General features: G+C 40.6%; 1 protein-coding gene across 1 annotated transcript; it reads right to left on the bottom strand.

The window, feature by feature from the left end:
* Positions 1-18,206: 18,206 nt before the first annotated feature.
* On the bottom strand, positions 18,207-50,878 carry LOC138106423 (succinate dehydrogenase assembly factor 3, mitochondrial-like). Its single transcript, XM_069006997.1, has 2 exons — positions 50,679-50,878; positions 18,207-18,982 (listed from the first exon to the last, which is right to left on the bottom strand). The coding sequence occupies exons 1-2, from the start codon at positions 50,838-50,840 to the stop codon at positions 18,779-18,781; spliced, it is 366 nt and encodes a 121-aa protein (XP_068863098.1). The 5' UTR covers positions 50,841-50,878; the 3' UTR covers positions 18,207-18,778.
* Between the last annotated feature and the right edge of the window lie 21,211 nt (positions 50,879-72,089).

Raw genomic sequence — 72,089 nt, 5'->3', positions numbered from 1 at the left:
AGAAAGCACTGATGAATGAGTTATGCTGGACCCATCTCCGTGGCAAGATGAATCTGCCTATTCCCAGGGAATGCAACGTGAGGCTTAGCGAGCCCACCCATGAACCAGGACACTTCTGCAGCACTTTGGTGCAGACAAGGATGCAGAACAGCAGCCTCCAGCTGGCATGTCTTTAGGAGAGCTGAGCCAGCAGTGTTCCCTGTGCAGTGTGCTCCAAGAGCCATCAGAATCATCAGGTGCAACAAAAACTTGCTCAAGAGGAGCTCGGGGCTGTAAAACAAAGCAAAGGGCTGTAAACCTGTTTCTAAGTAAGCCAAAATCATTACAAAATCAGGATCATGTTTTTCAAGAGTGTAACAAGGTTTCACAATGGAAATTAGGTCAGATCTGTGTTCCTCATCTTAAACAGAGATTGCCAGGGACCTATTCAGAACATATGTGCCATTGTCATACATTTAATGAGTAAAGCAGATTTGAAAAATGAGATTGAGATAGGGAAAACACCATGCTTTAAAGACTGGGGAATGTTTCATAAACATCATGTGCCATTAAACTCATAGCAAGAAAAACAGGATGCACTCATGCCTGTATCTATGGAGAACCTTGTCTAGCTAATTTGAGCCAGACTGGCTCCTGTAAATCTATGATAGTTTGTGGCAATCATTCTCATCTCTGAGAAACTCAGGTTTCAAAACAAATCAGAGGAAATTGCTAAGAAATAGGAAAGGATGGGGCTTGTGTCTGTCTCAAGACACCAGTATTGGATAAATCTTTGCCTCTAACACCTGCACCCCATCTAACTCTGTGATTAACAATCTGTCACTACTGAGCTTGGGTACAACTTCACAGCACGAGGTCCTCTTCTATTTCTTTCATAACTTAACAAAATGTTAGCACTGCATTAATGCTAACTACATTTCCCAGCAAACATGTAATATTCATTCACTTCTCATGACAGCCCTTAGTTGGGTGTTTCTGGGTGTCTTGGCCAGGATCCCTGAGGTAAGAAGTAGTTAGTGTTTTCCATGTCTGGAAAGACTGACATTTGGAGATCTTAGCACCCTTCTCACCAGAGTTTTGGCAGAGGAGAAGGAGGTATGACAAGTGCCTACCCTTCAAGCACCTATCCCAGCACCTTGTACACAGCTTCTGTCCTACACATCCTAACAGCACAGTAGCACCCACAGTGGCATCCCTAAAATTCACTGGATGGGCAGAAAATATACAGCCTGTCTTTTCTAGTGATGCAGCAGAATTTTTACATCCATGAAAATTACTGTTTTCCTTCTTTTCAGAGACCAGAAAAGACTCAGGTTTGCAGTGGTAGTTAATTGCACCTTCATAATAACCTCATAAAAATTTCATTTTTTAGTTCAGTTGCTAGCAAAGGAATTTGGATGTAAATTTGAACTCTGAAAGGGTTAGGATTACTAGGGATATATAAAATGTATATGCAGGTGAGCTGCTTTTGCAGAAGTACCTATAAGAATCTGGTATCAAACATTACAAATATTTTCAAATTTTGCTGCTAAAAAGAGCATTCCTCCTATGTTTTAGCAAGGGGTAGCGACAAAGTCTCTTCCCTAACAAGACAGGTTTAGGACCCCAAGCATCCAGGAGTTCACCTGGACAGGTGAGCAAGGCTCAGTGTTCCAGCCCAGCTGCTGGGGAAGCTGTGCCAAAAACAAGGAGCTGTGAAAATGAGTGTTGGCAAGGGCAGAGGCACTTGCAACACCCGTGTGATTAATGCAAGCCACGCTTGCAAAAGCACATGGCAAACCTTGACCTGCATTAATCATATTAAGATGGGGAATTATTTTGCCTGTCACTGTGATTAGGCTGTGTCAGAAGGAAAATTTTTCCATATTGGCAATTACTAATATTGACTGAAATGCTTTAAAACATTATTTAACTAAACTGCATTTCACTGCGAGTAAGGCCTTCTCTCTTGCTCTTTTCACCCAATTGCCTTCATCATGTTGGCAAGGGGGCTTTTGTCCCCATTTGTTGTGGGGCTTGGGTTTTTTTTTTTACTAGATATGGAATTTTTAGTGTCTTTTTGATTAAACTGAATACTGAGCCTTTCAAATTTCTGAATTGTTTCACTTTGCTGTAGAAACAGGAAGTAACAATAGTATGCAACGAATTTTTCACTGTGTCTGTGTTTCTCTTGCCGACATGGGAGGACCATAGAGCTCTCCAGAATATAAGAATTCTCATACACTCAGACAAAATAAATCCCATAAGATCTGGTTCCATGCAGAAATGACAGAGATTGTTCTGGAAAGAGAAAAGTTAAAAAAAAAAAAAAAAAAAAAAGACACATTAGAGAGTGTTTAGACAAGCCAGTGAAGATTAACATTTGCAGCATCAGCAGGTGTTTGAATCTGGGTCTGCTGCATTTCTGTGTTCAGCCCACTCCCTCCTTCTCTCTGACTCACCACAATTAAACCAAAAGATTCTATCTCAAGGGATGTCCTTCAGTAGAGATCTTTGTCTTCAGCTAATCTACATTTTGTGATGGAAAAAGGTTTTGTACATCATACCTTCAGTTAATTGTAGTATTTCCAGGAAACAAAGTGTTTTTTTAAATCCAAAACTATTCTGAATAGTGGAGACTTTGCATCCAAAGATTTTCTTTAATTTCTTTTTTTAAATTTCAGCACTGATCCATTAACTTATCAGGGATAATGGAGAGCATGTTGCTTCTTGTGTTACAGTACTAATGTATTGCATTTATCAGATTTGGTAATTTTCTGTTTACAGGAAGCCAACATTTACCAGTCATTAGTCTTTATCCTTTTCATCCTTTGCAGCAAGGAGTGATCTGTATTTTCTCCAGTGGAGCCACTGAGATCTGTAAGCCATACAGCCTTGAATCTGATATTATTCACAATGGGAGCACTCTCTCAAATTAACTTATTGCAGAGAAATGTAAATCAATTATGTTTACAGCTCTCAACAAACAGAATTAAAATGTTCCACCAGTCTGCTTCGAATTCCTAATCATTTTTGTGATTAACCCAGTGTCTGGGATTTGCATGAGAGTATGAGATGAATTGGTTTCTCTTCATTATCTGACACAGTTCAGTTATTCCTGAGGTGTCCTAAAAAAATAAGCAGCCAAGCAAATTTCACCTTAAATAGTTACCCACCAAGAAATGGATAACACCCCCTGCCATTCCTCAGGACCACTGTGTAGCGTATGTGCAAGTCAGAAGGTCATGCTCCTGTGAGCGCAAATGAAGCAAATTTAAGCCCAGGCCAAGAATAAGCATACAACCAGCCTGGCAATGTCAGCCTGCTCATGAGGGACTGAGTGAAGGCAAGAGAATTGGGTGCATGATATACAGAAATGCAATTCTTGAAAATAATGAGCAACATCCAAAAATGTGAAGCTCAAAGCGCCACTCATCGCCCCACCATAACATTTTAATACTGTTCTCTGCAGCAGCCATCTCCCATTGATTCCATTTCATTTGCACCAGTACAGTAAGAAGGTTTCGATGATCCCTGCTTTTGTGATCACATTAAAAGCTAATCCCTAACTGTATGTTTGATGGTCTCCTGGCTCTGAAGAGCCTCTTGGGGCAGGAGGGGTCTGCCTTACACCACCCTACAGAACCTCCTCCCTGCTGACAGCTATCAGGGGTTGCATCTGGGCTCCCCACTCCTCTCCAGTGGAGAGCAGGGATGTCCTTGGGGGCACCTTGTCGCTCTACAACTACTTGAAAGGAGGTAGTAGCAAGGGGGAGGTCAATCTGTTCTCTCAAGTAACAAGCAACAGGATGAGAGGAAATGGCCTCAGGTTCTTCCAAGAGAGGTTTAGATTGGATATTATGAAAAATTTCTTCAAGGAAAGTGTTTAGTACTGGAACAGCCTGACCAGGGAAGTGGTGGAGTCACCATCCCTGTGGGTATTTAAAGGATGCGCAGATGTGGTAGTTACAGACATGGTCTTAAAGGTCTTTTCCAATCTAAACTAGTCTATGATTCTATGATTCCATTTCTGAAGGACATGTGTCTTTCAGATATGTCCAAAAAAATACCAGGGCTGGAGCATTTTACCTTTTTGTACAGTAAGACATTACCATTTTTGACAATATTATCGCTTTTGTCTTCCCAGGACTCATGTGAAGCAGAAGCTGCCCCATCAGACAGATGGGAGACTCTGGCAGTCTGAGCACATGATGGCTCCCTAGGTAACCTTCCATAGAAGTGCATTATTTCAGGAGGATCCAGTGTGCTCATACTGCCCAAGAGCCCAGACAACTTTTCTGAGATGCAATGGCCGGGTCAGCTCTGCACAAGACATCAGCCTGAGCTGCCAGGCAGACTGTGCTCACTCCACTGCATGAGGAATTTGGCCAGCTGGCAGGGAAAGGAGCAGCCTTCACCCAGAGAAGAGATGAGCCTCCACAGCTGCAGGAGCCCAGCTCCTCCTGCTCTCCTGATGTGCAGGCTCCCATGGGACAGGCACTGCAAGCCCCTGCACCAAAGCACAGTTGCACACAGCAGGAGCACTGGTCTTACAAGGAGCTTGCTGTGCTCAGCAGCTTCATCCATCTCTGAATTTCAACAGCCCAGATCCTTCACATCCTTATGTAAATCTCTGCTCAGTCTAGACTGACAAAATACATACCTTACGCAAAGCCTGCACTGATTTCTACAAATCCAGCATTTAGTGGCTTGACACACTGATGAAATATCACATTTTTTATGCCAACCTTATAATCAGAAATTCAGAATTACAGTAAATGGAATCTTTTCTATCCTCTGTTTTAAAAGGTCTAATTATTTTATTATTCAGTGTATGTACACGCAGATAAGTAATAATTATTCTGAGTATTATCCTGCATAATAGAGCCAGTTAATGCTCAGAGATAATAGCACAGAGACAGCTCATTATACCAATTTGTACAAAAATAACATAATTATTTTCTTCTTCTGAACAAACTTGTTCTGGTGTGATAAGAGCAAGTTTAAATCACTTCCTTATTTGCTGAAAGATTAAACACTATGCAGCCAGTAAGGTGATTATTATTTTAATGATGAATCATCATGTGCAATGAAGAATTATCCATCCAAAGAATTTGAAGACAAATTCACATAAGGCTACATTAAAATAAGGATGATCCTGAAATTATTGCACATCTGTTTCTAAATAGCCTTCTTACCAGAAATACCACATAGCAGTTCATCCTGCTAACAGCTGAGAAAACTCAGATGAGCATGGAGAGGGGGAAATGGTGATGTTTCCCTGATAACCCAGTGGTCTCTGGTGGATCTAGCAGCCTGCTGCCCTCAAAGTGGGTATGGACGTCCTGTGACAAAGCATGTGTTTTATTTTTCCAGCCCTGTTTTCCTTCATCACCACTGATCCAAGCCCTCTTCACTGAGTTCTTTATCTAATCCCTTACTCCACTTTTACCCTGAAATAAAGAACTCTGGGAAAAAAGCAGAAAACATAGAGCAAATGAAACCAATGCTTGCCACTCTTGGCTCCTGTCTCTCTTAATCCAGGGTCTCCACCAAAGACAGCTCTGCCCCACAGCTGTGTGCTGGGAGCAGGACATGGCAGGGCTGAGCAGCAAGGAGACTGACCTGCCACCACCTCCTTTTCTTGTGGGATGGGGCTGCCCAGGCCAGAGACTCTGGTGAGACAACTTACTTTCAAGAAGGAAAATAAGGAAGAACAAAGGAAGAACTAAAATAAAATCTCCATGGAAAAGGAAGACTTTAATTTTAAGCTTTTCTGTCTTCTGTCCCTTGGAGACTGTCCTGCAGTGCAAAGAGAAAATCACCATTATATTGAACACAATTTCATAACTCACTTTTGCTTTTGATGAAAATTCATTCGTGGTGGGCTTTATTCTGCACCAGCATTTATGCATGTGCTCAGGGAATGGGAACGTTCCCCTTAACCAAATGAAATACTGTTCTTGCCTCTAGACAGACATTACAGATCATTGCAATTTGTATCTTTCAGCAGACAACCTGAGACTGTAAATTTGTCTGCAGCTTTGGGTTTTTTCTACACCAGCTGCATGAGGGTGGGCCATGAGCAATGCTGCTCCTCAGCCACAACCTGTGCTGCCCTGACTGGAAACTCAGGCTGGCTCTCAGGCCCAGATGCTGACAAATCTCCTTCTCTAACACAAGCAGCAGGAGCCTGGCTCCATGGGCACAGGTGAAACTTGCCATCATCTCCCCTGTATTTGGGGCTTACTGGAGGAATGGTGCTTGCCCTTGTTCTGGATTCCAGTTACTTGATGACGCTGCCAGTTGCAAATCTTATTTCTACAGTGCTGATGGATTTATTTTCTGTGGATTAGAAAGGGCATTTTTATCATCTGAATTGCATGAGCCAGCAATAAAATTCACTGGAATATAGTACCTCTATAAATATTACATAGAAATATGCCAAGTACTATAAATTGTTTCATACCCTGCTCCCAAGCACCATGGAAGCACAGTGCACACCAAAGGCCTAGGAAGGCCCGTGATCCAAAGTCTAGGAGTCTAGCTGCCTGTCCCATCCATTGGGAAGACAACACACTAAAAATCTTGTTTGGACAAGGTGTTCACTGGCATGTCAGAGCTCTGGCTCTGAATTTTCACAGCATGCAATCTGGGCAGAATGTCAGAAAAAGTAGAAAAAACCCTTCATATTTATGGCAGAGGCTGAGTCTAGCAACAAGCCACATTCCCGGGCTTGGGAAGCCTTCTCCTCCATGCGGAATGAGGCTGACTGTGGATGGTACAGGGCAGGGCAGTGGTACATGCAGCATGAGGCTCAGAGAGCAGCTGTACCAAGTGCTTCTTCACACCCTCCACAGCCTCTTACATCTGTTTATCCCCTTCCTCACCATGCCCTCCAAATATGACCTCTGTGTCTGCCCCCTCTTCCCCTGCTGAGCAGATGTGCTTTTTATGCAGCAGATGTTGCTGCATACTTGGTACTTGGCACAGGAAGTGAGAAAATCATTTCTAAAAAAATAAAACAAGCAGCCTATTTTGGGGCTTATTGCAAATGCTTATTATAAAGTTCATTTTTTATTTAAAGACATGGCATTTTAAGGCCATGCTCTTTAAAGGTTGGTATTCCAGGCTCTATGCAGTGCCCTGAGGCTGAAAAACACATCTAAGCAGCCTGTCCACACCAAACCATCTGAGTAATTTCTAGAAAGGCTCACTTGCAATGCAGGACAGATGGTACACAGGTTCCCTCCTAATCCCCTCTGTGGTATGTTAAAATTAATTCAGAAAATCCACACAGATCCCTTGGAGTGACGACAGAAGCCCCTGCTCATTTGCACAGATGAGATCTCTATTGCAGAGGCCAGTGCAGTGGGTCCTGAGCTTCCTGAAGCTTCCGATGTTTCAGTAAAATAGCATCAGTTTCAATAATCTTAGACAGGTTTGCAAACCTCAAGCAGTTTTTCTTACCTGCAAAGGGGAAGAGCTAAGAAGTCTTTTTTCCAAGCCAGGCTTTCCATCTTCTCAGCTGAAAAGCAAACAATTCTGGTAAAGAAATGCCACCTCAGGACTGGAAATACCACAGTAAGAACAAACACAGCTGGGACCAGATTTGGCTTGATGCAATTTTCAGTTTCTTCCATTTTGCTTCCCCCCAAGGGGAAGGCAAAGGTTCACTGTGCGCACGCCATCACAGTCCAGAGATGCTTTGCTGGTGTGTTTCACAGGGAAGAAGTGAACCCCTTGCAGTCCAAACCTCAGCCTACTGAGAGCAATGGGCAGCATAATGTCAGGATTTCCCTCAGAGGTTTGCTGTGCTGTGTCAGAAGTGCCCTTCCTCACCATGTGGAGGACGGAGGTGGCAGCCCGGGGCCCCCTGAAGCTCGTCACACTGTCTGGGGAGGAGGTGGGAGTGGGGACCATGGGGAATGGCCTTGAGAATGGGTCCCTCCTTTCCATAGGAGGACATTCCCTGGCTCCCACCAGCACAAGTACTCCTTTGGACCCCAGAGGGTGTGACACACATTGTTACCTGATTTAGAGGGAGTCAAATGAAAGACAGAGTGTGGTTTAACTTAAATATGGCTGCATATCATGCCTCACATTTCTGAAACATCCATGCAACAGCAACAGGCTGTTAAGGATTGCAGCTGTTGGAAAACAGCAATTTAATCCCACAGGTAGCACTGATATTTCACAATTATTGCTCTCCCCAGCTACCTTTGTGTAGGGAACAAAATTTTGCTCTTTCAAATGACTATACCATCACTAATTACATAGTGATCAGTTAGTTATAATAGAAGGGGTTATGTGGTAATGATGAGACCCAGAAGTGATTATAAATCATACATAAGGTTCATGTGATGCAAAGAGCTTCACAGGTATCTCATTACACATATTATGTTCAGGAGTAATTAATAACATTATTAATTTTCTAAGCCTTTTTGGTTGTTTTGCGGAGTATAGCCCAGGCATTTTCAAATTTCTCAAGTCTTAGTTACTTATAGGAACTTTTTATACTGGTGTTAAGAACCCTTGCCATCAGTTTTTGCATTTATTTCTGAACTTGAAAAGAAATAGCTCCAATTTTTAACTCATCAAGTAGTTCTTATGGTAATAAAGAGATTAATTAAACAGAGAAAAATAAAGAACAGAATCATAGAATCATTAAGGTTGGAAAAGACCTCCAAGATCATGGAGTCCAACCAGGCAAGAACTCACTTCCATCTAGTATCAGTTTCTTAACTGGCACTTAGCATTTGAAGACACTCTTGAGTTTAAACAATCCCCCAGATCCCCTTTCCAGTTCTCAAGGTGTTTTCTCAGGAGCTACTTTACTCTCCCTCTAAGGCTGATTTTCACATAACTTTTAAATTTACCTAGCTTTTGAGATGAGCGGAATAATAATTTGGCTTATAAACCTGCTGAAAATTGGTTTCAAAATAACTATACACATTGTAGGATGCCAATAACATTAAAATAGCTTTTATAGCATTGCCTCTAGCTCCAAGTACCCCCTTGGCATTCCAGGTCAATATTCCTTGCTTGTTATGTCTCACTGCATAGATTTTGGTGAGCTGTAAAATTCCTACAACAGTTCAACATTTAGGATCAAACATGTCCCCTGTCATCTCATTTCTGGGTTTTTTTTACACTGAAAGCATTATCCAGTCTTTTGATAACTGTCAGTCAGCACAGATATCTCTACACCCTCCACCTGGCTGCTCTTAATTAGAAGCAATACAGATGTTTAGGAATAGCCAAGAGAAACACTTCTTGCTCTGGGAGCCAGCTGCAGCTTTGCAGAGCTGAACAGTGAAAAAGAAGAGAAAATGGAGAAGATAATTCCATCTGATTTACTTGTCCTGTAGCATTTCCACTTGTTGGGCTGCTGTTTCAGGACTGACACATGCGTCACTGTGGAAAACCACATGGATTCAGTTATGTCCCAAGTCATGACAACCAGAAGAGGCTGCTGATGGATCTGAGTGATCAGGGATGAGGCCATACGGCCACCTTCTTTGCTCCTTCAGCACAGGATTTCGATGTTCATAAAGCAAAAAGGGTATTTCTCCACACTGCTCTGAAACTCTCTGATCATTGTGTTGGGGATGCCTTTTGTCTCCACTCCAGGGCTTAAATCCCATGACATCAAAATACTTTTAGTTTGACAGAGTCTCACTTTTCGGTACGGATATGTTGGGGGTTTTTTAAGGGCAATATATATTATGCTTAGGATGTGTCATGTTTTGAAGCTTCAGAGCTGTTTTCAAATACTGGAAATAATCTATTTACTGTAGCAATGTGATCAGACACACTTCATGCTTTGATCTGCAATAGAGCCTGGTACAGATTTCATGTACTGTCATCATACCCTCACTGATCATGTGCTCACAAGGAACAGGTACATGTTTGCTCCTTACTACACTGCCATACAGTCGCTACAGCAGATTTTCCTTCAGGTAATGGACTAGCAAGGGAAGACCTCATCCATAGCCATTTAGGAGGAGGTAAAGTTCTAGATATCCCTGTTGTTGAAAGATGCACATTATAGATAAAACGTAGGTAGGTCTTACTGTTCAAAAGTGTTACATTGTTCTCTGGGCATCTGACCATGACCAGAGTGCATGAACTTCGGGGCTGGAGCAGTGACTCTGGATAGGTGTAGTGGGTTGAACCTGAGTTGATGGACAGTCTTTTAGACTAATGACGCTTCTCACAATTTACATATTTAAACCACACAGAAAGGTGGGAATTGCCTTTTGTCCCAACTTGCCTGCTGGAAAGTGGCGGGGGGCCTCAGAGCCTCTGGGCCCCTGTCCCCTCCTCCTTTCCCAACGCTGCGGCACGGACCCTGGGCTGCTGGGGGGAAACTATCCCAGAGCCACAGGCAGCTAAAACCAGCCATGGGCTGCTACACAGCTAAACCCAGCCATGGACTGCCACACAGCTAAACCCAGCCATGGACTGCCACACTGCTCAAACCAGCCATGGAATGCCACACAGCTAAACCCAGCCATGGACTGCCACACAGCTAAACCCATCCGGTGCAGCTTCCTGGGACGGGCGGGTCCTCCTCTCCACATACAGAGCCGGCAGAGTCAACAAGAGCCGGCGGAGCCTCCTGTCTGCAGCCAGCACACTTCGCACTGAACTGAAGAAGACAACATGAAGCGAACAGCACAAAGGAAGCGAGGCTTTCTCCAGGGTAAAGCCTGAACAAGGACACTCTTCAGCGTGCCGGCTTCAGAGCCAGAGAGAAAGTGAGTCCCGTGAGACAGAGCTGGAAATGGAGACGGGAGAAAAGAGGGCGGTGCCACGATTCTCATGCGTAGCTTAAAAACCTTCTTGCATGCCGTGGTAAGAAACTGTAATATCACAAACTGTTTGTCTCTTTAATCCATTTGAAGTACATGGGGGGATGGAGAATTCACGTGTGGCCTGTGAAGATTGTGAAGAGTGCCTATGCCAGGCTATACAGAAGTATTGAGAGGCTTTTTAGAGACTTGTGAAAAAAAAAAGCCTTTGTGTTTAGGCCAAAGTAACTCATCCTTAAAAAAATTAATAACCCCATGTGATAGCCTATGTTTGGCAGTGTGAAGGAACGGTGAGATTTTTTTCATGAAAGAGATGTTTTACACCACAGATCGTTTCTTTCCGGGTGGGTCTGCTGTTGGTGGCAGTTTGGGAACCATGTGCAGCTGAAGAAAAACCTTTTTCCCTTAAGCATAAGAAAGAGAATTTTCAAGAACTGCAACACTGACTAAAATCCCATGTTCTGTTATCCTTTGTGCAAGTTGAGTAAAAGGAGAAAAGTGCTGGGGGGGGGGGGGGGGAGAGGGGGTTTGCTTTAATTTCTTGTTATTTCTTCTTACTTTTAATTCTGTTAGTAATAAAACTCTTATTTTATACTGCAACTGTTTAAGTTTTGTCCCTGCTTTCCTTTCTCCTAATTCTTATCTCACAGAAATAAATAAGTAAGTAATAGATATTTTGAACTAAACCATTACACTTAATTGGTGTTTCTGCCCAGTTTACAAACTGAACCCGCTACAACAGGGAACACCAAATCCTCCAAAGAATCTGCAACCAGAGGTTGCTCTTATGTTCACTGTGGCCCTAGTTCCTTTTCTAACTTCCTGCTAGTTCCTTCTCTACAGAAAGAGACGGTCTTGACACACAAAAACTTTATTCCCTATTCCTGTCATCTTTGTTTTTCTTTGCAATACTGCTGAGAGGTCATTCAAGTTGTAATCTCATGTCCCAGAGGTTTTGTCAGTGATATTTGCATGTTCCTTTTACTTTTTTCTTTTTGGCCTAAGATCAAGGAGATAGAAAACAGAACAAGTCATTGCCGCATAAACTCCAGTCTCTATAGCAACAATGAAAAATGTTTCCCTTCCTCGGTTTTACAATTCCAATCCTGTACTCTCACCTGAGGCTTGGGAGAGGGGCAAGAGGTTAAAATATTTCCTAGCTTACTTGTTCATTGCAGTTTTGAAAGCAGGCTACTGGGGTGAGTAGCATGGGCCAAATTAGGCCCAAAAGCTTTCCTGAGCTCTGGGGTATGAGGCAGGGGCTTGGGAAGGCTAGGTAGGAAGTACTGGATTTATCTCTGTAGGACTTGTATGCAGTAAAGCACACTGCTGTGACACAAACTGCCTATGGCAAAGAAAGCAATGGAGAAGGGAAAATGTTAACACTAAGCAGTGCCAGTCTTCCTCTGACCATTCCACCACTGTGGGATCAGGAAGGCAACACTGTACTAAATCCCTAGAAAATAAGGGGCTGCACTGCTATATTCGCACCAAAACCAAAGTAATTGTCCCAGGTTACTGCCATGAACCTGCCACAGCTATGCAGGGTGCACGAGGCATGCAGGCAATGCTGCACTCCTGAGCACAGGGGAGCTGAGAGACATCCATGACCTGCAGTGGAAAAACTGAATTTTCCAAGACAACTGGGGAATTTTGAGCCTCAGGAAGACTGGACCCCACAGTCTGAGTCAGTGTCTGGCACCAAGACCTTGTCTGTGGCTTTGGTGTTCTGTGTGATGGATCAGTGCTCAGCAGTGGCTCTCCAGAGGAAAGCACCTTAAAGCAACAAGAGATGCTTACAAGACTTATTTTTTAGTAAAGCCGGTTCTTCCTAAATCTTTTCTTCCCTGGCTGCCAGCCTCCTGGGCAGGGGCTGCCAGTGAGCAGCAGGCAGGGGCTGCAGATATGCAGCTGTGTGTGCCACGCTCCTGTCCACACCACAGGAACGTGTCTGTCACATATCATTAGGCATCTGAGTCATTCATGGAGGTGTTGATTCCCCCTCTCTCACAGTCTGAGCTAAGTTCCCCCACATGAAATCAGCAACCAACAGCATGACTGGTGCTCTGCTGGCCAGTCTTTCTGGTGACCAGTGAGAGGACCTAACGGATTGGCATGAAACTGTGCCAGGGGAGACAGACCACTGGAAAAGCTGGAAGGACTCAGCATTGTCAAGGCTGTTCCCAGAGCAGAGCTGTGGCCACTGAAACTGCTGAAAATGTTCCTATCAAAGCCAGTGGTTTTGCAGCAGATGCATAACCTCCATGAACAAGAATAGATCATTTATATCATTATCACTTCAAACACCACTTAATTTGCACCAGTCTTCACAGCCAACTGCCTGATGTGGCTCAGTGGGGAAGACCTCTCTGTACACCATCGTCTTTAGGTTACAATGTAAGATGCAACCAAAAGTATGTATTCTATCACCATCTTCATAAGCTGTTAAAATAGGTGGGGTAGTATTCTTTATCTTCTCCACGAGTTAGCCCTGATAACATCCTCTGGGGATATCTTTGCTAATGGGCCATCAAGGTCTTGCAGAATGACTCATAAAATTACATCATCCATTGTGAGATGCCCCGCCCAGTGGGAGGAACCCAACATTCCTACCTGGATATAATCTGAGGTTTGGAACACCACAGGGGCACTACCACTGGATATCCAGAGAAAAGAGCACTACGGGACCTCAAGAGAAAGATGAGATCTTTCTACAGGACCACTGCTTCGACAAAACCACATCCATCACTCCAACAGGACTGCAGTCACCATTTAATCAGACTGCTACCACCACCCTGACTGGCAGGGTATGAGGTCATACTCTGACTCTCTCAGCTAAAGCCAGTGTTTCTGTAATACTGCCTTTAACTTTGCTATTAATTTGTAGTTCTGACTTGGAATCTCCTGCTGTTTTGTTTTCAAACTAGTACAATCATTCTTCACTGTGAGGCAAGCACACCAAGCCTGGTCCAGCACCAGGACACAGAGCAGTAAGAAGTGGGTCAGGCAGTCCTGTTAATCAAACAAGCCCCCTAAGACCTGTGCTGCTGTATCTATACCCTCCTGCAGCTATATCATCCAACAGGAAGGATCTACCCTGAAACTCTCCACGAGGTCTGAAAATCAACAATTAAGCAGGATAGCACATAGAAACTTCTGCCCTAGAACATGAGCTGTTTTTTACAGTGATTCAGCTTTCACCCTACATCAAAGATACACAGACCCTCCATGGTCCCACTTGGTTAAATCAGTCTGCTAAGACATTCAGCCTTCCCTCTGCTATTAGTTTAGCTATAGAATGTAGAAATTAAAATAGTTTATAACAGGCAGGGAAAGGCATGTTTCCTTCACCAATTGTCCAATGTTCTTACCTAGAAGCCAATGAAAATTTGGCCACTGACTCATCAGTGAATAGTCAGCATCCCACAAATACATATCCAAGAGGAAGAAATAGAATGTCCACTAATAACTCAAAAATATTAAAGTCCAAATAGCTAAGGAATAAAACTTCATAAATCCTACCTTCAATATTAATTTATTTTTAAGGAAGAAATATGTCCTAACAGATCTTGCTAGGCAGTCAGTTAAAAACGTAAATCCACATCATAGGCATAATAAAACACTGGAAGAATGACATTTTATTTGTTCTTTTAAAGATGTATAACTTTGCTTATCAAAACCAGTAGTTTTTAATGAAAGAAATTTCTGAAAATTCTTTACTTGTTGATAAGACTTCAGCTTGCAGCTTTTCCAGCCACTTAAAACTTCAGCTCCCTCCAATCCTACCAGCTGCCAGGCAATCACATAAAAGGCTACCACAGGTAAGGCTCAGCCAAGCCAACCAATGAACTGTATCACTCTTTTCTAGCTCTAGAAGAGATCAACAAAATATAATGGATCTTTCTTAATGGATAAGCTGGATGGAGAGAAGTCTTTTAAAGGTGGTAAAAGCTTTTCAGTGGTGAGTTGTATAATAGCAATCCATCCAACACAGAGAACACAAGTCAAAACTTTGTACTCTTTTCTAAAGGGATCAGAACTATTTTTCATTATAAGGTGAGTAGCATCTTTCTTTTCTAGGCAACTCTTGCCATTTGAAATGGCACACTACTTGAAGTTTCGAAGTATTTGACGGGTGCTTTTCTCTGTTCATTGTCCTTCAAACCAAGTGTAAAGTTACCCACAGAAGTATCCTGTACCTTAAAAAACCCCAAATATTAAAGAAACAGCATTTGTGCCAGTCCATCTTTCTGTGGCCAAGATGAGAAGCCCATTGTTTTCCTCAACTTAACTGTCATTAACCACACTTGTAAATCAAAGAATTTTATTAATGCATTGCTGGCAACATGAAGCTTCTGTGGGGCCCAACACTAGCACAAGCCCTGCTCAGATCACAGCACACCTTACTACCAGCACTGGCTTGTCTTAAAGCCAGGACTCTTAAAAGATGCTTCATTCCTGTAATGGGATTTTGGCTTTTGTGAGAATTGTTTCAAACAAGAACACAAATATTGTACAAAATACAAACTACCGTTAGGAATGAAAGAAAAAAATTGTTTGATTTATTAGAAAAGGGGCTGTGGATGTAAAGATGATTACCCTCACCTCCAACTCCCTTTAGGTCTCATTATAAGCTTAAGTTTTTCATACCAAAAAGCAATTTTTCATTATTAATTAATTTAGGCTCTAAAAATCTAGGTGCACCCATGAGTAGACAGATGCAAAACAAGTATTTTAACTAGTTTCACTGAACTAACAACTTTCATTAAAGGTGTTGATAACAGTAACAGTGCTTTAAATTGCTGTACTTGAAATAAATTTTAAGCAACTTGGATATTGACTGGAAAGCAGGCACAGGTCTACTACCAATCAAGGACTGGAAACAAACTTTGTCAAAACCCAAAAATTACTTTTGGTATAAAAGCCAAATATATTTAGTGATGGAATTACTGATTACATCTGATGGAAGTGCAACGGAATAAATCCTCATGCCCTAAACTCCAGAGTTGGATTACATTTTTACAGACTGTAAACTGTAAAAAGAACAAATGGGAATGTGTGAATGGCAGTATCAGAGACAATTTTCAAGCTTCCTGTATGCTGCCTTGGTTTAATACTGGCCAAATGCCAGGCACCCGTGAGAGCCATTTGCTCACCCTCTCTTGATTTCAGCAGAGGAGAGGGGAAAAAATTAACAAAGGGCTCATGAGTTGAGATGAGGATTGGGAGAAACACTCTAAGGACAAAACAGGTTTAAATTTAAAGGTATAAAATAAATTTATAATTAACAGAGTCAGAGGAGGATAATGAGAAGTAAAGTAAGCCTTTAAAACACCTTTTTTCCCCCCCAGCCCCTCCCTCCTTCCCACTGACAGCGCAGGTAGACAGGGCGTGGGGGTTTGGTCAGTTCGTCATCTGAGATCTTTTTCAGTTCACTCAGGGACAGTTTTTCTTCTGCTATGCTGTGGGTTCCCTCCCACAGGCGAAGAGTCTTCCTAGAACTGTTGTGGCATGGGTCAGCTGTCCACGGGGTACAGTCTTTTAGAGATAGGCTGCTCTAGTTTGGAAGCAAGGGCCCTCTGTCTCTGGAAGCAGGGGCCTTCTGTCTCTTTGGGTCTCCCACTGGATTATAGCTTTCTGTGGCATCCACTCACTCCGGCATGAGCACTTTTCTCACGGGCTGAGAGTGGATCTCTGCATCCCCCATGGACTCCACAGGGGGACAGTTTGTTTCACCACAGCCCTCACCACAGCTTGCAGAGGAATCTCGGCTCCGATGCTTAGAGCACCTCCTCCCCTTCCTTCTCCACTGACCTTGGTGCTGCCATGTTGCTCTCTCTTATACGTCCTCACTTCCTCCTCCTCTATCTAGAAAAAAACTGCTGCCCAGAGGTACTACTGCCAACAATTCCACTAATTCAAAGATTTTTGCAGCATCTCCCAGGGAGGAGAGGTTGATGTTGTCTAGGTTCCGTGTCAGGGAATGGCTCGCCATGTTTCCGCTGTCAGCCACACGGCCCCCGCCGCCACCGCGTGGGCATTGGGGGCCACCGCGGTGCTGGCACTATTTAATGCCTCTCTTCATGCGGGGAACTGGGAGGGAGAAGCCATCATTGCCACCCCTGCCCTTCTGCTGCGGCACAGCTGGCTAGGGGTGGCCAGGCAGGCAAGGCTCATCACAGGCCACGCTGGGATGCCCCAGCAGCCGCGTCTCACCACCCCTGGAAAAACTGCGCACGCACTGTTTTCATTTTCTTCTTAAATATGTCATCACAGAGGCGTTACCAACTGCTACAGCGGGGATTGGAGACCCCAACAACCAACCTCTCTCACTGGGCCAGCAGCATGTCCACCTTCAGAGCCATCAGAGATTGGCTCTGCTGGACACAGTGGAAGCTTCTAGCAGCTTCTCACAGAAGCCACCTCTGTGGCCCTCTCCCACTTCCAAAAACCAGCCCGTGTCAAATCAACACAATGCACGTGACATTTGCTTCCCACTTTGATGCTGGGGCATCCTCGGTATGGAGCAGGCCAGGAGGGAACTGCTGTTCTCTCCAACCATGCCCATGAAGCACCAAGAATCAGGACCTGTGAACAGCTCTGCAGTCTGGATGTCATCTCTGCCCTTCCATCCTGTTTGCATTGCGTGCTTGAAGCTACAGGATGTTCCTACTGCACACACAACAAAGGCTGTGGGTGCCAGAGGAAAACGCAGCAAAGCAACCTCATGTTCCTCACACAGCAATCCTGCAAGGCAACTTTTAATAGAAATGAGCAACATGCAGCCTACAAGCCCATTGAAGAATTGGGAAGAGAGGTAAAGGAGAAAGAAAGAGGCTGCTCCCCAAACTGCTCCCCACTCTGTTAGATCCAGGAGCGCAGCTTTGGCAAACAGCATGTTGTTACAAATCGAGACAGATGGAAGTGTGCTTCCTTGTCAAAGCTGTTATTCCCCAAGAGCAAGAAATTTTGTTGTCTTGAACATGCTGTGGGAAACAGACAGGGAAAGGTCCAGAAATAGAACAAAACTAATAATATAAAACTAGGTTTGGAAGATGAAATGAAAGCTGTCTTTTGCACAGAAAGGTAAACCCCCTTTCAGTCCCAACAGTGTATGTTACAATAGGCACACATTGTCTTACTGAAGACTTAGCCTATTAGAAACAAATTACGAATGTTTGTCATACAGTATTATCAACAGGATAATTTCTGTGACTGAGTCATTTAAAAATTCTGGTCTATACAAAATATTGGATAATATGGGATACCAAGTTTTTTAAGAACCTTTGAATTCAAACTACAGCACAACCCATTCGCGAAAGGTTTTTAACAATTTTAGATACTAACAATAATCTGAATCTAGCTTGGAAAAAAAAAGCAGAATTTTCTGCATAAGATAGTGATTCAAGGTTCATTTAATAATGAGCTACATATTTTATTTTAAAGTCCATTTCACAATAAAGCTCAAGAAGAAAACCAAGTTCCAATTTCACCAACAGTATATTTTTCTAATACTGCTCATTTCTTTCCATGAAAACAAACCCACTCTAGTACCATTCCTTTGTCTAATGAATCCTTAGCCCAGAAAATAAATGCTAATTGCATCTTTTCCATTAAGGAAGATGATGACAGACAAATAGAAAGATGTTTTGCTCTTTAGGTGCCAAGATTACAAAACAAGAAACCCCAAAACTAACAACTTTCTATTTTAAAAATGTCAATTTACTTCTCCCAAATTCTTTCAGCCTTCAGCACCCATTAGGAGGAAAAAAAAAGATAAAACAAAAATAATGCAATTAACATAAAAGTGTTGTGATTATTCCATTTTTTCATTTATTCTTGCACAGAAAGCCAAACATATCCATTTCAGACAAGCTATAGCATAGCTGCATCCATTATCTCAGTGAAACCACATTCAAGTACAACTGGAAAATGCAGTTTCAAAATGCTTCCATATGCATTAAAATAATTTTTTTAATCCTTTAGGTTTTATATTCCGAGTCTTTAGAAATTGTGATTTTTTTATTAGGTTTGGTAGCCTCGTCCATCAGTTCCTTCAGCTGCCCAATCTGTTCATCACGGAAGTCATTAAGTTTTTCTTCTGTGAGCTGAATTCCATATACAGCCTTTTCTCTCACATTTTGTTTGTCCTCATTAATTTGTTGCTGGATCAGTGCTGCATAGTTCTAATGAGAAAGAAATATAAAGGTCACAAAACTGACAAATGCAAGATTCAGGTCAACTTTTTTTAATAGCATTTTACTGTAATAACATACTCCTACACAATCTCCCACAATAGTCTAATAATCAATAACAAAGGACTAAAACAAATTACACTTTTTATAAGAAAGAAACATTATTAAAGCAATTCTACAGTCAATTTTATGTAGCTAGTTTAAAATGCATATATGTACAGATTAATGTCCTATCCTATACTACTACTGAAAACAAAACAAAATTTAATTATAGATCTAATATATTTATTAAAATAATCTCTCCTATCTAGCAGGATATCAATAGGATACACTTTGTAAACTGATATATCCAAAAAAGTATTATTCTTGAAAAATTTATTAGAAAAAGCATTCTACAATTAGACACTGTCATAGGTTAGCAAGCATAGTCCCGGAAGGGATGTCCTTGCTAAGGGGTGCTTACAGCTTCCTCTGGGACCTGATAGAACCTATCAGCTGGCCAGTTTGAATATGGACAATTCTTTAAGCCACTTAAAGTTGTGACTGCCTCTGTGATCCACACTTAAGAATAGTAAACCCCAAGGCAGACTCTCTCTCTCGTTTCCGGCGCTGGCACAGGTGGCTGCGGGCCCCATGTGGGGGCCAGCGGGCCCAGCCAGGCCCTGCTTAGGCCAGGCTGGGCCGGGACATGGCCATCCTGGAGCTGATGGGCCCTGTTCCACCCATGGAACCCCCCCCCAGCCCTGCTGTGGGCAGCCGGAGCGGCTCGGCTCCTCCCCCCCCTCCACTTCGATAAGCCACATTCCAGCTGCAAGGCCCAGGTGAAATTAACCCTTTTATTGCTGTGAAGAGCTGAAAACCTGAGGGAAGAGAAAGAGGAGATGCTTAAAGCTGAAATTCTGTTGTGAAGCTATGATATGTCAGAGTATCCCGTTGTAATTTCATGAAGATATGGGGGGGTGGAGTGTTCAACTCGTCAGCAAAAGCACCTGTGCTGAGATAGGCAGATGCTGACGCAGCTGTAATTTCATGAGAAGTTTAAACAGGGAGAGATGGACCAGATGAGGACTTTTGCTCCAAATGGGAAAGGACAAAACCTCAGTTCCTAGAGATGCTCCCAGAGACAGTCCTAAAGATGAAGATGAGGAAGACCCTTTGCTCCCAGGGAAGGAGAAGGGCCTCTGTTCTCAGAGATGAAGTGCTCCCAGAGATGGGTGAAGAGAACTTTTGTTTCTGAATGGCTCAACCTTAAAATTGTAACCCAAAAACCTTCAAGAGTGGACCCTCGAAAGCAGTTGTGGGAAAAGCTGCAAGTTGGGGGAAGGGACTCAGGGACTCACATGCAAGCAGAGAGACTCCTCTTCCTAAATGGACTGAACAAAGTTATTTGAAAGTGGGTGGCTGTCTCGTTGTGATAATGTGTTCATAGCATGAGCAAGAGAGACTCCCTAAATCGACTGAACAAGGTTATTATGGAAGTGGTAAACAGACTGAACATCTTAAGGGTTTTCTTTTTACATTGTCAGTGGGAGAAGGGAGGAAGGTGGGGGGAGGAGGAGAGTTCTGAAGGTATGGTATAATTTTTTTTTTCTTCTCTTAGCTCCGTTAATAAACTTCTTTACATTCTTTCAAGTTTGGTGTCTGCTTTGCGTTTCTCCTAATTCTTATCTCACAGAAGATAAACAGTAATAAGTATCTTAGACCAAACCACTACACTAAATTGGTGTTTCTGCCCAGTTAGAAACCCAACCTGCTACAGACACATGCCCTGAAGCCTTTCTGCCTAAGCACTCTCTGCTTTTCTCAGAACTGGTAAGGTCATTTGCATCCATCCTGGACTGTTCCAAGGGCAGTAGAAATTCAGTAACTGTGAGACTTTTGTCATTCTTCCAATTTTTTGGAAGAAATTAGTTAACAAAACTAAAAATTAGAGGAGAGTAAGAAGGGGCTTAAAGGACATATACCTACTTCACATACTCATTCCCAAAGGAAAAGAAGAAAAGGATAACCCCCTTCCCACACCGTTTAAGTTTGTTCAGACTTACTTACAATCCTGTTGTAACAGAAATCATTTGGCCCACATTTACTTAGATAACAGCATTTATGTCGGTGGACACGGGACACAGTCAGTGCGTATTACAGCAATACCAGGCTGAGCACCACAAGGAAAGCAAAACTTTCTCAAGGGCAGAAATGCAAGTGGCCAATGGGTCACACTGGTAATGAGGGCATAGATGGAAAATTGCTTTCTCACCACTTTGGAGCAATCTTTGACCATTATGACTTCTCTAAATTACAACACTCAAGGTTCTGCAAGGAGGGCGGCTCTGCAAAATTAATTCTGCTGGCAGTGCTACCCTTGACACTGCTGTGCCCAAGGTCCCTGCACACTCCCCAGCTCCCTTTGCCCAGCACCAGCCCCACTGCAGCAGCTCTCAAAAAGCTGTAGTGAGTGAATTCAAAGGCCTCGGTGTGTGTACTTAGCAAAGTCAGTCAACCTACTCGGATGTTTAAAAGTTAAGTACATGTTTAAACACCAGGTTGGAAGGGAGCCTAAACTTATATTTTTCTTAAGAGGTACTTAAAAACAAACTCCACAATTAAGAAATTAATTTCAAAAGTTAATTTTTAATTCGAAAAAATACAGGCTTCTCTTCTACTTCAATATGGTATCCTTTAAAGTACCTTTAAGTTTGAAGCACAAGTCTGAATACAATGTAAGAAACGGAACTTAAAAAACCTATTTTCTGAATAATAAAAATGATGACTGTTCCCTGGTAACCTTTTTTTAAGGAAGGATTAAATATCAGGGGTATTCAAAAGCACAGCATTACAGCAATGAGATATAAGCATTAATTCCCAATTTTCAGCTAAAAAACCCCTTTTTTTAGTTGCATAGTGAACTGTTAATCTGATTACTAGCAGAGTAACTAAAGCCACTACTTCAGCTGTATGTCTAATAATTCCAGAGAAGTGGGCTAGAAGAAAGAAAGATGAGCCCGTGATAAAATTTCAAAATGACACCATTTGCTAACATAAATACATTACATTGTTAATGGACCATGTGAAGCCTCACTGAAGTCAGCAGGATCTTTCCAGCCCTGTTGCCTTAATTCATGGCTATTTAAAAAAAACAGCTAAAACAAACTGGGGCAAACAAACCAGACTCTGAACCAAACTGATTCTTCAAGGTTCTTCCCAACATCACCTCTCCCGCTTTTACACTAAATAGGCATTCAGGAAGAGTGACACCTCAGTTAATTCCCGTGGTAAACCTATACCTCAGTGGTATTACCTCATGGTAGAGTTGGCGTAGGGTTTAAAAGGAACTAAATAGTTTTTTTCCCAATGATTGAACAATCAAATGGTAATGATGATAAAAAATTATAATGGGTTAATTCTTCAACTTTGTGATTTACAGAATTTCTTATCAAGGCAGATGGACAAATGTGATCTCTGAAGCTATTAGCAAACCAGTAACACATTGACAGTGACACATCAATTATTCCACCTAATTCTATTTTATTCTATTTTCACACTTCTGCACAGAACAATCCAGTCAGTACTGGCTCTGGACCAGGGAACAAAAAACAAAACAAAAAAACCAAAACAAAACACCAGCAAACAAACAAACAAACAAACCCCAAACACCTAACAAACCCACATAAAAAAAAACCCAAAACCAAACCAACAAACCCCAGACCACTCTCATTATACCAAACAACAACATTCACAGCATATAATTCAGAAACAACACTGAAAGCAAGCAATGCAAAACTCTTCACATCTTATCAAGAGACTGACTGAACATACAAACCCCAAAAACCCCTCCATGCAATGTCCTAACAGTGTAGGTTCCACAGCAGGAGAAAAGTCCTCCCCACTGCTAATAACAACCACCTGGGAGCAGCCTGCAGCTATTGCTGCAGGCATGAGCTCTGGTACCAAGTACTCCTGCACCCTCACAGAGCCAGGCCAAACATACACAAGGATGGCAGAGGGACACAGGAGCTCTCCTCCCTGGCAGATTTTTAGGTTGGTTGGTTGTTTCTTTGGAAGTAGCTCTTACTGCAATGATCTTCTACCTGCACCAGCTGTACACTTCCTGAGCTTTTACATGAAAAAAGCAAGCAAAACCCAAACCACCAGCTGAATGGTAAAAGTTTTTCCCCCTTGTATGTGACTGCCATCAGAAACAGCGGATCAGAATCAAGTTCGAGCCACAACAACCTCTCCTGACCATTTACCATCAAAAGATGGCTGCTTTATTCTGTATTAAATGCCAGCCTGCTGTCCATCCGTATCACAGACACCCTCCTCATCTTAAAGGAGGCCCAAGGTAGCAGTCCCAAGGCACAGACTGGTCACGTCACTGCACTGCCATCAGTGTGTGCAACCGCAGAGACACCCCAAACTCTCCCTATCACCAGTGCAGAGACAGATCCCTCACCTGAAAGGTCTGATGTACTCCTCACAGGTGATGGTTCTGCCTCAGATCACTGGCATCTACAGCATGCATGCTGAACCCAAGCATCAGGCTCTCTTAAAATCCTATGGTATGATTGAATCCTTGAACCTCTAAATGATTTATACAAAAAATAGGTGAGTGTTTGCTATAATCAATAACCTTATGGGTTTTTTGTTTAAATTCACTAAGTGAAGCAAATACAAAGTTCTCCTCTGCTCTCACAGAATGCAAAAATTCATTAAAAGGACAAGGGGATGGGTAACATTTGAGGTTTAAAATATCACACATAATTGCCAGAGATCTGCCGGGATGAACCACGCTTCTCATAGAGATATGATGGAACTCCATTTATTCTCTTGTCAGACCCATAGTTATACCCTAATTCCCCAAGCACGCATATGCAAGCTCTGCACTATTGGGTTACAGCTACTGTTCACACGGCCTTTAATAGCAAGCAATTGGTTACAGATTAATATGCACACGACTAACTAACATAAGTCTTTCTCTTTCTATGGTCAGCATCCCCCTCCCCAACATCCTGTCGGCTTGCCACATCAGCATTGCTCCTCTCTTTTTTCCCTAGTCAAGGACAGTTCACTAACATAGCTTGGATTGTGCATGTATACATGTCCCTGTTCACTCAGCCATTTCTCTACACACATTACAGAAAGAGCATCAGCCTTCTTGTTTTCCAAGTTGAGAAAGGATTAAATAGAAAAATAAAAGCAAAAATCACACAACCAAAAGCCCCACTCCCTGCCTGCCAGATATATAGACTCCTACCAGGTCTAGTCCACACTGACACACATTATATGCTAACACAAAGTGCTGACAGACATTTATGATTTAATCATAAAATTAAATGGGTTAAGAGCCCATTTTCTCATTTTCACTGGAAAGAACAGCAATCACAATTTTTTTCTCTGGCATCCTCCTAAACATGTACAATGCTACATTTTAGAAAATTGCTCCAAAAATCTCAGAAAGATATGTCTGTTCACAGTACTACCTGCACAATTCACTTTCTAGTCAGATTTTCTCTCTAAAAAAGGTCTAAAATTTTTATCTCCTTTATGCAGTTGAAGTATAAAGCTGAAGTATTGATCCATTCCAAAAAGACTATCTCCACTTGCAGCCAAATTAATGACAGCACTGATAAAAAACATTACTGTGGCAAGATCAAAAAACGCTACTCTTGAGATGTATTAAACAAACAGGGCACAGTCAGGCACTAGAAAAATGCTATCGGATTACTTTAAATTTATTTTTCTCAGGGTGACATAAAAAAAAAAATAGCATGGCCTGACAGGCCACCCTCATTGCTCCCTGGAAGTTAATTTCAAATTGCAGCATTTCAAGTGTTTCTGCTGCTACTTAGAGCAAAATCAAACACATGCTGCTAAGGGTGGCAGCATGAAGAAACAGCTGTGAATGAACAGCACAGCAAGGAGCAACCTGTTCTTATTACTGTGCAGAGATATGTTGAATTAATTATTTCATACTCATTCAGACAGAATTCTGCAAATTATTTACTATATTTTTTACTGCAAAACTGTTTTGATGTTAAACCGATAATCAGAAAAAGATACGTTATTACAGAAGTGATTTTTAAATGGGCACTACACCCCATGAAATTTCAGAGTATCTTCATACATTTTACCTGAAGCTGCAAGTATAGTTAGAAATGCGGTAATAAACCCAGGAAAATTATACCACATTTAAGCTCAGCTTAATAAACCACTACAGCGAATATTTTCATGCACTCATACACATTAACCCATAACAATCTATATTTTACCAGATAAGACCACTTAAAATAGCCCTAAACATTTTAAAAATTGCATAAAATACAATTACTGCCAAATTAATTAACCTATGTGAATAAACAGCTATGTAAAGTCACACATCCTGAGCAACATATTATCGATTTCAAAATTTAAATTTCAAATTACCTTTAGTTTTGTAAAGGTCACACCATTAACACCTGAAAAGAAAAATCAATATACTACAAAGGGTTCTGAGTAAGCCTTCCCCCTGCTTTTGAAAATACCCATCAAATGGTATTTGAATGATGTCCTAACATCATATGAGAGCATTAGAAGAGTTTCTTATGTCAATAATTAAAATAGTAATTGCTGGGGAAAAGGCAACAGAATGAAGAATCAAGACTTTCACTGAGGTAGCCAGCACAGCAGAGGACCTCCAAGGAATAAAGATGTCCAGCTCCTACTGCAAGTCTTGATAGAAGGTGAAAAAACAACTTTCTCCTGTGACATTTGAATCACCTCAGCATCCATCACATGCATAACAACACACCAAGCATATACAAGAAAGAAACAGAGACAAGCTTATTTATGACAGAAACCAATGTTTTTCTTCATGTTTTCTTGTTCTAGCTTCTCCTTCATTAACAGCATCAGAGCACACAGTCTTTCAGCATCATCTTTAATACCTACTAAGGGAGGCGGAGTTGTGCAAAGTAACGGTGTTTTCTGGCTTCAAAACCCAGCACTAACATGTTGAAGAAAGCCATACAGGAGCCTTCAGCAGAGCAGTTTGGGCTAAGGTGGCCAGTGCTGCTAAGTCAGAAACCTGGGATGGTGCTGCAGCCCACAAAGGCTCTAACAACAGAGGTAAGCGACAAAATGATGTCCATGTCCTCTGCTTACCACTGCTTATCCTGAGGTATTGCTTAAATAATATTCCAGTCCTCCTTGGATTCACACACAAACCTTTGTCGTTCAAATTAAACACACTGCAAACACAAGCTCTTTGGCTTGAGTGAAGCACCAAGGTAGCTAATGGCCAGGATACCTGTGGCTATGCTTCAGGCTACAGACATAATTAGCTCTCCTGCTGAATGATTCATCTATATCTCATGAAAGCAATTTGGTTATAAATGCTGCTGTTCACAGACCTGTTTACCACCTTCTGACAGCTCTTAGATGTAAAGAATAAGATGCCTTAAACAAGCTACAGAATCTGTCACATTTCAAATTTCAGCCACCCTTGATATTGTCCATTTATAATAAAGGTTTCAATTAAGCAGAAGTTAGGATACAGCATATTAAGTAAGTATGTTTTATTCAGATACATTTTACTCACAAACACTTAAAAACTAGACTGAGTAGCTTAAGTCCTAAAAACACTACGAAGAAACTTAAAATGCCTATAAACAAGAATTAAGAAAGGCATCAAGAAGAGTACTTTGTTTTTATTAATGCTGAAACATTACTCATTCTTATTTATAAAAAAAAAAAGCACTCTTCTCAGAAATTAAAGGAAAGCACATTTTCATATAAAATTCTGAGAATTTCAGATTACATGTAAGAACAAAAAAAAATTTAAAGCATTTTTTTCAAATCCAGCAAGTGAAAAATGTGTTCCTCCCAGGATGAGCTCCCCGTTCCTCCCCTGTGCACCACCTGCCTTTTAAGCAGGGCAGCTGAAGAATCCCCAGAAAGAAAAACATCCAAAAATGGGGCTACATCAGAGTTGGTAACTCACAGCCACTGTCCCTGCCCCTCTGCTGAAGCAGCCACTACAGTCACACTCCAGAAAATGAAGGAAAAACAGGAACAGCAGAGCAGCACACAGGTTTTATTAAGCAAATGCAAAACACAAAAGGTACAAAATTGACACGGTTTGCCAGATGGCAAACTGGTTTCTTGAGTACCCTATGAGATCATGAGTATGGAGAATCCATCTCACTACCAGATACATCTCCAACTCTCCCAAAAAATTATACAGATGAAGCAAAATCCTCCCTTTTCTAACAAATACACCCAATTGTAATTTAGGAGAAGGTCTAAAACAAGTTGTGTGAAGAGCAGCTTGGATAAGCTATTTTGTATTTCAGTCCATTATTAGATGGAAAGATTTGCACAGGTCATTTCAAGCCAAGTCATGCACTTGCAATGGGACTGCCTACACCTAAATATCACATGCCTAAGTGAAGCTAGAGATGTAGCTTGTCTTTGTGCTGGGCATTGGAGAGAGAAACTTCTCTCTCAAACATGATGTGATGACTGGATACACTGTTCTCCAGAGATGCGGGTCTCATTACTGAGAAAGCTACTACATGTCTCTGTGTCTCTGGCTGTAAATGACTGTATTTAACCAACTTCCTTGCTTATGGTAAAAGGAAATGTTCATTAGTTATTTTGTTTAGTGCGTTTTAATTACAAAAGGCAACAAAAATACCATTTCTCCTTGATTGATTCTACAATCTTTCCCCTGGAATTTGTTTTATCTTTTTCTAACACTGCTGATACCAAACTTGGCAACATCCTGAAGTGAAACACATGAGAGGAAAAAAACTGTACTTCCTCTTTATCCTTGTAACTAACTTTGAATTATGCATAATTTCATTTCTGGGGATGGAAGACCATGTCACCATTTCTAATTACAATGCACAGAGGTAAAACAGATTTCTCCAGGACGACATCTTGTATCACAAATAATAGGAACAAGAAAACATCGAAGTTTACTGTTAATCTGAAAGGAAAAGCCATGAGAACTTCAACAATATCAGGTTTTCCTAGGATATTCAAGAAGGATACTAGAGTCTGACTATCAACCAATTTCAGGGAACTGATCACAGTAACACAATGATGCACATACTGTAACTACATAGAATTGTTACCATAAGGGGTTTTGGGTTTTTTTTTTTTAGTTGCTTGCTTGTTTGCAGGTTGGGAGGAAAGAATGAAAAATTGTTCCACTGAAATGGAGTCAGGGAATATAATTATGTAATACTTAGTAATCAGCATGGAGAATTATTATTTGATCAGGAAGGTATAAAATGGACTGCTTTTTCTGAATACAGTTAACTAATATTGTTAAACTGGAAGAAATGACATTTATTTAGAGGAATGTGAAAAAAGCTCAAGGACTAACTCAGCTTTTTTTTGTAGCTTAAAAAACATGCAATTTTAATGTCCTTTAAGATTTATGAGATCATAATTTGAGGTGAAAATGGGAAGTTTATGGCCTGGCCATCAAGGTAAACATATATAAATGCTATTACATCCAAAATGGAACACAACACTATTAGAGTACATCAGAGTGACTACTGTCATTTGTAGAAAAACAAGCTGATTATTTATTTCTTTCTGGGTGCAGAATACTTACACCACTGCTGTACATTGGGGCCAATATACAGGTCACTAAAAGCTTTTTGCATCATCTGGTAACAACCATAGTCTTTAAGATTCTCTCCACTTAGGTCAATAAGCTTCATCTCAGGTCTTATATACAAAGCTTGATCTTATTCTAGGGAATACAGAAGTTAAAAAAAACTGGAACATACTTGAACATCTAAGCAAAAATAAAATGGCCAATTAAGTTCTGGAAAGAGAGATCAATCTGAAATGTGGGTGCAGCACAAGAAATGAAGCAGGAGGAAGAGATGGGAGGTAGAATTAAAGAAATGGTCACACAATTGGGTTCCAATGGCTAAACAAGATCTTTCCATGATTCTCTCTCCTTGGACAGGTTGTATCATTCAAAGTGTGAGTTCCACTGAAAAAAACAGTCCTTTTTTGAGAAACTTTAAAAAATATTCTTCTCTGAAGTACACATCAGTATTTGAAAGCCTTTTAAATTGGTAATGGAGGCAAAAATACTTGGAGAGAACTGTATGAAAAACTCCACTAAAAAACTTACTAAACGTAACAATTTAAGAACAAAATATGGAAAATTATTCAGTCTGGACCTTCATCTGTAAAAATTAGGAAATTCCACTGTTGCTAATACCAAACTATGAGACTGCTGTGAATGGACAAATAAGCTACAGACCAGAAAAATTAAATTTCAAGAACATTATTTCATATTTTCATACAAATCCTAATAAAAACCCAACAATTTGAAAGATACTTATTTCTTGACTCAGTTTCTATTTTACTTTGGCATTTTATGTCATGCATGGCATTTGTTAGCTCTTTGGCTAACAAAAAAGCTGTCCTCTGGCACTTTTGTCTATGGCTGATGTTTCATCTGGCAAATATTATGCTATAATCTCACAGAACATCCAAGGACTTATCACATGCTGTTAATTTCAAACAAGGCAAGGGAAAAGACTGGAAGTCATAGTATCAGTTTGTTTTTAGGAATTTCACTTCTAACACATCAGTTACACTGTAATATTTCTATTTAAACATTAAGCTAGGAAATCTTGGCCAAGTGTTTCACTGCAGATAATTCCCAGACAAATATCAACACTAAGTACAGGCATTTTACCTAAAAAAACCACTAAAGACTGTTTTAGCAACACAGGCACACAACTATAATTAAAGTTCACAATACAAACATCACTTACAGACTCCTGTATCAATTCTTTAAATAGAGGACAGGCATCTTTAATCTGCAGTTATTTCTTTCAGAAGTATTACTTCTAGATTTTCAAGGAAGATGATGATTTCACATCTAGATATTCACAAAAGGAAAATAAAGCCTGTTTCCAAGACAACCACATTACTTGCCAGGCCGCTAGATACTAACATGCAGAAGATTATATATCCCAGATTATAACACTTCAAAGACTTCCATGCATGTTCTTCTAATGATGTATTTAAAGTGCACATATATATCCAAAGGAGATCTGGCATTCTTATTTCCCCATTGCACACATTTCTATATGCTCATTAGAAACAAAAACTAATACAGCAATGAAGAAAACCTCAAGTATAAACAAAAAATTAATCCACTAATAGGCATCTCACACTGATTTCTGTAACACCACAAATAACCTTTCTGCTGAGGGTGCACTGAATTTTTTACTTCAATGGAGCTGTAGAAGAAATACGTGCTTGAATGAATTAAGTAAAATTATGGGCAATATTTAATAAACATACAAAAAGGTTATTAGTGTAGAAGTCAAATTCACCCCTTAGGACAAACAGACAGAAACTTCTCCAGTTTTAAATGAACACAGTCAACATTACCTGTTCCAATACAATAAATGGGATACTAATTTAGCAAAGCAAATTTGGCATCAGAAAACACTGAATCAGAGGCTGATTTTTTTGGCCAGTATTACCATGGTCCCTCCAGCAACAGGGGAGAGAGACAAGCCCTACCTCAGTGCTTGTGGAAGCATTTAAAACAGACAGACAAGGAGTCATGGAAGTTTATCTAACTGCTTCTTCAAAAAGACAACAACATTTTGAGGTGTGCTCTTTACAGAGCACTATCTAGGAGACTGACCATCAATAAAAGAAAGCCTACTCACAGGCAGACTCATGATTTAAAAAAATGAAAAAAATACTGCCACTAGGAAACACAGGTGAACTCTTATAAGGATGTTACTTATCTAAGTATGACATTTAGTCTGGAACTTATGAGGGTCCTACTCTATAAAAATAAATCAGTGTATTTGGCCACAGTAATTTGGTTGCAATTCAGTCCTTCTTACTTTTAAATAGCAGCAATAGGACATCTCTTTGAAAAGAAATGCTAATTGATATAACTGACATTTTCCTTAAGACAACTAACAATATGCTGGTGTATATTGGTAAACTCACTCTGTGGAAAAAAAGCTTGTTACTGCAATTAACATTTACTTCACAGTACTTAATAAAAGGCAAAAAAGGTTAACTTATTACTCTCTGTGCTAGACCTAGTGCAAATTTTTTAAGTTCTTGTTGCTGCAGCAAAATATGTTAAATGACATTCAAGTTTTAGACCACACATATGCTTTGTATACACATTCACGTCCCTCTGTGTATTGGTTTGGCACAGCCTGGTTTTAGGTAGCAGGGGCACCACAGAAACAGCTCCTGTGAGGAAGCTTCCCACCGTGCTCAGCAGAGCCAGTGGCTGATGGTTCTGAAGATGGACATGCTGCGGGCCAGTGAGGGAGGTTGGTAATGCCTCTGTGGTGACGTATTTAAGAAGAAAATCAAAACAAAGTCACAAGATTTTGGATTCTAGTCAGAGAAGAGAACGATGTGAGAACATATGAGGGACAACAACATGGTGACACCCAGGTCAGGGGAGAAGGAGGGGCAGGAGGTGCTCCAGTGCTGGAGCCGAGATTCCTCTGCAGGCCGTGGTGCAGACCATGGTGAAGCAGCTGTCCCCCTGCAGCCCATGGGTCCAGGGGGATGCAGAGATCCACCCACAGCCTGTGGGGGACGTGCCCATGCTGGGATGCCTGGAGGAGGCCGTGTTCCACGGGGAGAGCCGGTGGAGAGAGAGGGCCCTGCTTCCAGGCTGGAGCAGCCTGTCCTTGGAGGGCTGCACCCCGCAGCAGAGAGAGCCATGGCGCAGCAGTTCGGGAAGGCCGTGTGCCCGTGGGAGGGGCTCACGCTGCAGCAGGGGCGGTGGGGCTGCTGCTCCTGAGAGTGGGCCCACGCCGGGAAAGTTCAGGGAGAACTGTCTCCTGTGGGAGGGACCCACGGCCTCACAGGGGAACACTCCTCTCCTGGAGCAGCGGAAGGAAATCTCAGTGATGGACTGACCAAACCCCCATGCCCTGTCTCCCTGCGCTGTCGGTGGGAGGGAGGAAGGGAGGGGCTGAGGGGGGGGAAGGTGTTCTAAGGGCTTATTTTACTTCTCACTGTCCTCCTCTGATTCTGTTAGTAATAAATTCACTTTGCCTCTTTTGCCCTTGAAGTGTTTCTCCCAGTCCTTACCTCACTCATGAAGCCTTTGTTAATTTTTCTTCCCTTTTCCCTCCTCTGCCCAGCTGTGGCAGGGGAGGGTGAGCAAGCAGCTCGTGAGTGCCTGGCATTGGGCCAGTGTCAAACCATGACACTGTCAAATGAAATTAATAGCATGCATTGTTTAAAAAGTCTTCCATATCCTCCAAGCAATAGAATAAATCATGGCATTTCCTTCATCTTTGTGATGTTTTACTGCTCTAAAAATTACAACATAAAGTTCCTTATTCTGTTCTAGTTTCCTAAAACGTTGTGATATAACATATGTAGCCAGAAAGTCCTCTGGCGTAACTGCAAAGATGCTCAGAGAAACTAAAAGTTCCCATTCTAAACATAATTCTAAAACTGTGCTTATTCTTTAGGCAGTTTCTTAAGGTAAAAAACTCTAAAGCCTACAAATCTATGTATCTTAGCAAGGGTTTTTTAACTTGCAGATTTTTATATAATTTCTGAACTACTTCAGAACTAGCCACAGAAGTTAACCGAAGAAAACGAATGTGTCATCAGTGTGGTCAAGAGCTGCTGAAAGGGAGCATGAATCTTTATGCTACTACATCAGAACCCTCAAATCTGAAAAACCAAAAAACTTCTGTAATCATCTGGAAGTCACTATCCATTTATCCAACAGCTCTGACATTTAAGAGGATTTTTATAGTGTCTGTCACAATACAGCAAGTGAATGCTGCACTGTCACAGAAGACTGGAGGGATTAAGCAGATAATGAAAAAGGAAAATTCAGTCATCTGCTAAACAAGTTTCAAAATTCAATAAAGTACTGTAGACACAGCTAATCTGAATGTACTTCTGAAAAAATCCATCAAATATTCTGTACTGTTCTTGGGGAGATCAAATACATCTCAAACTCAAGCCTCCACATGTTCTCCTGTAATCTCTATACAACAAATACTTTAAAATTAACTCACCTATATCTTGTTCTATTTTTGTTTTTCTTTCTTTTTACTGCTATTGCCAGAGGTTTTCCAGCTATTAAAGGGGGCTTGCTTTCAATTAGCAAATGACAGGGAAAATAGGATAGGGGAAAAATAAAGGGATGGAAATTAAGTATGTCAAATAGCTTAGACCTGTATGTACTTCGCTTTTAATTGAACACTCAGTTAACAAAGCTCTAAGATTTCACAACAAAAATCCAGACTGCCTACGTATTCCTAAAAATTTTTACCCACCTAGAACCTCTATTTTATCTCTGCGCAAAAACAGGCTGTCCAGTCCCAAGCAAGCAGATATGTGTTGAACTGGAACAGAAATTAATTTACCTCAATACTTAAAAAGGGAAAGCATGCAAAAACACCAGAGCCGCGAAAATATGAGGGCAACCTTTCAGAAATGGGGATGCACCACATTAAGACTGGTCAGGCAAGCTCAGCTCTGTGCTCTGGCTGCCAGCCTCACAGGTGCTTCCACAGCCAAGTGCCATGGTCTTCACTTAGAGGTAAAGACAGCATTAACATTTGGAGCAGAAGCAGCCTGCCTGTGGCGAAGACAGCGCGAATGGGAAGTGCCACATACTAGTTCTATGTCCAGAAGTCCCATGATAAACTGCCTCTGCTCTAAGTGGTACCATTTAATCATTTTGGCATGGTGCACTCCCATCTGTTCAGCTGCTCTCTCCACACTAATACAATGATACTCCTATCATTAGCATCCATGTCAAACCACTGCACCGTTTGTTTATACTGACTAAAGAACCAAGTTCTTTTTCTACTGTATATGATCAGGAAGAGTTTTCAAATCAACTATATAATAAGTTTAGAAAAATCTCTGCTTGCCGTCCACTGATGAGGCAATAAATAAGGCTTCTACCAGTCAGAGAATACTAAAGCTATTCAAGAGGCTTCACTTGTGTTTCAAGACTTTTCAACACTGAGGAATTATCTCATCTTATATTTGCATAGCTATAAAATTACTCTGGACTTATTTCAAGCAATGCAATGCTTGAAATGCTTGAGCAATAAAAACTTGAATTATTTTTGCGTTATTTATATGTCTTAATGGATTTTGCTTGCTAGCCAAATACAAATATGAAAAAGAAAATCTTGTGTACATCTGCCCACGAGCACAGCAGAACCTCATGGATCACACTGAATGGCAATTGTGGGGGTCTTTGTGAGCAGGGGTTTATTTCAGTCTTAAAGGGGGGGATATTATAATGATTTGCTGTCCTGCAGAATGTTTCATGTACCTTTGAAAAAAAGTAACTTGTGAAGGCACCAGTTGAGAGGGGGGCCTAGACCAGTCCCACTACATCTGTTTAGTGATGTAGGGGGAAGCCCTCCCCCTCACCTGTATCATGAGATGCAGCAGGTGAGCACAGCACACATTTGCTGCAGGTCACAGCTCTGAGCACTGGCTGTGCACAGGAAGGCATCGGACTGCAAGGGTTCCTCTGCCATCCCAGCACGTGCATCATTTCTATCATAGAAGACAAGGGTAGACCAGAATAAACACTTCTTCTAAAACCCACTTGTGGGTTGCTTGTGAAATGTCCCTATGGGCTTGACATTGAAAGCTGCCCATGGACCTCCAACCCACAGGTACATGCACTACAGTAAATCCAGCCTGAAGTCCACCCACTGCTATAGCACAGGACTAGCCTTGACTATTGACTGCTGCCCTAGAAAACTGAAACAAAATGTAACTTCTCTGTGCCAAAGCATAACATTTTAACATGAATTTTTAATTTCTCAAAAGATGAAAACACTGAAAACAAGACCATACAGCACTGGGGAAAAGTGATGGGATCATTTGTATTCTACCATATTTAGGAGAAAAATAAAGCAGATCTCCTCATCTTCAGTGAACTCTTTGCTATATCCACTACAGCAGTGAATTTAAAAATAACAGCTTTGCAAAACATCTTCCTTTACAGAACCCAGCTTGGTAATGCTATATTTCATCAAGTAGGTAGAGAATTTACCTGGGAAAGTTCTGCTCCAACTGCTGTCAAAATTATTATTTGAAATGTTTTTCGGAATCTATCTTCCCTGAACAACGCTCCTATACAAGCTATCTAATCACAAATGAAAACAAAAAAGTCCCATTACCCAGGAAAAAGGAAACCTTTGGCAAGTAACTTGGTAAGTACTCAGTGACAGATGCATCATTGTACCAAAAGCTTTAATCAACAAATGGGACATGCTAAATAGTACAAGGGATCATCAGAACCTCATCTCGCACAACAGAATTGAACATCTGAAGGTGAAGAAAAAAAAGACAAAGCCAAATAAAACAAATTCAAAGCGCTCATTCACACTGCAACTAAATCCACTGCACACTGCTGCATGCTTTCTGCTAGACTACTAAATAAATTCAAGTGAAACTGTTAGATATCAATCTAATGCCATGAAAGACTGGAACTAAGTCTTTTGAATACCATGGCACTGATTTTCAATAGAAAAAGATGCACAAACTCATACACTTCATTTATTCTTATACTTGTTACTGTGCATTAAAAGTGTGTGTTTGTGCAAATAAATACACAAACAATCCATCAAAAACAATACAATAAAAATTAATAATGATGCAGACAGCATTCACATCAGTATAATACAGGTTTCCAAGCTCTTGCTAATTACCATGAAAGTTGTTCCATCACAGTTATATTCCACACTGTCCAGCACATTAATCCTCATTTCAATGACATACGCACTTTATATGGCTGACTTTGTCTCGGCATAAACATACTGCTGAAACATAAACACACTGCCAACATCACACCTACATAGTTACATTTATATATAAACTTAACTAATTATTAGGCAAAACCCAACACAGTGCAACTTCCAATTTTTGGGGACGTACTGCTCTTGGATTGAAACCAAGCGATTAAATGTGCCACAAAGGATACCAATGTGTGTCAGTGATCATGTACTTTCAGAGTGCTGAGTCAGCACTCGTACTTCAGTACCATTCAGTTGTGAATCCAACTTAGGTTACAACTTTTAGAACTGTAGTCAGTTTTGTTTGAAACTTTGGGAACCTTCTCACCTCACATTTGAAAATTATACTTTTAAGTCAAATCTTTTCTCCTCATCCTCTACACAACCTCTACCAGCAAAACCCAAAAGGGTTTGTGTGAAGGACTGATGAGGCCACAACCAACCTGATCTAAAATGGCCCTTCCAGTCAAGGTCTTCCAGGCTACCTCTGCTTTATTACTCCATTCATTAAAACCCCAAGATTAGTCCAAGTTATATTTTAATGACTAGCCTCAAGTTAAAAGTATTTAAAATACAAATCTCAGGTTATTGGTAAGATCTGACATTATGTTTATTGGTAAAGAAGCATTGGTAAGATCTGACATTATGTTTTGAGGACTACCAGATTTTAGATATTTTTCAAATGTTTCAGTACTGAAGATACCATACTGTATCAAACAGTTCTCTTTCTCCCCCAAGGCAATTGTTTCAAATAACTACATCAACTACAAAGTTCACGAAACAGACAAGTTCACATACTTAAGAGATCGGTAATAGAACAGTGACATTATTCAATAATCAGCTGATTTATTCAAACTCTTTTAGTATACAAGCTTTTACTAACACACGCAGAAGCTAGATGCCATCCTATTCTTTCATAACCAACAAAAAACTTCATTAGCAGCTATTTTTCAGAAAAGAAACACTGTGTTTATAATTTTCCTCACTAGACCAAAGTCACTGAAGCTTTACTTGTACAACATGCAAGTGCACTTGAAACAATACACACTATGCAACAGCACTCAAAAAAAATCTGATCAAAATTTACAAGCAGTGCATCTTAGCAGTTCACCAAATTAGGTTCAATGACAGCAAAGGATAATTAGAAGTGTTCTAATACCCTGCATTACCCAAAGGTTTATTTTCTGCCTGCTTGCCCTTGAGGTATTGTGTAAGATGATAGCTCTAGTTTTTCCAGGGTACTCGGGAGTTCCTCTATAGCCATTGTCACCCAAACAAGTTAACAGGGCTTCTTCATGCAGCTCTTCCTTCACCACAACACCGTCCAAAAGGCACCATACAAAACGAACTTCCCAAACTCAGTCTCATCTCTGTAGCCCATGAGAGTGTAAACTTGGCCCACGACATTTCAGAAGCAGATCAGTAAAACGGAATGATGAAAAAGTGTGTGCTTGTCTTATCAACACAAAGCACAACTATGAACAGCAGCTGGCCTATGCTCTCCAGAGGCCTCTGAAATAGCAGTGAACACTATTTGATTCAGAATTGATTCAGAATTGAAATTTTAAATAAATGTTAGTATTCAAATAATATTTTACAGATCTAGGATGCAGAATAACAAGACATGTCTGGCAATCCCTCCTGGTTAGAAAGACAGCAAGGGTGGGTTTTTTCACTTTCTTTTCCTTCCAGGAATATATTTTCCACCTGCCTACAGCTGAACATTCACAAATGCTACTGCGCAGACACACCACCCAGTTTTGACATGCAATTTCATTATGGCCTAGAATTTACTCTTATTTCACCAGACCAGCACCAGAACAGCTCTGGAGAGTTCAGAGCTTGTTTCTTAGACAGTTCAATCTCCACACAGATTTCAGATATGACAACTCCTGATTTGGAGAAAGGTAGATAAATCTAAGTTGTTGATAACCTGCTGATGGGTGACAGAAAGAATTCAGAACAAAAGCAGCACTTGCACTTGACAGCAGAGGAGTCAGAGTTCTGTCTGCAGTAACAACTTAAAGCACTGCCAGGGAATGCTTTGAGAAGGTACTGGAACCTGGGAGCTTGGTGCCACAGTCCCTGGCACAGGTATTGATCAAGGATAACCATCTTTCTGCAAAACAACTCCCAGGTTCTGCCAGTGAGCTGGCACAGATCAGGGACTGCTCCCAGCAGACAGTTTGGATGTGGCCACCCTGCTTTGGAGCGTAAGAGTTTAACAGCATGGAAATGGGCTGTTCCACTGCCAGTTGCAAAGCAGCCCAGGTACATCGATTCAGCAGTACAGACCCACCTTTAGCTCGACACTGCTGTGGCTAAACAGTCCCCAGCCCACCCTGCAAGAGGTGTATTCCCAAGCCAAGAGCTTATTTCATATACTGCTTGCTTTTGTCTTAGTATCTACTCTGTAGTGTGTAGTTTTTGTATTGGGATAATTCTTTCCAAAACCCCATCACTGTGAAGTCTCTGAAGACTCTGCATAGCAGAGTACAACATCTGGAATGTTGTCAAGCAGAATTAATAAAAAGGTTTTCTTGCATGCAAACAGGAAACGTTTTAAGTTCCCCAACTGCAAAATTCCAACTTCTTTTTCTTAACCAAATACTCTGATACATGAATGGCTTTACCTTCATACTTCAGTAATAGATCTGAAAGCAACTTCACCCACAGCTGCTGTCCACTGAGGACACTGTGCAGCCCACTTGCAATTTCAGAAGAACCCACTGAAATCACCCTATGATTTCAATATGCTTTGTTTCAAGTCAAAGCCATTAAACACTCCATGAAGCAGATGGTGGCAAACCCCTGAAATACACCATGCATGTATACTGCACAGCTATAGATACATGAATACAGAAAAAAACCCAATTCCAATAGGTTGGAAATAGTTAACATCTATAAAATTAAGTTTGTGAAACACTTAAGGTTCTTAACACTGGATAACTGATAACTGATCAATGCTACAAAAAACATCCTTAGGAGAGGCAAGTTTGCTGTAATGTCAAATGAAGTCAGAAACACTTTTTCCTGAAAGAGAATAAAACAAAATGCAGATATACTATTTCCAAGGAAGAGCTCATGAAACCCAAGCTATATAATACAAACTAGAAGTTAAAGGAGAACTTTCCCAGGAAACATGTGGGAATACAATAAAATTGGCACTGATGGCTTTTTTCACAGCTAATTCTCCAGGGCTCAAATGGCATCCCCAGATCTTACACATTTCCCACCAGCCACAAGAAAGTAGTCTGCATTATTTTTGAAGTTGAGGAGGCATAATATGTGTATATATATTTTTATACATATCTACATATATATACACACACACACATATATATAACAGATCTTCTCTCACCAGGAATATAAAACTAAACCCTTTAGAACAAAACAACACCACACACAGGTGGTTCTGTGTGAAAAATCAAAAACTTGTTAGCTATATCAGGAGTATTTCCATTACTAGCAGACAGATGGAAGGAGTCAAGGCTGCAAAGGTGACATCCATCATCTCAGTCCAAGGTCTGGTGGTCTAACCATATTTACCAATTATCAAAATAGTCTTCTACTGAAGATGTCTACAGAGGCCAAGACAGGCCTTGCCCATATCCAACACACCAGCTGTTAAAAAGATAGCTGTTAAAGTTTAGAGATAGCAGCACATCATTATTCATGTCCCAGGACACATAATCATAGGACAATGTCTTTTCAAAATTTAGAAATGACAAACAGAATATTCTTACCAGCATTTCCTTGCCTATTTTCACTGCACAGCTTCTTAGTTCCTTCTTACACTTAACACTGGGCCATCTGTTTTTCCATATGTGTAAAGGTTTTACAAGGACTTGGCCTCCTGCAAGCCATTGAGACTTCAGCTTCTAAGTCTTTCTCACTACATCTTTTCAGCAATTCCAACACAGACACCTTTCCACCTTCCGTAATGAAGCTCCCTGAGTCCTAAATGATTTCTGGGTCATCCTCTATTCAACTAAAATACTGCTCTACACAAAACTTCGAAGAAAAAAGGCATCTTAGCCCACATAATACCATTTATGCAGCCCTGGGGTTTAATGCATCAGCAGAAAACAAACCTTCAAACAGTTGCACTGTAAAATATAAATATTTAATTGTTTATACCATAGGTTGTTCGTATTGAGGAAAACAAAGACAATCCTAGGCAAACTGCCATCAATGTTTCTAAAAGCAAGGGTCTACCACAACTATTTTCCTCTATCTGGTTAAGCCTGGGAAACTAGTCTGCTGCTGAGGAGTGGCACCTGCTGGCAGACAAGCACTCCACAAAAATAAGATTCACCAGTAAAACAAGTAATAAAAAATTTTTAAAAGACAAATCAGAGTTCACATTATTCACAAAGCAACTCTCACTTCCTTCTTGATTGATAGGATGATGATGTTTTTCTCCACAGTGTAACTCCTTCCAGTTATACTGGTGGTACTGAATTGCCCATGAACCAGAACAACATTGCTAGCGCTACCAATGAGATTTCTTTTCACTTCTCAATCAGCAGCTGAACTGAAGAACAAAAGACGTGTTTGCCATTTAATTAAAACCCTCCACATCATGGATCTCTCATGGATCTCTTAAATAAATTCTTACAATGACTCACTGTAATGGATGTTAAATAGCTCACCAGGGTACTTCACTGTGAACAATAAACTGAATTTAAAAGGCCCAGAAAACAACTGAATGTCATGATTTGCTGAACACCTTAAAATTAATTCTAAGCATAAAATCAAGTTAAAACCACTGCAAATAAAGTACATAGACAGAACAAGTAACTGAACATGAACCAAAATACCCTTAATTTTAGAGAAGCCTGCTTGTACCAGAGCCAAAAGCTGACCTACTCCTTCCACAAGGTTTTATACCTGGAACTGTGGCAAACTGTAATTTTTTGGCTTAAAGTATCATGGTGAATCACTGAAACATGCCATATTCATTTTGAAAGGGACAGAAAAAAAGAGAAAGAGTCAGTTTAAATGTTTTACTGGTGTCCAGGAATAAAAGCAGGAATAAATAATATTTTCTACTATATTTTCATTTCTGAAGAAAACTTTCTTTTTAAAGAAAACAGTACTATGCAATACCAACATATTTTGTAACAGCATCTAAAATGTGACATTACTAACAATAAAACTTTTAATTTGGTGAAAAAAAATTTCCATTTGGAATATTACTATACACTTGCAAAAATACAATTGCTTTAAAACTCAATAGATTCATTATGAAAAAACTAAAATAAATAATTTTTTTTAAAAGAGTTTTGTATCTACATACTGAGGCTCCATCTGCTCTGGGCATACTCTCCTGGGGACTACCACGGCTGATCTGAATTTTATAATCACAGAATATGCCAAGTTGGAAGGGACCCACAAGGATCAGTCCAGCTCCTGGCCCTGTACAGGACCAGAGTCACACCCTGTACCCAACAGCATTGTCCAAACACTTTACCAATGCAAATCCAAACCAGAAAGCACATTACGACAACATTACGACTAAACCAAGTGGCAACCACAATAAAGTTTTCTAGTTGAAAAGCCTTCTCAAAATCTGCAGCATTAAGTTCACAAGTCTCAACATATATTTCAATAAATAATTTAACAATAATTGAGTCTGTAGGAACTCTAGCTTATATTACTAAATTCAGCATCCTATTTTTTTCTAGCATAGGAACAAGGCTTCTCTAGCTAAGTATTTGCTGCCATCATGTGTACACTTCAAAAATTGCAAACTTATGAACAATACTTTTCCTTCATCAGGTCAAGAATCAGCCATGAGAGTACACATAAGGGCATTACAGATGTCAGCCAGAAGGTGACAACATTTCCAGGATTGCTAATGTGAGTTCTTACCTCAATATAGACTGCCTATTATAATCCAAATTCTATTACAAAGACCACATGCTTTCACTATGCAATCATAAGAAGCAAGACACTGATTATGAGTAAATGGTATTTGATGGCCCACAAAAAAATAAACCAGTTGCTCTGACTTATTCCATGCAAATATCAATACTTCCAACACCACTCAATACCTTCAGCCATGACATCTCCAAAGAAGCAATGGTGACGGGGACTTAAAACTCAAATCCTTTCACCACATTTCTTCTGGTTCAGGAAGAAAAAAAAAAAGAATAAAAAAGAATGTTGCAGTGACCTAATGTTCATTTCCTCTAAATTATGGAATAGTTCAGCAAGAATAAAAAAAATACTATAAAGTTGCATAAAACTAGTTTATCAAGTTTACACCATTCAGTGATTCCCACAACAAAAAGGAAGATGCATCTACAGTGTGTCTGTTGTTAGCCAGTCTTGAAATATGGGTGCAAGGTCAATTTAGAAGGTATTTTACAGATTTACCTAGTTACTGCAGTGAGAAAAAAGTGCATCCTGCTCTCTTTTCATCTTAGACTGCTCTGTCTCTCACTAATGTCCCTGAAACAATAAAAACCATCATATTAGCAGAACTCAACCCCCTCACACATCAATAAGCCTGAAATCCAACACTCAGTAACTCTGCTTCTAGTATGAATTCTAACTTGTTCACTAGAAATACCTCATTACTATACATTACTTCTGGAAATTACCTTTAAAAGCTGTAAGTTCAAACATTTTATCAGATACTATGATTAAATATCTTTTCCAAATTATATCCTTCAAAAATACAGTTTGAAATCAGCAGATTTGAGTCACAGAAACAAAAAATATTTGAGCAGAAATTTTCTGCTCGATGGATTCCCAGGAGTGAGCTGCACAAAAAGCAGGATATCACTAAGACGACGTATGGTTCTAAGTACAGTCAGCTTCAGCCTCAAAAGAGCCAAAGCTCTCGGCATTACAAAAGACAGCTAAAGCAACATGAATGGTGATAAAGACACTACTAAATACAAGATTATGAGGTCAAAATCTGAGGTTCAGTTTCTTGCAAAAAACAATACGCAATTAAATTACTTTAATATCAGTGAACCGTATAAAAATCTTTCATTCTTCAATGGGTACACATCCATATGTCCTATGCATAGCTCTATATATAAAAATCTGGGGCTTTAAAACCCTTCAAGATGCGTAACTCTATTTGTACAACCTCACATTATGCTGAAAGAAGAAGAAAAAAAAACCAAAACAGTTTCCAAACAATTATTCTGATGTGCTCCAGATGCCATTTAAACTTGCAGAAAATACCAATTTTGTGTCTACACAGGACAGAAAGGCACATCTATACAGTACATGCAATTACAGCACTCATAATATTATTGCAGTAATTACAAAATATGGTACTTGACAGCACTTGTAGAAAGTTGGCAGTGTTTATAGTGTTGATAGTAGAAATGCACTGACAACGCAGTAAAACCTACCATGCTTACAAAACACCATGCTGACAATATTCACACAAGTACCAAACAAATGCTAGAAGGAAGGTGTCAATAAAACACAAACAAACAGAAATCCTTGTAGCTTTGCAACTGCAATTCATACTCTGTTTGTTTGTTTGATCCACTACATTGTCTTAAAATGCAACAGAGTTCAGACCTCAATACCTTCATCTGAAAACCTAACCTGGTAAGGTTTTCTAAATTCTACTGCAAAATACTTTAAATACTAAAAATAGGGCTGTAACTCTGGAGGCAAAACAATCAGAATACCCATCTGCTCCCCTTTCCTTTCCTTTTTTTTTTTTTTTTTTTTTTGTTTAAGTGTAAGAGAAAGCAAGAAATCTAACAGCACTCGTACTTGCATACATACAACTTGAAGAAAACCTTTTTCAGACACCCATTTGCTTTCAGTAACCTGTGTCATGTTAAACTTTTTGAAATGGCTGTCAAGGAATACTGAAAAAGAGAAATCAGCCTAATTCACAGCAAGTAAGATAAACTTACATTCAAAGAGTATTTGGATATCTGAATGCACAAAGTAACAAATTGCTGATCATTGCAGCTCTAATTTAAAAAAATCTGGAGGTCCTGAGAATTATGTGTTATTACATTTATAATTTATATATAATAAAGGCTTTTGATTCCCTCAGTTTCACACACATACACAAGTACAACGGTATGTTAGTTAGCATGGTTATGCACATGCTGCCTCAAACGGCTCGGACAGAATTTTATACCACCACTAGATGGAAACCTGAGTTACCTTTTACACTGACAATTCTGTAAATGCTCCATTACTGGTTCTGCTTCTACTGTGTCTGGCTGTTTTCTTATTTAGCAATCTAGTCTCACACTGGCTGTCACCAGCCTGTACTCATTAGGAAGGTGTCCGTGGGGCAGACATTCCCAAGACTTCTACAGGATCTTCAACCCTGAGAGCATTAACAGAAATATGCCCTGCCAGTACTACCCAATGCAAGGAATAAACTGTTACACTCAGTAGAGATGCACCCCACTTCTACAGCAATTTAAACTACTCAATCTAAGTTACAGCTAATAAAATTGCTACACTCTGCCACAGAATTTCAGTTCAGGGATTCAATTCATGCCACATTTTAAGTATCAAAGGCATGCTACAAAACCATCTGAAATTTATAAACCTATTTGCACATCATGTATTTATACTTGCAGTGTACCTTGTTGTGAGGTGACTGGCACATGCAAGTGACTGACATTACTGTTGGATGTGACCCCAATGGCTTGGATATTATTTCCTGCTGTGTCAAAACACTTGTAAATAAAAACTTCAACTAGCAGATAATCAATTATCAAAACAGCCATCTGACTAGCTACATGCAATCACAGATATGACAGCATATAGATAATTGGTATGGTAACAGTACAGAAGCACTGAGAATACTGATGCCACAATTTATAAAATTTTAGATTTGGAAAATACAGCAAAGGTCTAAAACCAGTATGTACACAGGGGAAAAAAAAAAACAACAGCCCAGCTAGAAGCCACTGGCCTCAGCAGTGGGCAGATGAACCTGAAAGAGAATGATGCTGCTTTCCAGGTGAGAAGTAACAGATACCCCTTCCCACAACAGATGTGCATCATGCACAAGCAAGTGGGTATCCACCAGGCTACCCCCAGTCTCACCGCTTCAGAAAGCTCCCAGACTGCCTGGATTCTCCGTGAAAGAGAAGCAGACGCCAGCTCCTGCTTCTAAACCCGAATCTGAAAGAGCACTGAAAGGATGGAAGAGATGGCATAATATGAAAAAGATGTTATTTGCATGATACTTCACAACAGAGATCCACATGGTCAACCTTTGCAATTGCACATAAAAACTAATTCAGGACACCCGCCAAATCCTGGGTGCACCCAGGCAAAATTTCATCAGAGGTAGACTTCAAATCTTGCAACCAAGCAGGCCACCAGAAATGCTAGGTCACAGCAGCAGCCTGATTTCCTGCAGCCATTCATATCCAAATCCCACACACTCTTCAGTTTATCAGCCACAACTCCCTGGCTCTCAGAAAAGTGCAAAATTCCTTCCTGCCTTTTGAGAAATATAAAAGAAAATAGAGGAAATTGACTCCAATTTAGTTCTTACAAACTAATAACTAGTGAACACCCTAAGTGGGGGATAAAAACATAGGACTCAGTAGGAATTTACTCTTAATAAGAAGGTTTTTATCCAGATAGCCATTAAAATCACTAAAAGCAAATTCCAATGTATCCGGTAATGTTAAAATGAAATACTACCCTAAAATCCTATTTCACAACTTTAATAAAAGTAATAAAATGGCAAAAAACCTAAAGACATATTTTACTTCCAAAAAATGTATTTCTTTGTCAGGAAAAGAAAACATCTCTTATGCAGTGTACTTCACTGAAACTGAGAGCAGAATTCAGAACGCCAGCAGCAGTTTTATACAACCTACATTACTTGCTAAAAGACAGCACAAAGAGCAACCCACACATCCCATTCCCATTTCAGTCTGACTCCAGTACTGGCCACAATTTCCTCTTCCACCCTCTTTGACTATTTGCTCTTCAAATTCTCCATTCAACATTTCAACATATTTTTGAGTGCCAGTAGCTTAAAAATAAATCAAGAGGGAAGATCATACTCGCTCAGAAAATTAATAATCAGAAAGTTCTGTAAGTGTATCCACTCATGAGCAGAAAAAGACATATCAGAACAACTATATTCTCTGAAATATGACAGCATCCCACAATCATCCCAGCAAAGTAAATACTGCAAGTGACACAGACAACTGAAAATAAATTTGATGAATGACAATTATTTGTATTGCATCAAATACACCGATTTAAAAAATTTAGTCATTCCTGAGAGGCTACATGACCAGATTCCCCAGACAGTTCATTTGAAAGCTTGTAAAAAGGTTTTCAGGGTCAAGAGTGGCCAAAGAATTTCCACGGCAGTTTATTCAATCTATTAGATTGAGAAAACGTTGTGTAATTCTGCAGAATGATTCTGCTCATCTTAGAGACAGTCCAGGCCTTCTCATCTACACAGTCAGGCTTTTTAAAAAAGCCACGTACAAAACAGTAATTTTCAAAATTAATGCTTAAATGTGAAACAAATTGTTACTGAAATTATTCCACTGAATATTGTACCTATTGCAACCTGAAATAATCAATACTATCTTAATATTACCTATCTTATGTAAGCATTCTCATCAACTACCATATGATTTAGAAGACTGTTGAACTAATTGACTTATCATACCTGTCAACATTAATTCAATAGCATTCCAAGGTAATAATCAGTATCAATCTAATTATATCAGCAGTCTCCTGTAAATGAGTACCAATTATTTTAATTAAAATATTAAATATTTAGAAAATAGATAGGAACATATATTAATAATTTATATGCTTAATTTGAATCTACCTGAACAAGCATAATTCCTGAACAACAAAGCTTTGTATCCCCCTTTAATATTTTCCAGCAGTTTCCAGACACAAACTAGCAATCCAATACCAATGATAGCAAAACCATAATAGTTATATTCTTCTACTTTTATATAAATACATATGGATTCGAAGTCTATTATTGGTCATACTCACTTAAGAACTCTTCCAAGAATATTCAGTAGATAGTTTCCCTATTTTATAAATGCAAATAGGTCAGCTTAGGTTTCCTACAAAACTACATTAGCCATCTACATGGTTGGCTCTAACACTAAATCCCTCAATTTCTGTGCATTCTAAACAAGCAGATCCCTTCTCATCTCCTTTACAGGAAAACAACATGAACTATTCACTACTACAGCAAATATAATTTCAGAGCTTTTTACCTCTTTTTTGCCCCCTTTATTTTTAAAGCTGATCTTAGAAACCTCCCTACAGGTTTTCCATTATGTTTCACAAGAAATAAAGGAAATTTGTTCAGTTTGTGAGACACAATCACAGAATCATTCAGACTGGAAAAGACTTCTAAGGTCATCGAGTCCAACCTTTGATCGAACACAACTTGTCAACTAAAACATGGCACTAAGTGCCACATCCAGTCATTTCCTGAACACTTCCAGGGATAGTGATTCTACCACTTCCCCAGGCACTATGTTCTTAACAACCATTTTTGTGAAGAAATTCCTTCTGATGTCCACCCTGAACCTCCACGTGGCACAACCTGAGGCTTTATTCTCTCACCCTGTCACCAGCTGCCTAGGACAAGAGGCTGACTTCCACCTGGCTACTACCTCAAATTAATATGCCCAGTTCCCTTGAATCAGCATAATTTAAATAGTAAGGGAAGCAGGGGGATCAACTGAGGCAAACATAATGTGATTGAAATGCCAAGCCTGTTTCCTAACCATTTAGCTAATATGAATCAAACTGGAGGACAAGAAAGCACACCACAGACTATGAACTAGTATATTCAAGCACACCCAGAAGGTCTGACTACCCAAAAAGAACCTGAAGAGTTTTAGCAATAGTCAAGTAGTTTCATGTTAAAATAAGACATCCTTGGAAATTTTGATTCAAAAAGCATTTGGGATGACTTATTAAGATTACACTGCATATTGAAATCCTCATTCACAGTCAAGAAACATCACTGCAATCATCATATCCATAATCTTTACCCTCTGATGAATATACATCAAGACATATTATTTTAACATAAAATTAAGAATACTAATTTTCTGCAACATGAGACATCATGCCACTCTGTACCAGATGCCCTGCCCTGCATGCAACAGAAGGCATGAGGAAAGAACATTTCCAGATGGAAGCTGAATATTGACAACACTAAAGTGCATACAGCAAGGTATATACTTAGCCTAATGAACAAACAAATCGCGAAGAAAAATGTTGGAAATGCAACACACCAAAATACTGTTATCAGAGCTGTAACTATGCATTTTTCCAAAAAAAGAAGGAAACTTAAACTTAACAGGAAATTTAAACAAGCACTTTGTATTAATGTTGTAGTGATTTGTTTGGGTGGATCTTTTTGTTTGGTTTGTTTGGTTTTTGTTTTGTTTAATAAAATTAGCATTATCACAGCTTCACTCAGGGCTACCTGTGCGACTCTTAGGCAAGAACCAGGCCCTTCACAGCTATGCTGGTGTGTCCTGCAGAAACTGTCCTAGAGCTTCCAGCCTGTTTCTGGTCAAAAGAGTGTCCTGCTGCCCAGGAAGGGTGCAAAGAATAAAGCACAAGAGAAAAAAGTGGTGCACAATACAGCTGCTCACCACCTTCTGACTGATGCCCTGCCCATGCCTGAGCAGTCATCAACCCCTCATGGCCAACTTCCCCCAGTATATATACTGAACATACTATAGGTTGTATGGTATGGAATATCCATTTGGCCACTTTGTATCAGCTGTCCTGGCTATTCTCCCTCCCAGCTTCCTGTGCATCTCCTCACTGGCAGAGCACGGGCATCTGAAAAATACTTGATTTAGAGTAAGCACACTTAGGAACAGCTAAAACAGTGCATTACCAACATTATTCTCATACTAAATCCAAAACACAGCACTGAACAAGCTGCTACAATGAAAATTACCTCTATCTTAGCCAAAACCAGGTCAGACGACTGACACCAACATGAATTAGCATGTAATTAGAGCCCAGAGTTACCTAATCCATGTTTGTCCACAGTCCACTTTCCTCAATTACCTAGTTCAAGTCTTCATGGGGCTGGGAACCACAGCATAACACAAGATGCAAAGCTAGTCTCACAGGCCAAAAAAGTGAAAGTCTCATTTAAATTCCACACTTGAAATAGATTATTATTTGGGTGAGAAAAAGATCCCAGAACAAAACAAAAATTAAAGATGAGAAGAAACGTTAACTATCTGATAATATCTCCCAGCACCTTGTTAGAAGACAGACATATTTGCAAAGTTCTTTATACTCACATACTCAAAACAGTTATTAAATTAGTTTCCTTTCCTTGAACATATCATAGCTAATAGCACTAAATGTCAGGTTTCAAAAACCAACTTCTGTTACTTGTAGTCCAATTTTTGTCAGAATTTTCCCTATAATCTACTTTTAAAACATTTCAAAACTGAGAAATATTTTCACTATTTGTTTACTTCACTTTAAAGATGGCTAAAGATATTTCAATGTAAACATTTCAATGTAAACATTTACTTCCTTTTCTAAAACTATTTTAAGGAAGATTTTAGCACTGAAAATAGTAACCTGTAACTTGTCTTTTTAGCTCATGTTAAAATTGAAAGCAGTGATGCAGAAACATTTCAGCAGTATCAAGTAAATGGCAACTGAGAATTACAATAGCTTCAGGCATCCGAGAGGTAGATAAAAATTTCTCTGATCTGAGGATCTATCAGTTGGCAAGAGGCAATTAAAATACACTTAATCCTTTCCTCTGTAGAGAACACCAGGCAGTCTTCTCCCTGCTTATTCCTGATGCCCCAGTCCAAGTTACTTTAACCCACAAGATTTCAGCTACTGCAGGTAGAAGAGATGAGTCAGTTCTCTCCTATTACCCTTCTACTGGTAAACTGGGAGGCAATGGATGCTACCTATGCTAACCACCTTCCATTGCAAAGCAGAACAGAATTTCCTTCCACAGAAAGGAAAATAGTTTTGAGATTCAAAAATACTACCACACCAGTAGTTCAAGAAGCATGAAAATTAATGGGAAGCTTGTCTATACTTTTATCTCTTGCAGCTGTGTTCATACTTTAACTGCAGCTTGTCTGTGAAGTGTCTATACATTTGCCTGCCATGTGGACTTTTTGGGGGACCTATTAATATGCTAATATCTGCTGGGGTCCAGGCATGTGGGGAAAGCACCTTATGGGTCTCCATCCTCTGCTGCTTACAAAACTTGTTATAACCGCATCACTCGGGAGTGATCTTCTTTTCTATCCTTGGTAAAACCATGCACTAAGTTCAGGGGAAGGGGTGTTAAGACAGAGAAGCAATGTTCACATAAGACTTGTTTCCTTAAGAAACACTGAAAAAATGTCACTCAAAACTGAAATGCAAGTTCATAGGGAAGCTATGTACTTAGCTAATTATAATTATACAATTAGTTATGTATGTAGCTATAAATATGTATATAGACTTATATAATCTATTGTAATAGATCATCCAGATAATTGTGTGTGTATTTATATATACCTAATTATCTAACTGTTGTCACTCTGTTACATATACCTGTGTGTCCATAACTACGATCACAAATATTTGAGGCAAGGCAATGAGAACCATGAAAGACAACCTGCCCAGAGACATGGCGCTACAAGGCATTCTGCACCTCTGTAAGGAGCTCGCCTTTCAGGGGAGCACGCCCGAGGAGACAGAATCAACTGGGCTGGAAAAGACCTCTGAGATCACCGAGTCCAACCTCTGAACAGCTGCGCCCGCCCGGCGCCCCTGACCTTGCCGGGGCCTGCCCTGCGCCCCGCCGGGCCCCGCCGCTCCCGGCCGCGTCCTTGCCCCGCAGGGCGGCGGGCACTTGCCTCCCACTCCCGCAGGAAGCGCTGAGCCTCGGCAGGCCCGGCCGCCTTGTGCCTCCGGAACTCCTCCTTGACGTAGCGGTCGCCCAGGTGGCGCAGGGCGGGCGGCAGCGCCCGGTGCAGCTGCAGGATGCGGCGGTACAGGCGGCGCGCTCCGCCCGCCATGGCGGCGGCCGTGCGGGGCGGGCCGAGGGCCGGGCCGCGCCTCCTCCGCGGCCGCCGCGCCAAACCAGCGCTCAGCGGGCCCTGTGGGGCGGCACCGCTCGTCAACTTGGAGGCGGTGTCTGCTCTGTGGTGTTCTAAACGGTACCGAGAAATGCAGTTGGAAATTGCAGATGTGAAAATGCATGGAGGATGTTGTTTTAAAAAGACGGATGTGGGTGGCAGGGATCACGAGATATAGATATAGATATACATAGATAGATATAGATATAGATATAGATATAGATATAGATATAGATATAGATATAGATATAGATATAGATATAGATATAGATATAGATATAGATAGAGGAAACAGTTCATTTTTGGCTCCAGATTCACCACCAGAAGAACAGACTGTGCACTTAACACCAGGGTAGAGTGTGGCACAAATTAATTACGCCACTAAGCCCAAGCTTCATACGCTTAAATTTTATTTACTTGCATTTTCACTGTGAGACGAGAGGAGCCATAGCAAGAAACCTTACCGCTTCCGTGGGGCTGCTGGGCACTTTGTGCCACCACGTTGTCACTACCGAGCTCCTGCTTCCTCCTACTTCCCACTTACAGCCCAGGCTCCAGCTCCCTAGCTCTCCATAAAGCTTTTCAGCAGCTTAACATTGCATCCAACTCGCCCATGTGGAAAAACCTTCAAATGTCAACAGTCATAGATACTATGGAAAAAGCAGAGTCAGGCGGTGGCAGCAGTGGCAAAAGTCCTGCCTCACTATGGGTGAGTGTTAAGCTCCTTCCAGCCAGTCAAATTCCTCACGATTCAAAACAAAAACTAAACATTTCCATAGACCGGGGAGCATTAAGCTTTACTAAAATACTAGAAAATTACGTAAAAGTTTACTGCCTCATCAAAAGCCCAAGTCATGATATGAGAGCCACAGCGTAAAAGAGCAAAGTACAGGCAATTTTACTGACTGCTATTTCTTTATGCTTATTTATTGTCCTAAGCACTTCACTGATGGAAAACTGAAGTTCCTAGTAACACAAAGTTACTGAAATAAAAGCAAATGCTTATAGGTTCACTTTTCCTCAACGACAGTCTCCTGTCCTTTTTATGCTGGTGATGCTGTCGGAGTGAGCAGTCAAGCCCTGGAAGAGGTGGCCTGATCCTAAAATTGATTGGTATTGCTATATTTTCAAACTGTATTTTCTGCAGACAGTTCTTTGAGGAAGGATTTCTGGACCTAATGCATTTTGTCTAGCATATGTCGTTCAATATGTTCACAGTTTAAAAGGATTGAGGTTAAAAAACTGATTTGTGGTATCACTTATTTGCAGTGATGCAATTCCACCGGATCATGTCAGGGTGCATTCATTTACAGAAATTATTAAATATTTTATTATATCTTGACCACCTCATGTTGCACATTGAGAGCCTTCTCCTTGCTACATCCACCGTGTGTGGTTTTTAGGAATCCTCTTCCTTCCATGGCCTGCTTAAGCCCTCTGCTGGGCACTCACTTTGCCACTCAGATACTCACCAGGCTCTTCAAATACCAACTCAGGCAGATGTGTGACCTTCAACGTTTCTTACATCTTGTCTTTCTGTCCATAGAGATCAAAAGCCATTTTTGCTCATCCTGTGGGGCAAGTTGTTCCTGCCCAGGAGGATTCCTGCAGCATCTCTGCACCTCCAGGCTGCTTCAGCTGCAGCTCTTGAGCCTCTTCCTTGCACCTTCCCTAGGTCCTGCTAGAGGAGTGAATAATTTACCAGTGCATTCCCCATGGAGCAGAAGATAGAGCTATAAGCTCATCAAGCTGCTGATAACAGTCTAAGTTGTCAGTCTTCATCTATTAACAATTTTTATATGCCGAAGTCCTCAAAGGTCTCTGCACTGTCAGGCAATGTGGAGAGGCAGCAGAGGAGTTGAGTTATTCTTTGTGTATGGGCACAAAAGGTCTTACCATCAGAACTCATTAGGATAGGATAGGATAGGATATGATATATGATATTAGATGTATTATTTCCATATAATGACCTCTCAATCGTCAGTACTCAAAATATCTGTGCCACACTTTGAATCCAGACACAATTTTAGTTAACACGCATGAGTGCAGCTCCTTTGCTTGCCTCTTGTTGGTTCCTGCCTCTGCTTCCAGGCAGCATTGCTTCTGTGCAGGGCGCTGGGGCATCTGTTCTACTGCTCCTGGTGCTCCACAGCCTGGGAGCACTTCTTAGCTTGCATCTAAGAAAGAGGCACCTCAGGAGAATGGTTCATCCCACTCCTTTTTGGGCAAGTGGAGGCAATTAATCACTACTTCAAGTGTTGATAGAAGGATGTACTGTGGTACATGTGATTTAGACAACCTGTTAAGGATTATTCTGTATCCAACTGGGCTTTAGAGAACTGGCCCAGTGTTCATTGTGCTAGAATTGGTGTGGATCCTATCAGTGTCTTTGTGCCATACTCCATCATAGTGCCTTTGGATCTGGGGAGGCAGTGTCAGCTTTGCAATAGGTCAGCACAAAGGCAGGTGGAGTGGCTTAGCCAATATATTAAATCTCTATTTGCATGGCTGGTAACGGTGTGAGTAGCATCTCAGCCTTTTCCCAAGGACTTACAAGAAATCTGTGGTAAAGCATGGATGCAAAGTGGCCTAGTTTCTTAGCCATCCTTCTGAGCTTTTGGCCCTGTGAATCTGCTAGAGTGGCCATCTTGTTTGCTACAGTCCTAATTCCAAATGTAGAAAGACTGGAGGAACACTTCCATGTTTATTTTTTCCTTTTATCAGTGCTATGTTGACTAAAGAAGGTGAAGCTGAAGTATTTATTGAGCTGGTATAATTGCTGTAATTTTTTAAATTATCAAGAGCATCCTGAGAGAAGTTCTTTTTATGAATCAAAATAAATGATTAAATATAGAATGCATTGATGTGATATTTCTTTCCAGAACTGTTGGTAGTCCTGATGAAGCTAAATTGTATTGTCATATTTTAAAAAACCTCCACAGAATAATCTGCAATCTTCTTCTATAAACTGTGGATGAATGTTAAAGTACAGTCTAATTTCCTGCTATTAAAGAAAAAAGTATAGCCCTGCCCCATGTTTCCTTTTTTTTTGCATTGTGCAGATCACAATAAAATTGCATCTCTTACTTCAGAACTATGATGTTTTTAATAAACTCTCTAAGCATTTGAATATATTCAAGACAGTTTCTTTTTCCATGCTATTCCAGACCAAGGCAGATTCAAAACCTAAGCCAAAGATCTGTTATGATAGCACAAGTTGTCTACTAAACATTCTGTGGCATCTTCCAATGTGCTTCATAAACTAAAAAGACACAGAATTATCCCTGCTCTGTGGGAGACAGCTGCAAAATTAATACTTCCATAAATTACTTAGAAAAAGCTATGGGTACTTAGAGATTCTGAGGATGCTTCTGCCTCTGTCAAAGTGGAGTAGAGTTTTGTCCTTGATTCAACAGAAGCAGAATCAGTCCTAGAATGGGACTGTCTGCTTCAACACCCACCCTAAAGTTGGACATGCAGCCTACTATACATGGATGCTGTGAAAAATGGACCAGCTGTTTCCCCAGGGCTTGGGGAAATGCAGCTGATGAGGATACCGGTCATGTTTGGTGTTGGCTGCAGAGGCAACTGCCTGTCCATGTCTGGCCCAGCATTCTTCACACAGTCCATGCTTGGTATGCTCCAAGCTGGTCAGCAGAGCATGGTAGTGAGAGCAGGATTTTCTTCCAAAAGCTCCATTTCAGTGAGGAAAAAAGACGCCATAATAGATGTGATTTGGTGCATCTCATCAGGATGGCTTCAGGTACTCACTCATGCATCTGGTAGTAGGATTAAAACAAATAATAGAATGTATTTCTGATGAAATAAATACAGCACATGACGATTTTGGAAGGGAGAGGCAGTCAGCTGTTTTTGGACTACAGTCAATTTCAGGCCTGGCACGCTGGTAGCTTTTGGAAATTAAAAGGAAGTTCTGCTTTGGTTCAGCTTATGCTAGAGCTGCTCATTCATTGCAGGATTTCTTGTACTTTCATCTGAAGCACATGATCGGTATCATCCGAAACAAATTTTTGACAGTTCTGAGGAAGCTCTGCTTGCCTGCTGCAGACATGAAAGATGCCAAGTGTGTTAAAATATTCAGAGAATTTAGCTACCAAACTCTATCAAGTTTCTGCTTGAATATGTGTGAGCATAGCTTTGCAGCAAGCCAAGTGTAGGCAGCATCAGTGCAGAGGAGTGCCAGGCTTGCACGTGGACCCCCCCCGCTCACCATCTCCCCACCTTCATCTCCTCGCCCTAGTCCAGCGCTGGATTTCAAAGCACACATGCACCAGCATGTCTCAGGGAAATGTTGTGAAAGAAAGGTGATTGTGATTAGCCTTGTGAGGGTTTTCTTTAATCTCATTTCAGAAACATCTAGTATTCAGTGGAAATTTTCTAAAAGAGTTCAACTCAGTGAACTGATCCAAAATTAAAATTTTGGGTAGAATGATTAAAGAGCATCAAAACTCAATGTAATGGCAGGCAAGATGGTTTTAGGGGGAAAATCCTACACCTTCTTTTATAGATGGTGCCAAGTCAGACTGTGAACTGGAAATCTTTTTCATCCTTAAGCTATTATTGTTTTCAACATTCAAAGAAAATGCCCAAAAGGTTGCCCATATTACAAAATAATTCTTTTACTTTTGAAAATTCAAACAGAATTTGAAAATGCCAGTATTTGGAATTGCTGTGTGTCTTCTTCTCTTGTGAACAATCTTTTTGTTAAATACAGTACTAGTTCACCTGGTTAATCTACCACATGCTGTTCTGTTTAACTGCATTCAAATTCTGTAAGACATGCAATATTCTGCTCTTAATTCACATAGTAAGGGAATTAACAGGAGAATGTTGATGCTAAAATAAATACAATTTGAAAGCACACTTTTTATTATTTCAAATATAGTATAAAGTGTGCACTATTCATAGGTAAGGCTTTATTTTCCTGTTCTACTTATTAAGTCACTGTAAAACTTAAAGCCATGCAAAGATGCTTCCACAAATCCATTAAAATTCCTTCCAGGATAACACAAAACAAGTGCAGAAATTTTTATGTTGATGCTTTTAACAGAGGGTGGAAACAGAAAAAGTTAGTAGATAATCAAATTTAAAAATTAATACTTTTTAAAGCTGCAGAAAAGACCATATGTATGTGATTGCAAAAGCATAGCCCAGCCTCAAAGCATCAGGAGGGGAGCACAAGTGAGCCCCTTCTGATCGGTGGTGTCCATGGGTCCTGGGAGCTCCAGATGATGTGCTGGCATGCCCTGAAGTCTAAACTCAGGGAATAAATCTAACTAGGCTACATCACTTCCAAACTTTTAGCCCAGCTTCACATTAACCCAAGAGGAATTTAAAGTGCAACATAAATGTGTTTAAATGAAGTTAGAAGAAAGCTTGTTGTCCCATCTCCTGTTTTAATTAAATATGTCTTATATGAAAAGCATAGCTTACAGAGGCAAGGTTTGTGGTTTCTCTGGCAGCATTGCAGCTCTGAGTAAACACACCATAGTATTATTTTGTTTGCTTTCTTTCCTAATTAACTTTTTTAAGTTTTCCTCTGCTCTCTGTGTGGCTGCTTCAGTTTTGGCATTAGTACTGAGCCAAAGGGGACTGGGAAGAAGACTATGCTTTTTCTTTCTCCTTCCCTCCACCAAGTAATCACAGACCAGTTGGAAATCCCTTCTTGCTTTTTTAAGATATATAGGTAACAGGATACATGTCACCAAGAAAGCATGAGCCCTGTGGCTGATACTGATCTGGGAGCCCATACCTTCCTACTGGGAGAGAAACTAAGCCATTGACTGCACTGACCATGGGAGGTGCAGCTGCAAGTGCCCAGGCAGTGCTGCACACTTCAGAGCAGAAATCAGGGCAAACACACAAAATTTGAAGCCAAGCATAAATTTTGTCAGCCTTTGAGAGTGTTTGGATTTCTCCTTTTTACCATCCTTAGTGGTTACAGGTTTTCAGGTTCAAGGCTTTGCTATAACACTGCTATTGTTTCACAAATCCAGATCATTGTCTGCTGTTTAAAATGAAGCATGCATAATCCAACATCATTCATTATTTTGGCATAAACAGTATGCTATCAGCAGAGCACATGTTCCATCTCAGGTCTCTAGCACTTTGATAGCCCTCTGAATACATCCAGTCTGTCCAAGACAATTTAACATGCAGGCCAAGTTCTGGAATACTTAACTGGCCTCACGTTAAAAACAGTTGGCGTCACCTTTGGTGTGCAGCCTTGGATAGGCATCTCTTGTCTCTATCCAGTTTCTGATGTTGTAATCAATCAGGAAAACAAATTCAACATGAAACTGTGTAGCTCTGAAACTGTTTGTGTGTTTTTGTTGTGTTCCCTGCCCTGAAACTCAGCACCACACTGCAGACTGGGGGTGTATCTGGATGGCTACTCATCCAAGGTTTATTATTCACTGGATCTGGTAATATTTGTAATTACATTTCTTGATAGTCAGGATTTTCCTATGTGGTTTCTTGATATAACATCTTGTGTTAATGGTTGAGATTCAGGATGGCACTATAGGATACCACATGAAAGAAAGGAGCTTTTAAATAAATATTTAAAGCTCCTTAAACCCTTCTATCCAACATCACTATCACTATTAATCAGTTCCTCCCTCCGCCCCCTCCCCAAACCCCCTGAAGGCAGGATCAGTGGTAATCAAAAGACATGTAGCATTTGTTAGTATTGAAATGATCACCTCTGTGAGATACGGTTTTTAATGGTGAGTTTATTGCTGTTGCTTTGTGAATTATGGCTTTTCACTTCTCCTGAACCAAAACAAAAGTTATTTGCAAGGTGCCACAGGAATAATTTTTAGACTGAAAAACAAGTAAGTTAGTGATCCCAAACTCCTTGCTGCTTTGTGGAAGTGGCATTTGGTTTTTTACTTCTTAGAGATTTGATTTTAAACTGAGATGTTGAAAGATAACTTGTTCTTGTATGCTATGGAGCAGTAGCAGCTCCAGGTGCTATAGAAAGCACAGACCAAGACGTAGGGATAAAAATTTCAACTGTGCCAGTCTAATATGTTAGACAGTAAGATGGTCACAATCTCTTGAAAGGAAAAAAGTTGGAGACTTTTCACTGATGGGGTATAGCAATTACAATTGTCCTAGCATTGTTATTCTCCAGTGTTATTTTCCCACCATATATAAATTATAATTTTTTTATATTCACTAGTAGGGTACAAAGATAATGTATATTTAAAAATAATTGACAATGAATCTTGAAAGCAAGCTGTTTAAAGGTGTAGCAATATACTCCTGCAGCTTATGGTGAAAATGACATTCTGTAGGACAGATTATTTTTCTGTGAGCTCTAAAATTCAAATGATTGCTGTGTCATCTTGAAAAATTGGAGAATCCCATCCAGGTCTAGGGTACAGTGTCTATTTCAAATATCAGGTTGTGATATCAAAAGCTGTACTTGAGGGGATCAGTACATCAGAAATTCTTCAAAAGGACAAGAGTTTTACCCCTTCTGTTGTTCAGCTTCATATACCAAAACTGTACTCTTCACAGCTTCCAGAGGTCTTTGCTGGGACTCATTTACTGTCTTCCTGCACTCTGTTTTCAAAATTATGCCCTGGGAGCAAAACTTCTCATTTAAGACCTGGATTTCAAAGTGCTCTGAAATCCACAGGCATCTCCAACATGTTTTGAAAATTGTTACACCTCACCGGAGCCAGAGGCAACATTATCCATGCAGGTCTGAAGTCAGTTGGTCTAACAGGTCTTCAGATAATACCCTTTCTTTTCAACCTTCCCAGGAGGACTGCATTTTATATGCTCGGAAATCCACTGGGATATGATGATTGTCTTGAAAACTTAGTCGTGACAATAACTGTGGAACACTTCACTGTAAATTTGGAGTAATTCCTCCCTCCCTGTGGAGATGCTTAGCAATTTTTGATTCTTGATTTTTTTTTTTTTTGGTAAACAGGTCAGAGAAATCTGAGGGTATGAAATCCAGGAAATATGTGTATATTGCAGACTGATCCTAAGCTTAATTCTTCAGCTAACCAAACTGACTATTGAAATTTGGTAAACAGCCAGTTGAGAAATATTTAACACTACTAATGCTTTAGAAAAGATAAAACAAAATCAAAAATTACTTTTCTGATACTAGAACGTGAATCATTTCTCTTGCTGTCAGTAAATACTTTCAATTCCTTCTGAAGTGTTGTCTCTGTGATACACGTGCTGCTGTACAAGCAAAGGAATAGATATGCCACAGATAAGCCACACAAGTAGTATGCACTGTATGTGCATAAACCTGTTTTTATATAAATGTATATACATATACTTACACCCACATGCCCCTCCAAACTCACATATTTATGTCCATGGACACAAATACACACACACACAAGCACACACAAAACTGCTTTGTTACTATAACATTCTGAAGTAGCATACCAAAACTATATTTCCCTGGCTTATTTTGTAATCAGATTTTTAAGGCTTTTAATAGGGTGCTGGGTTTTTTTGTCCTTCTGGTAACTCATTCCAGTACTTCCCACAATATAAACTGTGTCCTGTGCATGTGTACTTGACACTCACCGATTGCTTGGCACGTTGCCTATCAAAATGTGCCTCCAGGTACACTGAGATTGTCTGAGAGTACCACATTGCCATTCAACGTATGGGAAACTTGAGAAACTGAGGCATCATGCCAACCTAGCATTCAGTAAGATAGTGTCAGAGATGGTACAACAACTTAAGGCTTTCCCGTGTCTCAATTCAGCACTTCAGCCAATAGCTGATATTATCTCTGAGGTTTGCACAACTTTGTATTATTGCACACTGTGTCAATGTGTCAGTTTTTATTTAAAACTTTTTGGACAATACATCATCATCATTATATGATGTATTACCCATACAAATCAATGTAAAGTCTATGGGGATTTTAGTAAATGCTTTCTATATATCCTGTAGAGGCTCACTCAACAAAAGGAACATGCAGCTATTGAGATCTGAAGCTTTAACCCTAAAATGAACTGAAGGGTGTTCCCACAGCAAAGCTGGAAATGCCCCTGGCAGCAAAAGACTTGAAAGATACTGATTGTCTCTAGCTGACATTCAGTAACAGAAATATATCTTAAGGCAAGATTAAAACATTCATTAAAGAGTGAAAATAGAACATCATTACAAAAAAAAAAAGAGGTTTCCCTCTTACTCTTTAGTAGTTACAAAACATTCTTCTGGCTCTTTAATTGCTGCTTGCAAAGGCTCTGTACTGAGTCATTTAGTTTCTGAAAGTAACAACACTGTCCTAGCCTTCTTATTGGCATTTACTCCTATGCCACCCACATTGAGCTCCAAATCTGGATCCAAGGATTGCTGAGCTGTGAAGACTGTATTTGTGTAATTCTGCCAGCAACCACTCATATAACCTCAGAAGAATCAAAGAGAACTAAATGCTGAAACATTCAAATGTTATATGAACACCAACTACCAGGAGATGCTCACAAGCTTAAGGATATTTTATTTTCATCCTGTTCCATTTTCTGGTAGGTCTTTTCAGGGTGGAGAAGGATAGGAAATGGTCAAAGACAGCTCTGTGTTTGGTCATTTAGCAAAGTAGAAGTTCTGTATTCTATCTGTCTCATCTCCAGATGGTGGTAAGCCAAATCTCAGCATTGTACCACACTGCAGGACCAGAGAAAGACAGATGAGTGTTGCCACAGGAGGAAAAAAATGTATTTTAAAGGAGATGAGGACTAAAAACTACTAAGAATTATTACCATGGCTATGTTGTTTAGACATTCCACAGTTGGCTTATTCACTGTCTAGTAATCATCCCGTCCTCACTGGGTATCTCCTTGCTGAAGAAAATAAAGAGATTTACCCAGGACCAACAAGGGGTCAAGGCAAGATGAGAATAGCCTCAACATCAGCATCTTCACCTGCCTCTCTTGGCTTCACCCCTCACTCTGGGAGCTCCTGTGTCCAGTTTTGCACGTCCCAGAGGAGTCTTGTCTTTAGGCTTGACAGACGATGCTCTAAGGCTGGAAATGAAGTGTTCTTTACATCTAGAGTCTGGATTAAGTGTCCTAAGGATGGCATAGGCTCTGTGCTCCCAAAAAGCAGGATATTCTAGGATGTCTCAAAGTGAGCAAACAAGGTGAGTAGTGCAGTTCCCTCCTGAAGTGTGTCCAGATGGAGACTGCAGTTTTGTGCATGCGAAGTTCTCTGGTTCATCTCTACATGTGTATGTGGAGAAGGTATATATTTATGCATCCACATATGCAAACGGATCTCTGTATTGAAAACAATAATGCAGAAAATTATATAAGGGGCTCCTCCCAACTTTGTTTAACTGGAAATAGCAGTGACCTGAGGACAAATTTTCTTCCAACTGTGTTTTTAACCAGGGTGCTTAGACCTCCCACCTTTACTTTCTGAGACTACATTAATATTTTTCAAGTATTTAACTGCCCCGCTGTATTTCCTCACTCTTCAAAATTAAACAAAATTATTTGATTCATTTCAAGTTTAAGTAATGAATTTCTCATCATTTTTACTCCCTAAATCCCATGCACAAGCATTAGGCTGCTTTGTCTGGGATGCATTGGCTGAGTGGAAGATGTTTATTTGTAATAAGGATTCAAGAAAATCCCCTGTATCCACTGGAAATTATAAACATAGAAATATCTCCACGAGTCTTTGGTTTGTTAAAAGAATTGTATTTCAAGTTGCTATCTTTAGGTCCCAGCTTGACAGCACAGTATCTCTTTAAACAAATAACCCAGACAGTGCAATGCTCTTTGATGGGGAATGGAGGTTACCAGTGAATATCTTCTTGGCTGGTCAAGACAGTCAGCAGATTTTTGGGGTTTGGAAGGAAGAAAAAAACAAAGCCCACCCCTTATTATCTAAAGAAATACTTTTTAATATTTCTATATAAGAATATTTGTGGGGAATGTAAGTAAAAGTCAGATGAGGGAAGACAATAACTGGGGAGACTCCACAGAGTGATTATTACCCAGAACTATTGTGGAACACACCCATGGACACATGGTGCACCCGCCTGCCAGCGTAAAAACCAGAGGGTTTATATTAGCACTGAACAAGGACACAAGTACCACACTTACCATTTTCAGGCTGCATCCCAGTTACTGCAGTGTGAAAACCACTAACATACATGACTGCTTGCAAAAGTCATGGATGGTGTGGCAACATAGGACAGCAGCCCAGAAATCTGCATCTGATTTATTTTTCACTCGTTGTTAGGTGTCACTATGTTTAACATGACAATGCATATCCCATAAGAGCTCTATTTATAAAACATATCAGGAAAATATGGAAGACATTTCCTTCCTCTTGCTCTTTTTTTTTTTTTTGTCTCAATGCAGCATAGCCTTTCAGAACCACAATCCAGGGTGACATACACAAACAAGCAGCTTCACAGATATACACATTCCTGTTTTGTCCTACGTCCTGAATGCTGCCAGTCAGGAATCAAATGCCAATTCTGATACTCTGAAATTATTTGAGGAGGGAAATCCAGCCCACAGTTGTCCCATTGCTGTATACAGAAGGAATCATCTGCTGTATATGGTCTGGTAAGAACTTTCTGCAATATTTTGATGGTCAGACCACTTTTATCACAGATTTCTCTTTTATTGCTGTGAGGAGAACCATTTTTAGATCTTCATAATCACAGACTGAACAAGTAACACCTTACATTTTTTACTTGTTTGTGTTATGCCATCTCCCTTCTCCCCTTTTCTTTTCTTCCTTGCAACAGCACTGTGAGAAGTTCATTGTTGAGCAGTAAGGTTGTGACATTAGGGTCAAATCCCTTTGCTCACATTCCCTCATCTCCTCTGTAAGGGATGAAATCTAAGTGAGGGAGTGACATGCAAAATTGTACAGAGCTTTGAAGCGCTGACCTACCTTATACAAGATGCTGCTCCAGTTCAAGCACATTCTTGACTCCTGCTAAATCCAATGTGAGATGGTACTCAAGTCTCCATGGATTACAGTGACTGCATTTAATGCATTGCTCATATTTTCTGCTCTTACTTCCATGTACAATATTCATCAGTTTTGGACAGCCTCAATTTTCTTGTCACCACCTAGAAGCCTGTACAACCATGGACGGGATCTAGTCTGTGCTGTATTCCTTACTTCTGGATTGATTTGCTTCCATGAATGGAAGCCAAAGCCTTCTTTTCCACACAGTTCCTCTTCTGGATGCTACACTGATACACCAACTGTATAATATTTCCAGCCCAGTGCCCCTCACTGAGTAAATTGCACAGCCTATCCATTTTGGAAAGCAAGCATGATGATTTTCAGAGGTGCTGGTTCTGCTAAACTGCATCATCTTGTTGAGGCAACACAACTAAAAATTATAGGAGGAGAGTTGATGGAAGAAAACAGATTTAAAAATTATACACATTGAACACAAGAAGTGTGAGCTGATAGGAAATTTATTCTCATTGCTATCGTTAGCATTCAGTTTCAGAAACAGACATGTTTTGATTCCCTCCTTTATTTATTTTTAATAACACTATTTGCAAGAGAAATACCCTACTGCTGGAGCACCGTGCCTTTGGGGTTGATTAGGTATAATCTTCTGCACAAGACTTACAGAGATTGCATCATGCTAAGAGAAAAAATGCACTAATAGCAGTGCTGTGCAGGACTGTGTCATTTTAGGGTATCAGAAAATCCTGCTCACATGTATCCCCTTTTTTAAGAGGAGAGGAGGCACTTGTGCATTCTGGATCTTGTTTGTGAATTTTAGCTGGTTACACCCAGTGTCAGTTGCTTTAACTTCTTTTTAAACTCTAACAGCCACTACTGAGGACAACAGAGAAACTTTACACCATCAGATGATTTGTGTTGTTTGTTTGTTGTTTTTTTGTTGTTTGTTTGTTTTTCAACTAACAATAAACAAGTGGTACGTGATTAAAAGACCTTACATTTTCTGTTTTTCAATCTCTATTGTATTTCTTGAGATATTTGTGGGTGTTGTTCTGATTTGTCATCCTGCCTCTCAGAAGAATGTCATCCCTTTTCCTTGCAGAGTCGACTCTGGGCTGTTTTGCTCCAGCAGACACTCTGACAGCCATCTTCATCGGCCAGTAGATGTCATTGTGCTTCCACCGGAAAAGCACATCAAACATATTCATCTGGCTGCAAATGCCTGTCCGGTCCTGCAAACAATACTGTTGAGTATTTACGATTTTCTCTACCCTGCAGCAAAATATTTGTTTAAAATGTTTAACCAGAAAACAGTGAAAATTAAGTTCCAAGCATTTGATAGCTGTGACTAACTAGCCAGAATACCCTTGGCTTCAGCTAATATAGTGCCAATGGTGTTATACAAACACAGCTTACTCAACAGGACACAAATCATTGTTAATAAACTATTACAAAAGATGCCAACAGAAAAAGACAGAAATAACGTCTCGTGGATTAGCCAGCTTCTTTAAGCAACCAGCTTGTTCTGCTGTGAGGTCATCTGCTCTTCAATACTCAGACAGGATTGAGAATTTACACTTCAGAAGTCTTTAGACCTTCAGAGTGTAATGAAAAGAGGCTGTAGTCTGTTATTTTTCAGCTATTTTATTCTGGACTATGTTAACAGCTTCCCAATTTGCATGATATAATATTTGTGGTGTAATTAGAAAGTTCCATTTGAAGTCAAAACTTGGTAGCAATAGAGAAGGAAACACTTGGCAGTAGTATCAGAGGTAGGGTTTTCCAGAAAGTCTGACATATTTTTTATCAGTAGAAACTCAAGATACATCATTTAACCATCATCTTGCAACATCCATGCTGGAAATGGCATGGAGAGCCAAATTCCCTGCTGGTAGCAACCAGTGAGGCCCTGCTGGCTCTAGCAACACAGGAGACCCTTGACAGATTCAGCAGAGAACTGGCCTTTTGCAATGTGTTTTGAGTCCCAGGAGCCAGCCACAAAACTGAGTGAAGTCAACGGAAATATTTTGCTTGTTGGCAATGGGCTATGGATGAAGCCATGAATCAGGTTTTCTGGAGGCTGGTGCAGCACATCTGTCTTGGGGTGAGGCAGCTGAAAGGCACAGGCTTGGATTAGAAAGGACAAGCTTCATTTCACAAGTCTCTGCTCAGGCTTCACTAGCTCAGGAGTAACCTGAGATGGCACAAGAGAAACTCTGTTCTTCCCTTGCAATGCCTACAGGAGCTATCAGGAGAGTGGCTCACCCTCTTACTTGCTCACGGAAACATCTAAAACTCTTCCTGGACTGGGAGACTTTTCCACAGGTAGGTGACTGGTTTGGGTTGAGAGGGCCCTTTAAAGATCATCACATCCAAGTCCCTGCCATAGGCAGGGACATCTTTCACTAAATCAGGTTGCTCACAGCCCCACAGCTTGACCTTGAATACTTCCAATGGTGGACAGAGTGGCTGGACAGTGGCCAGGCAGAAAAGGACCTGAGGGTGCTGGTCGACAGCTGACTGAACATGAGCCAGCAGTGTGCCCACATGGCCAAGAAGGCCAATGGCATCCTGGCTTGCATCAGGAATAGTGTGGCCAGCAGGACCAGGGAAGTCATTCTTCCCCTGTACTTGACACTTGCGAGGCCACACCTTGAGTACTCTGTCCAGTTCCTGGGCCCCTCAGTTTAGGAAGGACACTGAGATGCTTGAGCATGTCCAGAGGAGGGCAACAAGGCTGGTGAAGGGCTTGGAACACAAGCCCTATGAAGAACAGCTGAGGGAGCTGGGGTTGTTTAGCCTGGAAAAAGGAGGCTCGGGGGAGACCTTATCACTCTCTACAACTCCCCCAAATGAGGGTGCAGCCAGGTGGGGGTCGGTCTCTTCTCCCGGGCAACCAGTGACAGGACAAGAGAGCGCAGTCTTAAGCTGAAGCAGGGGAGGTTTAGGTTAGACATTAGGAAAAAATTCTTCACTGAAAGAGTGGTTGGGCACTGGAATGATCTGCCCAGGGAGGTGGTGGAGTCACCATCCCTGGACGTGTTTAAAAAAGACTGGATGTGGCACTCAGTGTCATGGTTTAGTTGATGAGGTGGTGTTTGGGCATGGGTTGGACTTGATGATCCCAAAGGTCTTTTCCAACCTAGTTCATTCTGTGGTTCTGTGGGTCATCCACAAGTATGGATGGGAACAGTGGCTCTTTCCATGTTTGGATATGAGGTGTATGATATATATACAGAGGTCCTGTAAATGAGATCCCCTTGGACTGTCTAGGCCACCAAACCCTTACACTTGGATGGGCAGACAGAGGTTCACAGGTACTGCAGCAGCATCCTCTGGGCTGTACGGTGACAGAACATGTTTAAGGATCACAGCAGCCTCACCTGCTGTCTTACAGATAAACTCACCTGCAATTAGAGCCATCCATGGTGCAGAACTAGTCTTTATTAATATTCCAAGGTCATCTTTTACAAAAAAATAATTTTGTGACAAAACATCAGCTTAATAATTCATGGGTCAGGCTACAGGTGGCATACTCATTTCCTACACAGCACTCCACATTCATGTCATACATGCTATGGCTACTCACTTTCCCAAGCATGTGGAGGAAACCTTGTACTGCTGAACTGAGAGCAGTCTCAGGCTGCTGAGCTCCCAGTGCTGTGCCTCCAGACTTTCACATTTACCTGGGATTTCTCATTCGAATAAGATCATTTAGAACTGCCCTCTGGTAATTTTTTTGATCTACATCAGCTGATCCATAAATATAAAATAAAAAACACGCAGCACTGTCTTAAATAGTTGTATTCCTAGCTCACTACTTCCTCATCTGATTCCTTCCAGTCCTGCTTGCTGTCCCGTGCAGCCAGGGCTTGCTGGAACATTTATCTGAGGATTTAGCTGAGTAAAAGCACACCATAAATTTTTATTCTTTCAGGTGCACATTTTTTTCCATGCAACCTACTATGTCATTGTAGTGTGAAAGTGTAAAGGAGAAGAGAAATGTAAAGGATAAAAAGTAAAGGAGAAGAAAACAGATCTCTGTTTTTCTATCTGCCTGAGATATCTGCACAGAGGTGGAGACAGTGGTGAGATGGATGTGGGAGCCCAAATTGCTGACTTTAATAGGGACTCCAGTAAGTGTCCTCTGCCTCATTTTTCCATCTAAAACAGTGGAGGTAACGCTATTCATTATCCCATTTCACCTTAGGAAAAACATTATCAAGGTTGTTAAGGCATTTACATACTACAGAAACTAGAAAATTCTCACTCTTGAAAAAGACCATGAAGAAATGACCTGTACCAAATGCACTAGTTAAGAAGATCACTAATTTAAAAATGGCAGTAGAAATACTGACCTATCTCACTTCCTAAGCATGCCTTGGATATCCTCACCAACACAAATGTTCCAATTTATTTAAAAAAACAGTAGTTGATGATGTAATTAGAGCCTGTGTTAGAAGACACTTCCAGAAGGGAGATGAATGAAGGCTTTCTGATCACACATTTTGATAAATCTAAGTTTTGCTGTGTTTGGTTCAGCTGCTATTTAAATATTCTATGACTTGTAATTGTAATTGTAATTGTGCATGAGTTTGCATATCTTTTCTTGCTTAGAGCAAATCCAAGTCTGGGAACACTCGGGTGCAGGTGGAGGTTTTGCAGCAGGGTTCAGGTGTTAAGGAAACTACCCAGTCTGACCATTCATTGAGACCCTCTGCCAGTCACTCTCCAAAGACCAGAGACTTGCACTGCCAAGACTGAAGGTCCTTCAGAGCAGGCAGCTCCAGTGAGCCGATGGGAGCCCTGCTTGACTGTCTGCACGTCCCACTCACACAATCAGATCTGGTTTCCTTACCGGTTCGGCTCTAGTTTTCCCATAGCAGAGTCTCAGATGTCTGGTTCCATTTATTCACAGTGCAGTAATACAGAAACTGCCAGAGCTGGTGTCTCTGAGGAGGACCCTCAACTCAGGGACTTTCACTCATCTTCATGTCCTCTGTTACCCAAAAGGTGAGCAATTCCCAGCTGCTGAAGTGTCTATCAGTGTCCATTCACCTTGATGGTGGTCACCCATCTTTGAGGCCTTTGTTATCCCAAAGGTTGGCAGTCCTTTTGTCTCAGGCTCCCACCCAGAGCTCAATCTGCATTTCAATCTGCATTGAAATCTGCATCTTGCAAGCCCAGCTACCTGGATGAGAAGTGTTTCTCAACTCAGGGAACCAGAGACACCGGCCATGACAGCCAGGGAGATGCCTGATCCTGAGGAGGCTGCACTGCCAGCCTACAAGAGCACCTCTCCCACCATCAATTCCTTGTAATCACAGAGGCCTCAGAAAGGCATCTGGCTTAGACTTGTCACTTGGGATTCCTTTGCACACCCTGGCTTGTGCAGCCGTGAATCTCTAAGACATAGCACTGAGAGAAATAAGAGGACGTGTTGGAGGTTAGGGGTTCTTCTTTATTTTGTTTTCTGTTGTGGTATTTTTCTCCAGTTCCCTTTTTTGTCGTCTCTTTAGATAGAACTAGACTCTCCTAAGTTTAATTTTTTTAAATTAAGGCACTTACGCTAATTCACAGAATCATAAAAACATAGAACAGTTTAGGTTGGAAGGGACCTTAAAGGTCATCTAGTTCCAACTGCCCTACCATGGGCAGGGACACCTTTCACTTCTCCAGTCTCCCTTGCAGTTGGTACCACCATGGTCCCAACAAAATCCCATCCCATCACGCCTTAAGAGACTGGTCTAACACTGACAGGTCAAACCCCCTTTGGTTCCTCCTGCTCTCTGTGATGGGAATTGAGACACCTGGGCACCTTGCTGCCCAGCTCAGGCACCTGACTTCCAAGGAACCAGAGATGATGAACTGGCTCCTGACTCCTGGTGAGTGCTGTGCCTGCTTTTGCTAGCCATAACAGCAGTCTGGGAACCCACCAGGCTCTGCATCCTCCAGTTGCAGGGTAGCTTTACCTATACCTTGGATCTCTTGACCATTTGTAAAAGATAGAAAATATGAAATTTGCAACAGCTGAAAATTTAAGCAAGAAAATCATGTTCATGCATAATAATTACTCTTTAGCAAGGTTATTTGTAATCACGTTAACAACCTATTTATTCTAACTGTTCTTAGTATAGCATCATCACAAAAGCCTCTTGGTGTGCTCAGTGTGGAAAGTCAGTTGAGATGCTATAATGATGTCGAAATGAAATGCTGTCAGCACAAATCCATAAAATGACATAACGGTGTCAGAAATGAAAGGGAATCATATCAGAGTGTGTTCCAGCACCACTCAAAAATTTGTGAGAGGAAAGGGTGCCACAATTGGGGGACAATGTTTGTTATGACAGAAATGCTCAAGCAGCTAAAAAGGGAAAATGTGTTTGCCAGCCACATCACTTTTTAATCCAGCAGACTTATCAAGAAGTTGTGCTAATTTCCTCTATAAGTATCTCAGTGAGCAGAACAGTGCTTTGTGTTGCAGAAAGTGGTTTTTAACTAGTTGCAACTCCAGGTTTCTTCTGAAAGGGAATAGAAAGGTTCATTGCATTGTTTGTATAAATAAACAGTCATTTTTCTGTTGAAAGAAAGAGAAAGAAAATCAAATGCTTCTTATCCAGTTATCCTCCTTAAGTAAACTCACATCCCATGTCCCAAATATCATCCTAAAGAAAGGACTCTCTAGGCATCACAGGTAGGACAACTCTATCCCTGTATCTATTTTTTCTGCTTTTTAAAGGTTACAAGTGCCTAGAAATTCACACATCCTTTGAGGAAGGATCAGTGTTTTGCAGCTGTTCACCTCCCTACCCTGTAACATCATGTTCATCAATAAAACCTGAGCCAGAAGAAGAAGGAGGGATGCAGAGCTGGTTTCCAAGGTGGCCAAGTGCAGCAACTGTCTGGGCGTCGGTCTGCCCTTGGGAGGTGGTGGGTGGTTGCCTTTGCTTTGCTTGCTGTTTTTTCCTCTTTTCTTCACCAATTGAACTGCCTTTATATCAAGTCAGGAGTTTTCTTGCTCTTTTTGCTCTTCCTATTTCTTCTGGTAGGGGGAAGTAAGTGAGCAGCAGTGTGGGTACCGAAATTCTGGACAAGGCCAGCCCACCAGGGATGTGAGCTGGTTGAGTTAAACACACACCTCCCAAGTTTCAGGAATAGTTTGTATTTGCCTTATTAAGTTTGTGACACAGAGTTTGCTGAGCTCTCTCATAATCAAAACTATTTCTAAACACTTCCCAAAGTCCTCTTTAAAGCCAGGTGCTCTGGAGGATGTAGTAAAGGGTGAAATAACATGCTGCAAGAGAAGGTAGCCAACTTCTTCTGCTGCAGCACAGACACAAAATTTCATCTGGTGGCTCTTATCCCTGCCTTATCCAATGAGTAAACTAAAGCACATGATGATAAGCTGAGAATTTGCAGAAACTGGGTGCTGACCTGACTTGGCCTCTGGGAAAGCCCGTGGTTAAGCTCCCCTGGCACCAGTGGGAGCAGCCTGGCTCCAAAACACATTTGACAGGATTTGCTGATGGTAATGAATTTGCCTTGACATTTGCTTAGACTAGGGTGTTGAGTTTTAATTATCTTCATTATTAAGAAGAGTTGTGTCACTTCTGTTTGGAGCATTCTGACTTCAGCTTCTCCTGAGATCACGCTATGCTTGTCCCTGTGATTGAATATCTGTCCATAGTGCCTGGAGTGGCACTCATGCCAGAGGATGGGTTTACCTAAGAGTTTGAAGGGTCAGACATTAAATTCATGGAAAATGTGCACACAGATTAAAACCACCTTCATTTGCTGGCTCTTGGTGGTTGTCCTGGATTATATGCCCTTACAGTGCTAAATATTCTTATAGGTGGTCTGGGAAGTGCTCCTGACAGGTTATATTAGCTTACGTTAGCATCCCCTTGTATCCTAAACACTTGAGTGTGACCATATCCTTGGTAGAAGTTCAGGATTTCAGCCACACAGCTGTCCCATAATGTCTCTTCTAGGAGAGAGTGATCCCACCTTGAGACACATGCAATCCTTCTTCATGTCAGCAGTGGAAGCTGAGGGTACTGGCCTAGACTTGAAACCTGGATTTTATGTGGCTAAAATAAGGAAATCTGCAAAGACCCTGTTAATGAAGGTTACTGACCAGATTATGCCCAATGTTCATGGGCAGAACCTGCAAACAAGACAAAGGAGATTGCTTAAAATTTCAGCTGCTGAGAACTTTTAGAAACACAGAACCATAAAATAGTTTGAGTTGAAAGGGACCTTAAAGATCATTTAGTTCCAATCCCCCTGCCATGGGCAGGGACACCTTTCACTAGACCAGGTTGCTCAAACCTGCCTCCAGGCTGGCCTTGAGCACTTCCATGGATGGGGCAGCCACATTTTCTCTAGGAAGTCTGTTCCTGTACCTCACCACTCTTCCACTTTATGGAAGTAAAGAAGTCCTTCAATATATCTAACCTAAATGTCCCCTCCTTCAGTTTGAACCATTGCTCCTTGTCCTGTCAGTACAGTTCCTGACAAAGAGTCCCTCTCTGGCTTCCCTGTAGGGTCTCTTCACATGCTGGCAGGTGCTGTGAGGTCCTTGCACAACCTTCTCTTCTCCAGGCTGAACAGCCCCAACTTTCTCAGCCTGTCTTCACTGGGGAGGTGCTCCAGTCAACTTCGTTGCCCTCCTTCTCTAAGTGCCTATCTGCTGTCAGTGCTGCTGCTTCACTGGCCAGTGCTTGATTTAAACAAGAAAGTAGGCTCTCATAACTTTTTTTCAGCCAGGGTTGATTTTTCACAAAAACTGTAAATTTGATTAGTCAGAAATATTCCATCACTAGATTTCTGAGGTTTTTATCTTCAGCTGTCCATACCGAGATGAAAAAAAAATAGTATGGAAGCCTGAAAAGTCCATACTTATGTTTTACAACACATTTTCATTCTGTGATTACAATATTTCTTGCATTTCCTATATACAAAATAAAAGAACTGAAAGAAACACTCAAAGTTGAAATAAAATATTTCATTTTAGTCAGGAAAAATGTATGTTTTATGTGACCCAAAAATTTTGTCAGAATGTCTGATTCCTACGGCATTCAATTGAGTGATAATTCAAAGTAAGTTTTTAAAAGATCCATCAAACTTTCCAGTGAAATAAAATCCTACCTAAAAATGTCTGAACTTTTTGAAAATTGGTTACATCACATCAGCACCTAAAATTATCTGAACTTTTTGAAAAGC

Source organism: Aphelocoma coerulescens, chromosome 2 (genome assembly GCF_041296385.1).
Source record: "Aphelocoma coerulescens isolate FSJ_1873_10779 chromosome 2, UR_Acoe_1.0, whole genome shotgun sequence".
NCBI lineage: Eukaryota > Metazoa > Chordata > Aves > Passeriformes > Corvidae > Aphelocoma > Aphelocoma coerulescens.
The sequence above is the reverse complement of the archived record's forward strand: the minus strand, read 5'-3'. Positions and strand labels throughout refer to the sequence as shown.

Bases quoted from the DNA above. Each gene is read 5' to 3' on its own strand.
- LOC138106423 (XM_069006997.1), bottom strand. From the start codon at position 50,840: ATGGCGGGCGGAGCGCGCCGCCTGTACCGCCGCATCCTGCAGCTGCAC. The intron at 18,983-50,678 runs GCAAGTGCCCGC...CTTTCTCATTAG, and splicing joins GCTTCCTGCGGGAGTGGGAG to AACTATGCAGCACTGATCCA.